Here is a 53,953-nt window from a genome sequence, read left to right as displayed (position 1 = left end):
GCAGTATCATACATTTGCATGATAAAACCGGTGACAAATACGTTTGCTAAATGTAACTCCTAGTACATTCACATTACTGTTATTTACTGGTTTTATGTATTTTCTTATGAACTCACAATCAAATAAAAGCTCTGAATTTCTCTCACTGCTGACCTGCTGTGTTTTCACAGCAAATTGCAAAGTATGGTGAATACTACATACTCGTGGAAAGGAAAATAAGTCATTTTCCTAAAATGCAGTAAGCAGTAAGAAAAGTAGAGCACCTGACAGTATGAGAGTCCTCATATTAGAATTGTTGGTCCAAAATAGGGGAAAAAACAGTGCAGAAGAGTTTCATCAGGGGCTCCCGTGCAGAAAGGACAGGAATTGGAGGGGATAGCACTGCCTCAGGAAGCTCTTCAAATGTCATTTGTGTGGATACATGAATTGCCCTTTTGTGGATATCCACACATATTGTGGTTTTACCATAATCTCTTTATTTATTTCCAAGAAAATTGACGTAGCTGCTTGTGAAAAGAAAGCTCCTCAATCATTCTTTGGAATCCTATATAAAGTTTGTAAGAAACTACTACAAATGTCACCTGATGGTGGATGCTGTAGCACAAGGAGGCACTGGGGCCCCATTCATTTTTCCTTCACCTTGCAACCACTTTCTTGCTATTCTATTTTCTATACAGAACATGCAAACCACTACTCATAGCATGACTAAGAGAAGGATTAATACTTTGAGTATTGTTTTATCACATATGTTTAGAAACATATTGCTGTTATAATTGCCATTGTCCTACTACAGCTCAACAAGGGTATAGTTAAGTATTGATTCTTCCTGGAAGCCTAACAGAAACTGCTGAACTCTTCAGCAGACAGGTGAAAGAAAATGTCTAGGATGCTTACCACAAATACCTGGACTCAGTCCTGAAGAAGTGTTGGCGTTTAACCTGGCAGGCAACCAAGTGCCACTCAGCCATTTGCTCGCTCTCCCCATGCAGTGGGATGGGGGAGAGAATAAAAAAAGTAAAAGTGTGAGAACTCATGGGTTGAGTTATGGAAAGTTTATTAAAAAAGAGGGAAAAAAGTTGAATAAACAAAATAAATAAATAATCATAACAATAAAAACAAGTGATGTACAATGCAATTGCTCACCACCAACCAACTGGTACTCAGCCAGTCCATGAGCAGCAGCAGCCCCACTCCCAGCCCAAATCCCCCACATTAATTGTTCCACATGACGCCACGTGGTGTGGGGACATCCCTTTGGCCAGTTGGGGTCAGTTGTCCTGGTTCTGTCCCCTCTCAGCTTCTTGTGCACCCCAAGCTTCCACGCTGGCAGGGCAGCACGAGAAGCTGAAAATTCCTTGGCTCAGTGTGAGCTCTGCTCAGTAAAACTATACCATGGGTGTTATCAACACTATTTTCATCCTAAATCCACAACACAGCACCATACCTGCTACTAGGAAGAAAATTAACTCTATCCCAGCTGAAACCAGGACAACAAACTAGCAGAGATACTGCAAGCAATTTAGTTGAGCCTGAATGACATTCTACCCGAGCTACCTTCTTTTTGTGCCTGAAATATCAGCAGATGAAGTAGAAATGTGCAAACCCCTGACAGAGAAGCCTAGAGAAGGATGAGTAACAGTACCTGGGTACTTTTTTCCTAAATGAAGATGAGGTGTTTGCCACAATAGCTCATGCTGGTTCTCAAGTTCCAGGAATAGCATGCCTGAATGGGGGGGACATTGAACTTCGAACCGATACCTATAACTTACAGACTATTCATTATAGGAAAAAAATTTAGGTGATTTTTGAGTCCAGCCATGCTTTCTACTCCCTGGGCTTCTATACATACCGAGTAAAAAAATGACATGCAGCCAGATTTTCAGGACTGAAAGGCACTTATATTTAAGTACCATGGTGAATGAAACAAAGGGCAGATAAACCTGCTTAACATAACAGGCTGTCTTTAAAGAAATGGAAAAAGGGCAAAATTATTACTGAAGCACAAAGTTATCCTGAAGTAGAAAGAAGAAGCCCTGACATAGCCACAGTCAGCCATACTTGTATTTGGAGGAGCCACAGAATGATCTGGTTGCTGCACAAGCACTGGAAGTTTTATGACTGGTTGTCATAAAACAGCTGGCGTGCTGCAAGTTTACATCCCGCAGTTTGTTATTCATCTACTCAAATCAAAATGCCAAGTCTTGCAATCTGTCCTTAGAATAGGGCAAGCTGAGTAATCACACAGCTGCTTTCTCAGAGCTGGATGAGCAGAACTTGGACAGAATATAGGCTTGCTTCCACAGCTGTGAAGTTCGATCATTTCTAGCAGGCTGCACATCACTTATGCTGCAGCTACCTGTATTCAGTTTGTTAGCAAGGACACTTTTTAAAAAGAAAAGTTTCTGTATTTCCTCATATGATCACAGTCTCTTTCACAGTCAAACAAAAAGCGGGAGAGGTAGGAAATAATTTCTCTTGTAATCTCTTTATATTAAATTTGGCAGATGTTGTGAAATAAGTAATTTTAGTAACTAGATATTAGTTTGCTGTACCAGTGGAATGCTTAATCATATTCATTGTATGACACACACTAAAAAAATCTCAAGCAAGCAGTCAAATTCAAAGAAATGAATAATAAATTAGCCAAAATCTGCTACTAATCAGCTTGAATTTGTGTAAAAATTGCATTTGATAAAAATGAAAACAAATAAAGACCTAGATTAAGATATAAGGCCAAAGAACTCATTCAAACTTCAATTTCCCTTGTGCTTAAATTAAATTTACCTTGTGCAAACTTAAATTTATCATTAGGAAGAGTAGATTCTGCAAAAACAATAAAGTATACAATACTTTAAATTATCATTTGAAAACTTTCTACTGGATAGAATTACTTTAGAAAGTTTAAAATCAATCTGCTTGTATGAGGTATGTACACAGTGTCTAAAATGTTATATCGCGTTTAGCATACTGGCCTTGGTTGTTCCACTGCATAAATACTTTACTATTTAAAGAGAGACATCCGTATTTGCTGATGGTTCTCATTTCAAAACACACTCTAAGCATCTTTCATAGACTTTTATATAATGTAACTTCTCTCTTACCAAATATACATACTGTTTAGAGAACACCTGTCTTCTGCTGAAGTTCATCCTATTTAAAGATCTCAGATTAAGCAGATCGCATGGAAGGATACCTGCTGTATCAGAGTGCATTGTGGAGGCCCTGTGTTGTGCACTGAACCACTCCCCTTTCCAATACAGGAGATGTGTCTTTGTAATGACATGACAGAGAGCAAAGTGCTACTTGCCTTAGAAACAGGGCCTCTGAGTCTTCTGAACTCTTTCTTACTGCAGTTGGAATGGGTAAGGTCCAAGGGCTGCAACTTGAGGAGAGGCAAGGGAACTGCTGTATCTTTGATGTCAGAAATACAATAGAATTAGGACTGCATGAGATCAAACCCCACTAAACATCCTGGATGAAACGTTACTTCCCATGAAGGCAATGCTAAGACATTCGTTGCCTTCAAAAGAGGTCAGGAATTCTTTCATCAGTTTAAGAAAAAAACAAAAAACCAAAAAAACACAAAAACACTGTAGACAAGGATCAGAGTTCATAATATGGAAACATTGATTATTTATTAATTATTATAATGCGTTATTAATTACTTGAGTAAAATGTTATCAATCTACCAATTATCTTCACATTTACAGAAAAAATAATCCAGATGAGAGGCACAAGTAGCTCTAACTAGTGTGACTGATATACGTATAAGAAGAAAAAAGTGTGATGAACAGTTCTTTCAGGATAAAAGAGAGGATAAGAGAGATTGCTGCTATTGCTGTCTTTGACTTCTTGTCTATCACATTTTGTTTACATTTAGAAACTGTACTCGGTGCATTGCTTCTAGCAAAGGAAAACAAAAATAGCAATCAAGTGCTCCTTTTTGGCTTTGACAGCAAGCAAATGATGCTTTGCATTACACAGGAGTTACCAGAGGGGTTCAAGAACTGAAAATAAAGCTATTGCTGTTTATTTCTACTATGTTTACAGAAACAGGACTTTTATACTTATTTCATAAGCAAATATATGCCATTTAAAATACTCCTGACTAGCATTATATGTTTGTTTGTTGGTTTTTTTCCTCCTATAGAAACAAAGGAAACCAAACACTGCCCCTGCAACCAAAATCTCTCTGCTTTCATCTTCTATAACCTTCAGACCTGTTGGACACACATCCTCCCAAGTCTGTATATCAAGGTGAATAACCCCCCCCTTTTCTTCGTAGTCTGTTGCTCATTAGCTGCCTTCTGCAATTCTGTCTTGAAATGCTGATTGACCCCAGGCAACGGCTGGCTGCATTTTTGAGCAGAGCCACATCTGAATCCACACATCAGTGTCCTTCATTTTCAAACCTGCACTAAGTGCAAAAGCTTCTCTTTTCCCCTTCTGTGAATTTTAATTCAATGTAGAAAAAATAGTTTTCAATTAATTGCACGTGTGAACACAGACACATATATTTCCACACTACCCAACATGATCCAAAATTCACAACTTCCAAACTAACATATTTTTCATTTCTTCAAACAGTTCATTAAAAATATTATCCCTGCTAGTAAATATTAATATATTTCCAAAAATATTCACATAGAAAAAAACTTTTTATAGAAAAAAAATATTTATTTGTGAAGCTGTCATTAAGTACCATGTGAAACAATTAGAATGATAAGAAGCAGGCAAATACTGCCCTTTATCCTCAAAGTCTCAAAGACAGCAGCATGCTTTGCTTGATACACCATTTTCCTAGTGCTATGGGTTTATGTTTCACTTATAGTGATATATGCATCTATACAGTGCTCTGTTACTTACAAAAGAAGTTTTGATTTATGAATAGCCCAACTGAATTCAGTGAGACTATTTATAAATGTACAAGCATGCTCGGAAACTCACAGTCCTAAACCCTATTGTCACATATGTAGGTTAGGTCACAGCATTTGCTACCTCTTGTTCACCCAGTATTTGAAAACTCGAGCAACTGAAAGCTATTCTGTAATGGCTCAAGAAATACTGTGAGGGAAGGGAAATATTAAAGGGTGAAGAGTGCTCAAACCCATAGGTAAGGTTTATTGAGACAGAAAAAGTGAGGCGAAACATACATGAGAGGGAATTAAGGTTTTGCACTGCACAAGGGGAGTGGGAGAGAGAACACAAATGAGTAGGGAACAATTAGTTTCGACATTCATGAAATAATTTGCAGCAATCCCATCTGGTAGGAGAAAAATACAAATAAGAGTGATTTCATAGAATCATTCACATTGGAAAAGACCTCTAAGATGATCTAGTCCAACCTTTAACCCAGTACTAACAAGTCCACCACTAGACCATGCTACGAAGTTCTACATCTGCACCTTCCTTGAAGACCTCCAGGTATGGATGGTCACCCAAAACACCAATTACATTCTTTACTAAATACTGAAAAAATCCCAATTAGTCAAATTGCAAAGGTTTTTTTTTTTTTTTTTTTTTTTTTTTTTTTTTTTGTAAACATGAAGGCAATCTGTGACAATATCCACATGATCTGTGCCATTCCAGTTTAACAGGCAGAAAATAACCGTTATTACGAATCCATTTAAGAATCAAGAATTCTTATGATCTCAGTAAGAAATTGAATAATGCCTGTACAGTGGTTTCTTATCTCATTTAATTTAAGATTAAAATCTGTTAAAATTGTCCCCTTTTTTTAAAAAAAAGTGTAATCATACGACAGAATTTGGTATAAAAACACTCAGTGGCCATTACAAGAACTATTGTGAGAAAGCTGAGGTTTTTTGCTATTATATGATAAACAGTTGCCTCACCAGAGAAGATACAACATGCAGGTAGGCTTCTAGAGCAAGCAGAGGAACTGGATGTTAGAAGCATAAGTGTAAAATATTTAGTATTTTAATAAAATAAAAAGGGCTACCAGCAATCTCAGAATTCATTGACTAAGCTTGCAAGCTAATGAAGCATCACAATACTTGTTAAACTCTGTTCTTACTTGGAAGAGAGGTTATTTTATAAACAGCATGTTCAGTTCTGGAGCTCCATTTCACAAGAGACTATGGATGCAATGAGAGACATCCGCATCCAAACCATCACCAAGTACATAATGGTACACAATTTTACACAATGGTACACAAAACACAATTTTTTTCACAATTTATTTTCACAGCTTACTTCAGTCTTTTGGTTTTATTCTATAAGTCCAAGAAAACTGATGGTTCAGTGTTTTTGGTTAACTGATTTTTTTTTATAAATAAAAATAAACACTATACATAACACGATACTTAAAAACAGATACATGTGTCTGAGAATGTAACTAGATTAAATCATGAGAATTTAGGATTTAAGAGTCCTCTTCAAAAGTCTATGCAAGAAACAAACCCCATGTTTCTATTAAACAGACAATACAGTCTAGCAGTTCAGTATTTGGATGACAGACAATCTAGATCTCTAAGATTGAAAAATTGTATTTGTAGGACATTACTTAGAAGTTCTTTGTACAAAATTAAAAAAAAAAAAAAAAAAGAGAATGTGAGAGAAACTTGAGCCTAAAAGCATATGAAATATTTATTAAGCTTTTGGCTAACCCTTTCCTTTCTTGTATGTGAGACAACCTAGTTACTGTACAGTATCAGAGTGACACTGAGGAAATTAAGAACTACAAGACTGCCCTCTCTCAACAGCTGAATAAACAAGCCCCCTAATCAGAGCCAACTGCCAGGGCACACTTCCCTATCCTTGAGCTCTCTAAGCATGAGGTATGGTATGGGACATTCCAGCAGCCTGCACACCCTGATTGCCTGTCTTTAAGGTCACATTTCATCCCATTAACCAGTTTATTCTCATCCATCTTGTCCCAAAACATCATCTGTACAAAATGTCGATTTTTACTTCTGCTCTGTAATGACAGCGATTCATTTGCCATTCTCTCAGGGAAAAATGGAGCATGCAGATTTGAAGAACTCGCTTAAAACTTCTTCACTTATTTTCTTTAGTATTATTACATAAAATGTTTGTCTTTGCAAATCATAATTCACAAAACTTATTTCCAAGCAAAGGATCTAGCTTTAAATCTTTTCAAAGAACAAAAACCAGTTATTTTATTTTCCTGTACATATCCAGCCCTGTCAGCTGCTACCTTCTTTGTAAAAAAGAAATGTAAAAAACGTGTAAAATGTAAAAAGCATGGAAAAAACCCACCTCTATAAAGTACCAATGAAATTTCAAAAGTATACTGTATTGTCTTAATTATTCTCTCACTGAATTCAAAGTCTTGCTTATTGTGGTGATGTTTCTCATTTTTTAAATTCTTACTTTTTATCTTCTGTAGTGCATGCATCAGGAAATTCCCACTTAGTAAATGAAGTTATTTCATAATCTAGATATACCTAACCAAAGGGCTGAAAACACTTGTTGTGTGTACAAAGGTAACAATTATGAGAACATGTACAGGTATTGCTTTATAACGTTCTTAATCCAGTTTTTATCATGATAAAAAGATTAATGAATTTAACAAAAATACTTAAAGATTTTTTTAATTTGAATAAATAATTAAAAAATCAACAGGCAGGGATCAATTACATTAAGCACACTGTTCAAATTAAATTATGTATGTCCTTACTGTATAATCAGTTCTTGTTCTTAAAAGGTACAGTGACAGCATTTTGAATAGTCTGGAGTGCTAAAGATGCCAACCTTGTCTGGCACAGTAATTCTTAAGGCTTTTTTGCACTGTGGCACTATCAACACCCAATTTTTTTTGTGAGGCACTCTACCTCATAATAACAAATTTAAAGTAGGAAAATACTACAAAGTTGGTGCAAATAATTAGGAGGTTAAATAAACTTTCATTTTATTAAAAATGTTCATGACTTAATATGATTAATGTTAGTTCTAGATCTAAATCCTATTCACATAGTTCTAAATCCTAAATTCACGTAGTTCTGTGGGACACCTACAGATTAGCTAACCATGGCCCATGGACTTCTTTTCCACAACCACTATTCTAGCACAGGTAAGACCTGGGTGTTAAATATCTGAGTATTACATCACTGTCACAAACAGAACTAGATTTAACAAAAAACTTGTACCAGATACCCTGATAATTTCATTGCCAGGAGCTATTTATCTCTTCAGTCTATAATTTTCCTGAAACTCAGAAACTGCTTTCAGTAGGGAAAACAGTATCAGAAAAGTATTAACATCCTTCAGTTGTCCTTCAACACAATTAAGAAGTATTAGTAAGGACGGAGAAATAACACTTTATGACCCATCAGCCATGCTGAGCATTAGCTAATAGTCCACCTGACATTCTTGGCTCTTTTACAGCATTTTTCCTTTATTCATGCTCATCTTGGATTTTATGAACTACTGAAATTCTATCTTAAATTCAGCTCCAAACAATTTAGGTAAACTTATCTGTGATACTTAAAAAAAAAACAAACAAAAAAAAACAAAACAAAAAAACATATCAGAGTATGCGGGTTACTTCACCGATGTGGGGTACTCCATCAGAATAATTAAATCATACAGATGTAAACATTCCACATATCTCTTCAACTCATCTGAATGAAATGCAGAAATTATCTCATGCTGCATCTGGTCTGTGTTAATTTATAAAAGTTCCTGTCTGAGCCTCTTGAAGTTTATTGCAGGAAATGACTGTAATATGGAAATCCTGAGTGTATCCAAATTGTGGTCAAATTTGTGATAAACATAAATAATAAAAAAAAAAAAAAAAAAAAAAAACTAAAAAGCATTGAACAATTCAGAAGATGATGAACCCTAAGCTTTATCAATGTACACTTGTACTGTGTATTCAGTTTTACAAAGTCAATCCCAAACTTGCTAATGCCAGAACGGGCAATCGCATTCCTTTATTTGTTGAACACAAACTCTTGCAACTTACTGTCAACTCTAAATGCTCACCTGAGCAGATTCAGTTTGCTGAACTATAAAAAAAGAAAAAAAGAAAAAAAAAAAAAAGTGAATGGATTCCCTCCATATTAGAAGAAAAAAACATTACCGTAACATTGCATGCACTTACTGGTTCTCTTGCTCATAGTGAAAAAAAAAACAAAATAAGTGCAACAGAGAATTTCTGCACTGTGTTATTCTAACCTTTTACTTATGCTACAACAAATGCCTATTTTTGATAAGGGGCTTTAGATACCAGTTGTTTTCGTACTTTAGTCAAGAGTTAATATTTTCTAGAACTATACTATACATAGTTTGTGAATAAAGAACATTTAGCATCTTTTACAGTATTAGAATGAAAAGTATTCATTTATTTTGCAAAGAAAAGTAGGTGGGGGAATGATAGATATATACTAACTAAACATGATGGATCTGTAACTAAAAGCTCTAAATCATGCTGTACCGATCAGTACTGATTTGCTTGATCTCCATTAAACACTTACAGGTTTTCTGGAAGTAAAGAGTTCGTAGCTTTCTTCTTTGTTTCTATACCTACCAAGAGAACATACAAGACCACACATTTCAGAACTCTCCTATGCCAAAATAAAAATAACAGTGCAACGATACTATGTGTCTGAGACCTCTTTGAAAAGTAGCATTACAAGCAAGGTTTGGGTTAGAAATTAGGAGGAATTTCTTTTCAGGAAGAGCAGTCAGGCATTAGAATGGGTTGCCCAGGAAGGTGGTGGAGTCACTGTCCCTGGGAGTGTTTAAGCAAAGGTTGGACGTGGTGCTTAGGGACACGGTTTAGTGGGTGACAGCGGTGGTAGGGGGATGGTTGGACCAGATGATCTTGGAGGTCTCTTTCAACCTTAACTATTCTATGATTACATTAACACCACGTTACTAGAACACTACCCTGACAGGCTCAAATTTATTTTGAGATTCAAGGGAATGTTTGTGTTGGCAATGGTGAGGCTTTAGTATCATTCAGCTACACTGGAAAATCATATCGTAAAAAATAAATCAAGACCACTTTGTGGGGAGTCATGACATGATGTACAGCCTCAGTTTCTTCTTTCAAAGTGACTGCACTGGAACAAAAGTTGCCTTTGTGTCAGCAGAACTGGAGAGACTTCAGCAGCTCCTTGTGCTTTTTAGTGACTTCCCACGATCCCTGTCAAGTGATTTATCATGTCTATGTTTTTTAGCACAAGCAGCCAAAACTATCAATACTATGGACTATACCAAGTGCTTAGGGGACCATTTACTCTGAGAAGTGAATATAAACAATTGCCTCGTGTATCGTTCGCAATTGCTCAACATCTTTGTACAGAACTGCTGACTGCTTTGCCATAGCACCTCTTTGCAATGACATTCAGGATTTAGATTTTTTTTTTTCATGTTCTCAGTCAACTTTATACAGTCAACTTTAAACTTAATCTTCTGTTTTATATCTCTCTAGCTTTAGAAGACATAGTTAAACTTTACTCTGATGACTTTTATAACTCTTCTAATTCTTGATTAGAGCAAGCCTGAAGGTGCAAAGAAGCAACTAAAAACCCGATTCCAACTCCCAGACTGTGACTGCTCAGTGACTCAGGTTTCTGAATAGCTCATCTTAGCAATAATTACATCATTCAGACTTCTGCCTTTTTAATAGCTTCTTTACAAAAAAAATCTTCCCCCTAGGGGTGTTGATTCTGTGAAAGAGGAAAGAATGAAACAGCCTCTGAGGCACCAGTTCCACTCCTAAACCCTCAAGTATGCATGATGAGGGCATTTCCCTGCTATGGGTTTTTTCCATTCTCGTTTTCTTCTCAGGAGGAAGCTGGGGGCCATGTTCTGGTGGCTCTGGAGAAAATGGCTTCTCACGTATAGCCCCTGGCTACTTCACCATTAAACGTGCAGAATTAAACACACACACGACGCCGTGGTATACCCAAAACATTTATTTGCGGGTCTGACATTCACGCGGGCGGGCTTTGCGGAGCAAAAGGAGCGGAGGTGCGGGGCCAGGTCTGCGCCGTGCCCGGGGGGCCATGAGGGGAACCGGCCGCCACCAGGCCCCAGCCCGAGCACGTTGCTACGAGCCGCGGCCAGGAGCCCCTCACGGCGGGGCTTCACCCTCCGGCCATGGCGGCAGCGGGGGCAGCGCCGGGCCCCTCCGCCCGCCCCACAGCCCCTAACGGCCACGGCCGTGGCCGCATGGGGCAGCCGCCACCCCCCCGCCCCGCTACAGGTGCTGCCCGCGCGGCCTACAACCCCCGGCACGCCCCGCGCGCGGCCCCGCGCGGCGCTCTGCGAGGGGCTTGCCGCGGGGCGCGCTGGGTAATGTAGTCCGCGCTGCGAGGCGCGGGAGAAGCGGCGGGCGGGCTGGGGGAACGGGGAGGGCGGCAGGGACGGACAAAAGCCGCCCGCGGCGGCGGCGGCGGCCTCGCTGTTCCCCGGGGGCGCGGGGCGGGCCGGGCCTCCTCCGGCGGGGGAGGGCGGGGAGCGGCGGGGCGGGGGCCGGCGGCGCCTGGATGCGGCAGCGGCACCGCGGCGCGGCCGGGAGGAGGCGGGGGAAGCGGGGCCGCCGCGCGCTGCCGCTGCCGCATGTGCCCGGAGCCCCGCGGCAGCCGCAGCCGGGACCGGGAGCGGAGCCGCAGCCGGAGCCGGAGCCGGAGGGGGCAGCGCGGGCCATGGCGGAGCAGGGAGCCCCGGCGGCCGCCGTGCCCAACGGGGGGAGCGCCGCCCGGCCCCTCGGCAACAAGGTGACGGTGGTGCTGGGCGCGCAGTGGGGCGACGAGGGCAAGGGCAAGGTGGTGGACCTGCTGGCGCAGGACGCCGACATCGTCTGCAGGTGCCAGGTGAGGAGGGGACCGGGGAGGGGACGGGAAGGGAGCGGGGGGGGGACGCGGCCCGGCGGTGCCCCGGGGCCCCTTTGTCTCCCCGAGGCGCCGCGGGCGGCAGGAGCAGCGTGCCCGGGGCGCTGCCGCCGCCCGCCCTTTGTCTGCCTCTATGAAGCCTTCCCGCAGCCCCCCGCCGAAGCAGCGAGTGTGGCCGGCCGCGGGGGCGGCTGTTTGCGGCCGGTCCCCCGGGCAGCAGCGGCCATGTGCCGCGTGTCCTCCTGCCGCTGGCCGCACGGCAGCCGCGCCGCCTGCGGCACGCGGGGCTCGGCCGAGCCTCGCTGTGTGAGCGCGGAGCGGGGCTCGCGGCAGCACCGCCGGGAGCGGCCCCGCTCCGCAGCCGGTGAAGCACGAACTTGGACTTGGGAGACTTTAATTTGGCAGCACAGGGACGCGCCCGCAGGCAGCCGGCTGTGCGAATGAATGGCTTTCCCCTCACGTACCTTGCTGCAGGAGAAACAAAGCGGGACGTGGTGCTGTGGCAGGGCTGCCTGGGGCGAGGGTCAGCGAGCGTGGTGGCTCGGCTTGGCCCCAGAAGATGGAGGCGCCCAGGTGAGTGCCCACACGGCGCCAGGGCGTGCGGGAGGCAGGCTGGCTGCCCTGCAGCGCCGGGGATGCAACTCGTTTCTTACTCCTTCCCGCCCAGCTCAGGCGAATCGAGGAAAGGGCAAAGCTGTGATGTTATCTCAGGCTTGAGGTTCATGGCCAGTCCTGCCATTTCTAACTGCTTGTTGCTGCTGCTGCAAGGAAAGAGAGTTTTTTTCTTTCCACCCTCCTTTCTTCCGTTTCCTGTTGGTGGGCCTCCTGTGCTCTTGGCCTCCTCCCATGTGCTCACTCTTGCACTTGACTGCTTCTACTAAGTTGGTTTAACTCACCAAAATGGCTGGGAACTATTTTTCCAGGTTGGGTTTACTTTCTACTGTTTTAGTAAACAAAACTGAGTTTACTTGGCTCAGAAGAGCCTAATGCAAAGAGGAACCCTGGACAAGGTAAGCACAAAGGACCTTATCTTAGAATGGGAGGGAAAATAAGAATATTCTCTTCCGGTGGCACTGAGCTGTTAAGTTATCTTGCTCTGTGTTGTGCAAGAATACCCCTGGTGGTTTTGTTACCACTGGTAGGCAAGAGTGTGAAAATGACTCTTGTGCTTTTCATATCAGTACAAGTCCATAAAGAAAGATTGCAACTCTGCCTGCCCCTTGGTACTTGTGGCTTTCTGCAGTCCATACTTCTGATTCTTATTTCACTGTTATACTCTGTTCATTCTAAGATGGTTCTTTCTGTTTACCGTGTCACAGGGTTGCTAGAGTACCTGTGGATGAGACCAAATACTTCCCTATGGAAAGTGTGTTAATACAACTATTTCCCTGAAGGACTTGAAAATACACTTGGAAATACATCAATACATTGGAAATACATCCAATATACTTGGAAATACAACTATTTCCCTGAAGTTGTAGCAGAGCTTAAGATGTCTTAGAAAATTGCATGATATTTGCATTGAAATTCTGGGAACTCTGGTGTGGTTTTCCAGTTGTGCCTGGTTCTGTGCAGACACAGCCCATAAAAACAGTCCTGACCAACAACTGACAATTGTTTACTGTTTACTCTTACAACACCTGTAAAGAAAGGCATTGCAAGAAGTTGTACTCTGAAATCAGTGGCTGTACCCTCTTGTCTCCTAACTCTCAGGTGTCCTAATGGCTTCTTCAGTCATTTGTTTGGCTGGCTGACTGTGGCATCTGGAAGAGGTACAAGTAGGCAAACCAGGTCATAAGCTGTATTATGGCTGTACTTCTTCCAGACAGCATCCCCAAACTTATTTTATCTTGGGTTTGGAGGTTGTTGAGAGTACCCTTGTGCTCAGAGAAAGAATATGGGATTTCCTTGTCAGGAGACAGACTTGCATTTATCAAAATTAGTATTGTGGCTTCAGCAACATCTGACCTTGCAGACCAAGCTCAATTTGTGTCCAGCGGCTGCGACGTGTCTACGCGATAGGCATAGTATGTGCTGGTTCTTCCACTGTTATGCTTGAATTGGTCTTAATTTACTTCTAAGAGGTATCTGGTAAAATGATGCTTTTGATAAAGCAAATACATCTGTGAGACTTCTGCACTTAAACTACATTTGGGCTTCAGTGGCTTGCAGAGCAAAGTCTGTTTACCTGGTATCACATAAATCACGGTCCAGACAGTAGAATAGAGCAAGAACGGTTTGAGATTCAGGAGAAGTTGCCAGAAAAACCGTGCTGCTTTTTTTTTTTTTTTATTGACATAGGTTCCTGTCAGTAAGCAGTTAGCCTTTCTGCTCTCAAACCTGGCAATTTCTAAAAGCATACGTTGTATTTTTATCAATTCCACGAGTAATGGAAAGTTAAAGGAAAACATTTCTTGTTCTGATTCCTACATTTCAAAGTGGAACCGAATAAGGGAATTTAATTACTAAAATTTCATTTGTTAATGGATATGGGAATGGCAAATTGATGCAAGCAAATGATTTTAGGTAATCACTTTATCAAAACAAAGATAGTACAAAAATATACTGTATCTCTAATATTAATACTCCTGCCCCATGTACCAGTGTGTATGATACAGCAAAAAAACCCCATGCTGTCTTCACTGCATGGTTCAGTTCTCATTCACCCCTTTCACCAGCAGACTTGTTGGTCGTTGTCTTTTCATAGTACTGGAGGTACCCGATTTATTCGGAGCACATAATTCACACAGGTAAATAGGATTTTGAAGTCTTAAATTATTATAAAGCTATGCTTGTTATGCTAAAGGATCTTATTTTTCTGCTCCTTCAGTCCTGTCATACGCCTTACTACTACTGCAGAACAGAGTTGCAGCTTCTTACCACGTCTCCTCTGCTGATCTCAGTGCTTGCTGCCTGGTAGTTCCCCATCGTTGCTCTGCGTGCTGTGGGGTCACACACTTCTTACCCCCGGACCACTAATGTGCAGTTACTGCAGTGTGTGGATTCTTAATCCTCCCTCCGAGAAGTTTGTGTGGTAATGCCCCTGCTCATCAGTTGATGCACGGCAATTACAATGCAACGGGAGAGAAGTTGTCAGCGGGCAGGTTCTTGGGTTTAAGCGGTTGCCGCTGATCAGTTGACAGCTGCTTAAGGCCTCAGACCTAATGCCTCTGCATCACTTGTCTGCATATATCCATTTCAAAAAAAAAAAAAAAGGAATCTTTGTGTTTTCCATCCACCAAACCCACCTTTTCCTAAAAACTCATCTGAAGAGGTGTTTCAGTCAGGCCGCGCGGGGCCGGGAATAGCAGGATCGATAGCTATCTATAGCAGCTGCTGCTTTTTCAGCTGGTCAGGCGTTCGATACGTGGCGTCCAGCTGAAGCTCTGGGTGTGCCTGTGGACCTTGCAGCGGCCGGCAGCGTGCCAGTGGTGCGTGCTGGTGAGGAGAGAGGTCAGCGGGATGAGCCTGCCGCATGAGTGAGTCACACGCTGCACCGACCCGCTTGGAGCATCCCTGGCAGGTGACCCCTGGTTGTGGCAAGCGCTGAAACCCTGTCAGTTTCACACAGGAGGGCAGCTGAAACCCCATTTCCCCATTCATAAAGCTTGTGCCATTAGCAGGAGATCTTAACAGTACAAGGGAACAAATAGCACCTGGAGCTGCTGGTTGCTTACTGCTCTGTCCCTCTTGCTGTTGTTACATCTCGCTGTTTTCATTTGGTCGGTTCAGATGCGGTGCTCTGTAGCAGCTTAGTGAAATTTCAAATACATGTATTCCCAAAGTCGCTTTTTGTTTCTTGTATCCCTTTTTAACTCTGTTGCTGTGAGATGTAGCAAACTGTTTTTTTTTTTTTTTTTGTGCACTGAAGCAGCATAGCACTGGACTGTGCTTTCAGCATTTTTCTTGTTCCGTATCAGCCTGCCTCACTAGGTCTCTTTTATCTCTTAGGGATAGATTGGCCTTTATTCTGGACTTGAATGAAGATTAGCGTAATAAAATCTGTTCCCTACTTAGCACATGTAAGGCATTGCAACAATATAGGGTTTGGCAAATCAGGTGAAACCAAACTGAAGCTAGTTCTGAAGAACCTTTCCAAAGACCATGCTCCTGTAGCAGTTCCTCAGAGCTGGCTCTGTCAACACAGAGAAACATACAGAGTTTTCTGAGGTGAGTGAAAGAAACCTGGGCTGGACTTCAGTAAAATTAATGTTTTCTTTCAAACAGTTGCCTGTTTTCTTCTAACAAATAAGGCTGTGTGTAGGCTGTCATATTTGCCTCAAACCACACTCTTGATCTTGTTCTGATGCACTAGTTCTTGTACTACACATTCAAAGATTTCTGAAGTCTGGCCAAACTTTCAGGAAGTTGAAAAGTTAAGCATGTAACGTGATGGCTCCTTGAACTAGGTTCAGCTCTTACAAACATGAGTTGATTGGCATAAATACCAACAAAGATAATTGCCAGATGCTGAATGTTGTTTATATTGAAATCCAGGAGTAGGTTATGTACTACAGTTTGATAACCACGCATTCATTTTTTTGGGGAGGGGGTAAAGAGGCAAGAAATTAATCACAAACATCAGAGATGTGAGGCAGTGAATTTGTTATCTGCGCCTTGGTGGAGGTGTGGTTGGCAACCTGAAGCTGAAGCTAGTTTTTTGGCAATATGGTTTGAAATGAGAAGCAAACAGCTTAGTGATTGCCAGTTATGTTATGTGAGGGTATGTAGTGGAGGTTAAGGATGAGACAGCCTCTGATCAGCTTTCTAGAGGTGTTCTCAAGATTCCAAGAAGCTGATTGTGGCAGGAAAAAAAAAAAAAGTATATTGTTAGTAGTGGTAGTATCCTTTCTTTGAATCTATGTTTGGCTTTCCATCTAAGAGTTAAATGAAAGTGTTTACAACCATATGATGCCAAAACAACATTGACTTGCTTCTTGCCCGACTTGGCAGTCACTTGCATTACTAGCTCAAAAACAACAGCGGTTGCCCCAAGGTGAAAATTACTGCTGGAATGTGGTGGTGATAAAAGTCAACTGTTAAAAAAATAAAAAAATAAAAAAATAAGCTTGTGTGTGTACACACCCCTCCAACAGGGAGAGCTCGAGGGGGCGTATGACTTCTTTCTTAATGGAGGCATAAGATAACATCGCTTTAAAGTAGACAACTAATTTATGTTCTAGAGGAGATAACTTGAAAGACTTCTTTGCTCTACCTGGGGGCATCCTATTTTTGGCATTACCATGTCATAAGAAAAGCCACTGATTGTCATCATAGGCTTTTGGGGTCTCTGTAGTGCGTATCGTGGTATTTTAGGGCTGCTTTAAATAATTCTGAGTTTAATGTCGGTACAGAGAGCTATTCACAGTATGATTTTAATAGTAATTTCAGTCTGCTTTTTTAATAAATCTTTTTTCTCTACGTACTTCAGCTGTTAGGTGAAGTTGCAGTAACGTGGGCCAGGCAGTTCTGAGGGTGCTGGTGTTGGTGAGGCATCGAGAACTGCTCTCCTGTCCTCATCTGCTCGTAGCAGGCTGAAGTGCTCTGGTTACTGTACCAATGTCTGGGCTGCTTTGACTTATGAAGATATGTGCTGGAAATTAAATGCGTATTTTGAATTTATATAGATCTAACGTGGGGAAGGACATGCCATTGTTCCTCCATCTCAGTTTTAAAAATGTTATATTTTTTTCTGTATTCCTGCAGCGCGTATTCTCCTTGTGTATACTGAACATGCCGTACACGTAAGCTTAGACTTCCTTGGCTAGTGCACATAGCATAAATTTCCTTTTATCCTTGGTGCTCAACACCAAGGCTTTAAAAATCTTTTTTTTTTTTTTTTTTTTTCTAAGAGAAATCATATTTTGCTTTCAGTTTGTGAACAAGCAACACCGCTTTCCTTTTTGGTTTTGCTGGTTATCTGGGTTGGTACATTAATGTTTCCTGTTAGGCTGCACTTAAAAGAAAAAAGGAAAAAAGTATGTAAAGCTAGAATGAGCCTCTTAATCCTCGGAGTGAGGGTCTTCAGTGAGTGACAGAGTACGTGTGTACATTTTTCCTAGAAGAATCCATGTACTAGGAAAATGGAGTTGCTTTTCATAAGCTGGAAGGACAAGCAGTGAAGTCCTGTGGATGGTTTTCGGGTAAATCAGCGAGATTGGCTGTAAAGCCAGGTGCAAGGGACTTCCCTGAGCAAGCTCATCAGAGGAAAGTTCTACGTCAGGATTTTCCTGTAAGCCTTCAAATATGGCTTTATATCATTTTCAGAGTCGTCTCAGAAAATGTGATTCTGTGCTTCCTCAGTGGCTGGCTTCACCTGGCTTCAGAGGAGCTCTTAAGTTAGCAGACAGAATCATCTAGGTTGGAAGAGACCTCCAAGATCACAGAGTCAACTTCTGACCTAACACTAACCAGTCCTCCACTAACCCATATCCCTAAGCTCTACATCTAAACGTCTTTTAAAGGCCTCCAGGGATGGTGATTCAACCACCTCCCTGGGCAGCCCATTCCAATGCCTCACAACCCTTTTGGTAAAGAAATTCTGCCTAATATCCAACCTAAAAGATGCTCACTGATGGCTGCAGTTGACACCAAATACGTTATATTATTGTTTCCGTTTAATTTTGTTATGTCCTTGGTGAATATTACTATTATTGTTGAAATATATTTATGGAAAGCTAAATAATGACTTCTTAGGAAACACTGTGTTTGTACCTGCATATTTAGCAAACAAGCAACCAAAAGCCAGAAATGAACACCCCAACAAACTGACATTTATTTCAAATTCAGTATTTCTTTAGCTGAGTTTTGGTAGTGGTTGATAAAGCACAGTAAACCTGGAGTCTTAGCTAATGAACTTTCTTGCATTATCTTAATTTAACAAGAAAATAATTGCTGTGTCTAAGAGGAAATCTCTTCAATCCCGACACTAAAGGTCACGATGCAGAGACTGGTGAAGCAGTTGTCAATTAGACTTTCTGAAGGCAGATATAAGTCATTGCTGTTTTGTTAAATTAACTTTGTTAGATTATCTTCTAATAACTCTCTCCCAAATAATCGGTCCTTCTTTGTCGAGTGAATCAGCTCAACATACAAGGAATATCAGTTTAATTCCTTGGGATCTGCTGGCCAGTACAGCAATGCAATTCCAGGGGAAAAAAATGTTGGATATTATTATGAGAGCTCCTTCTCCGTGCTTTGTACGTCTGGAAGCTGTTGTGTGTGGATGGAACATGAGGAGCTGAGGAGCTCTTGCCCTAGAGGAAGGCTCACAGTGAGCAGGCTGTTTTGCTTAGAGATTGTTCGTATGTTCATTTAAGTCTACTGGTTTGGTTCTAGAACATGCCTTTTGAGGTGTCCTGAAAGTTGGTTTTAGCCTTCAGAGTAAGGAAAAATCATGAAGCTGTAGTCAGGTACTTATACAATATTATTCCAAACTCTGTCTAGTTCTTTACCCCAAATATTTTAACTACTAGTTAAGGCATTTAAAAACTGTAGCTAGAATGTATGAGAAAACAAGCCATTTTGCGTAGGCAGGGGGAATGCTGAAATAATTTACCTTAAAATTGCCATAGGTGTCCTAATAGAAATACAGTTCAGTCAGTGTGTTTGAAATGTAGTCCTCTCTGATACTGTTGATTTATCCTCAGTGTATTTTGTAGTGTTGCTATCTTGATCGTGATGCTGCACTGGTACTGCTGTGTGTGTGCTGCTTGTAGCAAGTACTGCCTTCCAGTCCCTAAAAAGTGGTTTTTGGCTGGCGGCAGTCACTTGTTTGATTTACTGAAAACTCAGGTTTGTTTCCAGTAGAATGTCAGCTAGCAGATAACGACCTTTCCCTGCAAAATTAGTATCTCCAGGCATATAACACGAGTGCAAACAGGGTGTTACCTAAGCATGTTTATCAAATGGCTCCCAGATGTACAATGCATGTAGCTGCCTTTGCTATCGTATGCCCCCTCTGTGCACGTGTGACCGATCCTGTTTGGGTTGGCCAGGAGAGAGGTACATTCATAGCAGCGTCTGGCTTGGTGCATAGCACCGACCAGCTTATCGATGTGGAATACCTGGATGCAGATTCGTGGGTGTGGTGCTTACACTGAGAAGGATTTTTAGGCTACTTAATCTTCTTCAGCAGGTTGGAGGCACTCCCTTCTTCCCCCCGCCCCCCCTTTTTTTTTGTTTTGTTTTTGAATCTCTCTGGGCAGTGTACTGCTCTGAAAGTAATACTTCAGAAGAATTGTTTTTTTGTTTTTTGGAGCGAGGTTTCTGGAAGGGAGGTAAATAAGGGGTTTTGGGATCGTGACTGCTGTCATTCCAACTGTACTGGTGTGATAATTTGTCTATTAGTGTGCACCTTTCCATCAGATTCCTGTATACTTAGCTGTTCTCCATGCTGAATAGCTTGGATATTTCAGGATTACCAGCTGGTGGCCAGGGATCAGAAGCTTTTTCAAGCAGGTGATTTAAGCATACTGCGCTAGTGACATTGGAATAATGCCTTTTTAAAAAGCTTACGCAATTAGTTATCTTACAACAACAGGTTTTGCTTAAATATTATAGATTGGATAGTGATCTTAAGCCTAATCTGATGTTCACTATTCCATTTCTACTTAATGACATAAAATACTCTAAAATAATAGCATAATTTAATAGTCATATTATCACAAAAGGGAAAAAAAAAGGCTGCTGGTTCTCAGTAGGATTTTAAGTCGTTCATCCAACGGCATCAAACTAAAAAGACCTCAGACTAAATCCATACACTGAAATGAGTAGGTTGATGCTTGTTCATGACTTTTGCTCTGCATCTCCAAATAAATAGAAACTTCTCTTTTCTGATCCAATTGGCACCCTTTTGAGCTGGATGTACACAGAAGTTTAAAAACCATACTCTTTAAGGAATACTAATAAGGAGCTTTCATAGCTGAGGATGCTTTTGTTTGTTTTGCTTTTGGTTTTTACATTAAAGCTATGATTAAAGAGCTGTTTCTCTGATCCTTATCTTCACGGCTGTGTGAGCTGGTCAAACATGTTGTTGGGGAAAAAAGAGGTGTTCAGTTCACGTTTCTTTCTGAGCAAGCTCGTGTTTCCCCCCCATTCTCAGCACAAAAGATCGGTGTCACCTGGTGGCAGTTCCTGCTGGAACTGCTCACAGAAGTGCTGGCAGCAACTGGAAAACTGCAAACCAGTCCTGAAGCCAGCCTTGGGGAGCAGCGGTGCTACCAGGTATGGACTACAAGGAAAAGTCAAAGATTAAGAAAGGGCAAAACTGTAATGCAAAGTCCGTGCTCATAGCGGTTGAAAAGTTGAGGAAATCCTATTTGAGATGCAATTTAACATTGTAATTTGGTAAAGCTTTGGGCTGCTTGCTGAAAGGGCTGATCCTTTCAGCACCGATGAATCTGTAATAAGAGAAGAGAAGAGCCGTTCCAAACAGTGTGAGTTAAAAGATGTGAGGGGGAAAAATAGGGTAAGGAAAGGAGTAGGGGGAAAAGTAATGTGAGGACAAATGAACTGAATGCTTTTATCTTTTCATTAGCCTTCCTCAAAATACAGTGCTAAGAAGACTGCTGACTTCTGAAAATCAAATTTTGGAAACTTCAGAGTATGCCAAAAATTCGCAGTGCTGTGCATTGATGGAGATAAATAAATAAAGATCTCAGCTTTATTAGGATGTCAGGGAGAAGATCGCTTATATTCTTACCTGAGTAGCCTAGTAGTAACCTAGACAGATATTTCAGTCTCTGTTAGATGTTCCCTCAGTATGTCACACTATTTCTTCTTGATTCTCTATTCTCTGTCATTTTTTTTTTTTTTTTATATATATCCACATCATATTCTTTCTTTACTCTGGCAAAGCCAACCGTGCCTTGGCTGCCTGACCTTCTCCACAGCCTGTGTCCCAGCTTCCAGAGGGGCTCCCAGTGCCACCCTTCTGCAGAATGGGAGGGAAGCATCCCCGTTAAGTTCGATGCTCAGAGTGCTGCTGGTGCCTTACTGTGCCTCCCATGTATAAGAAGTCATTTTTTCCTCTCCTCAGCCCTTTCCTATCGGTAGCTAAAGCCAGGGTTGCCGTGCCCCAGTGGGTGAGTACGCTGGCTGTGGTGCTTCTGCCTGGCTCAGCTGAAGGAACCATGCTGTTGTGCAAGGAGGAAGGGTAAAGGAGCTGCTGCCATGTGCACGTGGTGTGGTCCACACAGAGCAGGAACACCTTCTGGTCTTTCTCTGTCTGTGTCGGCCCAAGGTAGGTGTTCCAGATTTCACGTGACTGGGAGAAAATTCTCCCAGTTTGGGAACTCAGGTTACCGAGTTATGGTAGACAGACACTGTACGCAGTTAATCAGAAAGTATTGCCAACCTCAAGAAGTAACTTCTGTGTCTTTATTTCCCTCTGGCAAGAGCCTTATACAATGTACTGAAATTTATTTGGGCATAAACCGTATAATTTATTTTCACTATTAGTTAAACCCAGTTAGGAGTACTTCATTAATGTTTAAATACTTTAATCAGAGGAGTGTTAGCTTGAATGATCTAACGGATCCCTTTTGGATTAGCATGGTGAGGGAGGAGGAGAGAAATAGGGATGGAAAGGACTGATGCCAGAAGTGACTTCATCAGTTTCTACCTTGAATTAATCCCAGAGGCAATAGTTGTGAAGATGTTGGTGTTACCAGCAGTTTCTGGGTTGGGAGTCAGGGGTAGGGGAACTTCCGCCAAGGAAAATCCTGAACACACCAAACCCAAAACTCAGCAACCCCCCTGCCACTCAAACTCTGAGTTCAAGTGTTTGTAATTAGAAGTGTTTATCACGGCTGTGTGCAATGTGAGCACGGGTGTACTTTACTAGTACTTCACATGGAGTGTAGTGTGAATTATTCTCTTAATATACAATTCCTAACTGTGTAACTGTACACTTGCTCTTCTGTGTTAGGTTAGGGCTTACCTGTAAATCAATGTTTTGAAGACTCAATTAATTGAATGCTGCTTTTGTAGTGTTCTCCTAATACACAGTTTGAAATGAAAAAAAATTTGAAAGAAGTGAAACAGTTTTATGGAATGATGCCCAAAGCAGGGTGTGGACTGACCAGACAGTCCTACCTAGCAATTGTTCTACCAGGCAGCTGATAACAACAGCACTTCTGGGATCAAATCTTTTCATGCTGCGGGCATTATCATAATACAACTGCATTTTGGGACTGAAATTTGAGTATAAGCTGAAAACAAGCATTAGGAAACCTTGAGCATGGCCTAAGAGTGTAGTCAAGTGGTGATTCACCACAGTGCTGAGGTTTTTTGCTTTAGTTTCTACCAAAATCCCTTAAAGCACAGCTGCTAATAACAAAGATGGTAAAGTTTATATAACGTGGGTAACCAGCTTGCTTCTTGATGAAGTATGAGCTGTGCTGTACACGTAGTTCAGGGTTTAAAGGGTAAAATACCATTTTAATTCTGTCAGCCACTATGTCAGGGTATTTTTAAACAAGCACAGAAACAACACACCTCTGTGTATCTTGACGTCATTCGGCAGTGCAAGGGAAAAGTCTGGACACCACCAAAACCCAGCAGCTATGTTCTGATGATTTACAAGCTCTGTGTCTCCCTCCTGAACACCCTACTCGAGCAGGCTGGCCAATGTTTCATTATTTTCTTAAAAGAATAACCTTGGATGACTTGCTTTGTTTATACAACTAATATGTTTCATATGTCGTGAATGCAAAATTTGGCTTTCTGTGGTTAAGTCAGATCACTTTCAGGGAAAGCCATCCGTGTCCAGAAATCTTCACCACTTCAAGGTACTGCTTACCAAATGGGAAAACTCTGTAACATGTTACAAATTCATCTCAACTTTGTGTGAGTTTGTAAGGCATCCTTCTGTTCCCAAAGGAGATGGGACTGGTGTAAGTCCTCAAATAATGCTGAAATAGTAAGAAGTTTCATTGCTGACCTCACTGAGATAACATTTACTCACAGCATGTGTTTATATACTTGCAGAGAGGTTTGAGGGTTAAGAATATTTGTTTTTTGTAGCGTCGGATGAATGGCTTTTTGTATTATTTTCATGCTTTTTGAATGTTGCAGAAGTAGTGAATAGCTTTTGAGTCCGTTGTTTAGAAAAGATCTTCTGTGATAAACTACTGTGAAATATTTCAGGCTTATAATTCCATGGCTTAATATTTCATATTTCTTTCTTCTTTTCATATAACGCCTTTCTTCAGTTTGTCTTGTACTGAAAAAAGGCTTGGAATATTACGTCTTTCCATTGTCTTTTCTTGAACAAAGCATTTTATGTGTAAAATGCCTGTAAATATTCCTGTGGTTACGGCAAACAGGACTGTTTTGTGTGTAACCTTGTCTTGCACAAATGATTTGGTCACAAGAGAGTGTAAGCTTATTTTCAAAAGCACAGCAAATGGGAACAGGGGATATTCGGTAACTATTTTGTAATCTTTGTTAGTTTCATAAGCCTATCCTGACCCTCTTTGAGACTTGGACACAGGCTCCTTTTGTGTTTTGGATGTTATTTCGCAGTTTAATAAATCTCTTAATACTCTCATGCTTCATGGTAATGAAAAAAGGTAGGAACGCTGAGTGCTAGTTGGTACAAGTGGTCTCCTGTAACTTGGAAAAACCACAGTTATCTTAGGTACCTTTAGACTCACTGCTTAACAGCAGACTTCAGATACAAATACCGTGTACCAGCTGAGGAGGTATAGAGTGAACTAGTCAGCTTGGAATGTTTTTCTGTGAAAAACAATCAGCAAAAGACAGAACCATGAATTCAGAACAAGAAGCATGCACGTTGTCAACCCGCAGCATGCATCCTCCCTAATGGCTTCTCATACCCAGTTTAACTGGTTTTAGGTATTGTTTTTCTTTGCTAGGGTTGCAGTTTGACTTTTAATACTTACTTTTTCCTAAATGTAATAGGAAGCAAAAAAAACAGTTGAATGCTTTTAGGAACGTTTGCACATTCTAGAATGTTTATGGGTCTGTCCGATAACTTCTAGAAACATCGTACTCCAAAGCACCTTTATGAACCACGATACCATCCAAAAATCTCTGTGACAATATTCATGTGAAAATTGTCAAGTTTGACAAACCAAGTTGAGCAGATTGCCTGGGTGAGGAAGATTTCATGTAGATCTTTTATCAGCAGCATAATGAAAGCTGTGGAGTTGGAGGTGGAACGAGTTTATTCCCTGTCTGTACTGTGTCTTCATTTGTCTTCCGTATCAAGAACTATTAATACTTTTTTTTTTTCCCTCAGGGAGGCAATAATGCAGGGCATACAGTTGTTGTGGATTCTGTGGAGTATGACTTCCATCTTCTGCCAAGTGGGATCATCAATCCAAAAGTCACGGCATTCATTGGTAAGTGGTCCATCTCTGAAACAAAAATGGACAATAATGTAGTGACAAACTTTGGACATACTAAAATAACAAAGTATGCCTGAGGGCATACAGGATTAAGACACTTTTTCCTCATTCCCAGGGGCTTGAGCTTTGCTTGTAATTCTACTACCTTGTTAATGTTGATTTAACTCAATCATGCATTTTAGATTATGGGTGTTTTATTGTCTTAGGTCGTTTTTGTTCTTATCTGCCGTATCAATGCAAATGGCTATCTACCCAGTGTATCTTCATTGTCCCTTCCCCTTCCATCTCATTTTTTTCTAAGTATTTCTTTTATTCTCACAGTTCCTCCTCTGTTTCAGTCTTCAGCCCTCCTAAATGACTACCAGTGCTTACAGCAACATAAATCTTTCCTTCCTTTTCCACTGGAATGTAAAAGGAATGCTGAATCCAAGAAGATTTATACACTATATAGATCTTGTCAAAAGGTCTTTTCAAGAGACTGCATTAGGTTTGGGGTTGTGGCAGTACTAAGTGATGTCAGGATCTATGATCTATTTGCCTTCTGAAAGGAGGTTTAGATTGTACTATCTGTTGCTCCATACCAACATACTTACCCTCCTTTTGCTCTTGGAATCTAGTCCTACTTTTCCTCAAATTACTTGTATAACCAAACTTCTTAATAATGTTGTATAGCCCTTAAAGTTTCCTTCTAAAGATGCAGGTGAATATAGAAAGTCCTACACAGCATTATAACTGTGTATGTTTGTGTGCTCTTTCACAAATCCGGTTAGTTTCTAGGTTACTTAAAGGCTATGTGACCTATCCATTTCCAGCATGTTTTTGTGATAATTTTTGAGTAAGTGCTCATTGACATTTTGCTAAAGAGCACAGCAACTAAAGTGCATCTGTCAGTAAGTAGTTTGATTCATAAACGATACCCGCTGAATTATTAGGACCAGTTCGTAGTGACTGTGTGCTTTCAGTTAGCATTAACACCATTCCTGATGGGAATTTGTCATTGATTGTGCCTCCTTTCAGCTGCTACGGTGTGACTTGGCAGTGGGGTAGTTTTGGATTAACTGGCCCTGTCTAGTACTTTCTATGGAAACTGGGCCAACAGGCATGGAAATAGATTCCAGCTGACAGAGGGGAGGTTGGGTTGTTAACTACTCCTGGTTTGGGAGGCTGTGGCAGATGATACTACTATTACTCTGTTTTGGTGTCTTACTGTATTACATTTCTTTTAAAAGTTATTGCTGAAAAGCAGTGGAAAAAGAAATGTCCATTTGCCATGTTCTGTGTGCTCGACTCAGGGTCAGGTAGAAAACACTAGATCCTGTAGAAGTACAGCGGGCAGGCGAGAGCTTTTTACAAATCTGTGTCTGTCTCCCATCTATCTCTTGGCCTGTCTATTCTGAAGTTTGCTGTTCTAGCTGCTTTGAAGTCTGACTTGAATTTAAAAACTCTCTTGGTGGTTCAGTTTTATTTAGTAGAAGAAAAAAATCTGTCAGGTTTAGGATTCCACTGAAAAGGTTTATAATTAAAAGAAAAAGGGGGAAAAGTGTTGAGGGGAAGGACAGAAAGGTTAGCGTATTATAATAGATTATTACAATTGATTAGGATTATATGCTGAAAAGTATAACAAATAAGTCTTAAATAGTTTGTATTTTGGTGTTTAGAATGCTTTTATCTGTGAAATTAGGTGATTTGCATATAATTTCAAGTGGCAAGTCCATTCTTGACAATAGTAGGTATTTTGTTATACTGGCTGCTTCAAATCTACTGCGTTTGGCACGACCTTAAGATGGTTCAATACTGTATGTAGAAGTGCTTCTTAAAGCACTCGCTGATACTGGTTAATTGTATGAGCTAACAGTCTTTCTGAGCAATGTGATGGTGTGGTAAATCTCTGCTTCCTGTAGGACAGTGTGCTTGCTTTTGATGGAGCCTTTTCCATATTAATTCTGCTAGTCTGTTAACAACCTGAACTCTGCACATGGAATACACTGTCTATTTACAGATGGAAAGTGCCTGAGGGAGTGCTAACATTTATAACGATGCTAGAAATGTGCTAAGCTTTTAAAAACAATTGGGTGATTAACGTGAAGTGCAAAGAGGGAAGTTAATTTTAGAAATGAGGAAGAGGAAGTTGCATTCTGAACTGTCCCACAATGCTGTAACTGTTTGTCATGATCTAAACTGAAAGTTTATTAAGCTTCTTAAAAAGATTCAATGCAGGTAGTTGAAGATGCATACTTTGAGTGTAAGTCAGTCTTTTAAAGATACGTTACAACTTTCATTCTTAGCAATTTACTGAAAGATTAAAAACTTAAATACATTGCGTACAGAACATGAAGTGTCTTTGAATTTGTTGAAATACTATTTTTCCACGTTCGATGTAATTCATTAAATTTTGTCTGATGATTTTCTTCAGGAAATGGTGTTGTAATTCATTTGCCAGGGCTCTTTGAAGAAGCTGAAAAAAATTTAAAGAAAGGAAAAGGTGAGAAAACTAAGTTTTACTACTCTTAAAGTAGTTTGTGGACACTTCATCAAAAGATTTAGATAGAGAATGTCTCTGCAGAGGTTACATACGATAACTTTTTCCAGAACTGCATTTACCTGCTAGTTCCTGACAGGAGTCTTATCAAAAAAAACTAGGGTCCTGATGGGAAGTATAGATGGGCAAAAAGAATCTCTGTACCGTTTAAGAACAGAACATGTTCTAAATATGAATTATCTGCAGACATACTTTGTTGCTTAAAGCAGTGAGCTTAATAAGTAAAACAACTTTTTAAAGTGTGTTACCAGTTTGTAGACATGCTACCTCTTGCAATCTTGTTTTGACAGCACATGGTAATGCAAACAAGTGCAATAGAAATCCTTTCATTGGTTTCTTGTTGTCATGACAGTGGCTATGCTTGATAGCAGTCCACTGGAAGTGAGGTAAATCAACTAAATTATTCATAAGTAAAAAGCTACTAATTGGCTGCTGAAATTGAAGAACTAGTAGAATCATCAGGAGTTCTTTATCACAATAAGCCTGACTTTCTCAGCTTTAGAGGCTGATGTTAAGTTTTAATAATTCCAATCTACTTTTTTTCTCCAGAATGTGGTTGCTCATCCTTTAAATAGATTGACTGAAGACTAAACATGAAAAGTGTTTTTCCTTTACATATCAAAAGAAAAAAAAATACTATATAAAACATAATTTGAATTATTTTACTTTGTCTTTTAAGGGCTAGAAGGCTGGGAAAAAAGGCTAATAATTTCTGACAGGGCTCATATCGGTAAGTTCCCAGATCTTTATTATTATTTTTTTTTTAACTTTGTGTTCTCTGAACTTTCTGTGGCAGTAAGAGAGTGACTGTTTTAGCCTTTCTGGCCATTTGTTGGTATGTAAATTTCATTGGGCTAAGCCTCTGTATGCTAGGCATTGTATCTGCTTTGGTTTATTAAAAATTCTAGAAAAACTTGTCCATCACTCAGGACCCTCCTAGGTTTGTTTTCCAGTGAGTCCTTAATCCCCCTCTGTAAGTGTACCTTACTCAGGAAAGCAGGCTCAATTTCCAAGCTGAAGGTAAGATGTGAGAAGCAGTCAAAAAGCAGTTCAGAAGTTCACTGAAGGATTCATTTCCCTTTTCGGTGTAAAAGCAGTTTTGCTTTTCTTTCCTGAAATAGAGCAACTTTTCTGGTGTGAAACCATGTGAGTGGGTGTGACTTTCAAATTAATGAGCTCCCTAACAACTAAAATGCCAAGTACTTCAGAAAAGAGACTGTATGGGAAGGGCTCTGTAGGAATTAAGAGAATGGTTTTCCTTCTCTCAGAGGGAGTTCATCAATCAAGGTTTGGTTCCGACTTATGTTCCAGAAAATGCTTCAGTTCAGAGCATGGAGTAGAATGTTGAGAGTCCAAACCACGAAAACAGAACTTCAGTGCTAAAGGCTATATCTCTCCTAGGCCATCTTTATTACTTAATTTCCTCCTTTAAATTAGATATGTGGCATAATGGTTACGTAACTGGATGTATTAGGAAATAGAATTATTGCTGCTGTGGTAGTCATCTCAAGATGCAAACTTTTCAGGTCTTTATCAGATAAAAGCTTATGACATGGGGGAAAAATGCATTTTCTTCTTGTTGTTGTTTGTGTGTTACCACATCTGGAAATCAGGAGTAGCTTAGTCAGTGAACATGTTATTTCAGAATAAATATGCTTTTACTTTGATGTAATTACTCTGCATTTGAAACAGTTGAGTAACTGTTCCTAAGTTACTAAAATCCTTTTGAGAGTAGAATCACTGTAGGTGATTCCAATTATTTGGAAGTTGCTTAGAGAAGCTGTTCTGTAATTATTGCAATGGCAATACTGTGAAATTTTCATGGATAAACAGGTCCTGAGTAAAAAAAAAAAAAAAAAAAAAAAAAAAGGACCAGTTATCGACTGCCACCCATAATTGTTCAACCTGTCAACATAAATGGACTTCCAAAATGCTTCTGTTTAGAAAGTTTTGAGGGCGGTCTGGAGGTCTGTTGCCATTACAAATGCCTTCGCTAAAATGGGTGTTCAGTCTGTGAACTATTAGTCTGTAACAAATGATCAACTAACAATAGGTTCAAGCTGCTGGGGATGATCTAGTCCTTGAATTATGGGAATGTGTGGAAGTAAATACAAAAGTAACTTGGTAAGGAGGATGAGGAAAATTGCTCATACTAGTGAAACATGAACACTTTTAAATCAGTAGGTTTCTTACAAGTTTTCAATCTTATCCTTGTAAAGAGTAGCTTAATTACTTCACTTTGAGGACATAGTGCTGAAGAAAAATAAGTCAGTATCTGTTGAATTGCAAAGTGTTGCCAATGTTCATATTTGCCATGAATCTGTCACGTTTATTTTTTTGCCTTTATGGTGGACAAAGAATCAATGGAAGGAGTATTTTGCATAATCTCTGTTGTTAATAATATGTAATACTTAAAATAAATCAGGGCTTGTGAAAATGACTTCTGTTTTCTTCAGGTAACAATTGCATCCTTTCCATGGGTAACGTTTATGGGAGTTTCTTTTATTTCCAAATGCATTTCCATTGATGCTGTCTTGCTAAAATTAAAATGGTCTAAGAAATCTTCAGAATGAATGAGAATGTTTACTTGAAGTCTCCACCTTAAATTTCAACATTATGACTTCTTACTGTAACCTGTTTTCCAGGATTTCTTTCAACTACATGTTTTCTTTGCTTCTTGTCCATACATTCTTTTGGGACACTAGAAGACTGTAATGTCTTAGTTTTTCTATGGAAGGTGTGTGTACAACTGCTGAACTTGGAAGGGATGGGGGGGCTATCTTGTAAAAGAAGAGAAAAAGCTCTTGTCATTTTATTTCCCTCTCCTGTATGTGCATGTTTTTTCCCAGGTTGATAAACTGGACTAAAATTGATTTGAAAAAATAATTACTGATATGGCCATTTGTTTCATGCGAAATGTCAGTTTATGCAATTTTTTTTTTTTTAGTATTTGATTTCCACCAAGCTGCTGATGGCATCCAAGAACAACAAAGGCAAGAACAAGCAGGAAAGAAGTACGTAGTTTTAATGGATGGCTTAGTACAAGCATGAGTTGCTGTGTTGGATTTCCATTATTGATTGTCATTGAACTTAAAAATGTATTGATTATCCCTGTAAGTCTGTAATGTGGAGTGTTCAGGATCACTTCCAATTTCGTACTCCAGTGGCTAGCAAAATGTTGTATAATGAAAGGGTTTTAGCTTGATAGCTTGCCTTAAGGAAAAGTTCCTGGTTCTTAATTTGCCTTACAAAAAGGGTTCCTGCTTCTTCATGTTTTAATTGTTTACTGAAAGTATCTTTGTATCATGGATGAAAAGTAATTCAGTCTTCCTTACTGAGAAGTCTAAAATGTCTTCATCCATGACAGTAGCCTTTAAGAGTGTCTTTTCTGGGCATATCTTCATCCAGGTTGCTATTGTATGTTAACTTGTCAATTGTTTTTGCATTCAGTCATTTTCACACTTGACTGTGCTGTACCAGCTGTCTTGGTACCTGTTCTCTTAGGAATTAAAAAGAAAACAGGTAGAATGTGTGTACATTTCTAATGAGCCAGTACTGTTTTATCAGCATTATTTTGAGGAATGCTTGGGGAGTGTGAGCTAAAATAGCTCTGTGGCAATAGTTGTGATTGAAAAATGCTATCTGAGCTTCTTGTAGGATGGAACTACTATTTCATTAGTTAACGCTCAAAATTGTAAGGGAAAGCCCAATTAAAAAATTCCTGCTTTCATCTGATCTAAAGAACCCTGCTACACCAGAAAGTTACATTCAAAGCTAAGAAATTTAAGACCCTCTTAAAAGTGCTGTAATTATTCTTTCTGTAGGGATTATTATGATCCTGATGTTCTGCGACGATCATACAGTTCTCAAGCTTGTTAAAACTGCCAGTGGATTAAAAGCATTAATCTATTTACTTCCCCCACTACAGTGACTTAGATAGCCTTAGTATTTAGGAGGAAGTACTACTGAGGATTGGCGAAGCATGAGATGTCAGAAACTGATTATCGAAACCCTCCTGGTAGTGTGAGGGGGGGCGGGGGGAAACGCTTGAAATAGCTTGCTAGTATGTCTAACTGTAGATTTGACTCTGTATTGCATTTTATATTAAACTTGTTCTGTATGTTTAGTATCAAACACTTCAAAGCTGATCGTTACAAATAGTAAGTTAATTTTTAACTGAGTACTTTCACCTGTTCAAATGTAGCTCAAAGCCAATCACAAGTGAGGGTTCTATAGCTTCCCTTGCAGAAAGGTTATAGAAAAAGGTAATCTAATACAGAAGTATATTATGCTTATACAATTGTTCTAACAACCAGAAATACAACCTTTTGACAACTTAATTCTTTTATGAATTGGCATGTCCTAATAAATGGAAGCTAAAGCCTCTTAAAAAAATTATCTGGGAAGAGTATGAATAGGGATGGAGGCTAGAGTCAATTATTTAAGCCACAACCTCCTGGTTTGGTTACATGATACTGTATTACAGGAGGTTGGTTACCATGCTTTCGTTTCAGACTGAGACAAACATACCACACCCTGCCATCAGTCTAACTGGAACATTTGTTTTACCTTTTCCAAGATTATTGTTTTGAATCTACTCCAAACTTGTTATGGTCTGGTTAAAATGACTTAAGTACTGATCATGAACTGTATTTCAGTTCCCTTGCATATCAACTGATGCATTCTAATATGAAGTTTAGATATGACCTTGGGATTAGCCTGTATCTTCTATTTGAAATAGAATCCCTCTTGAATTGAGTTATGGTATGATACTTCCAAGACAATTTAAAGAAATCAAATTTAAGTTTGATATTCTTGCTCTACCAGTATCAGCTGAAAAGACCCATTTAATATTCAACAGTAAGAACTAAAATATATTAAAAAGTACTAGCTCTAGTCCTTGTAATGGTACATGGCAAAGGAGTTACTTTGCAGTCTTTCAGATTATCATTTGATTGATATGAAACTGTTGCTCACATTAAGCTAACCAGCTTTGTTAAATATGGTGTCATGCTTCTGAGCAAGTTCAGGTCTACCTGTACTTGACTGGCTTAAAGTCAGTGCAGGCAAACTGTGTCTTACGATGTCGCTAACTTAAGCTAGAAAGGATTGCTTTAGGTTTTAAGCTATAGGTTCTTCAGGAAGTATTGTTAGGTAAGAGTGAGAACAATAATCTCGGTTTTCAGAATCAGCTACAGGGAAAATCTATTCAACCGTTTTGTATGTACAGTGTTTTGGGCATCAGTGTTACTTAGATACTTGGCAGTATTTGGTTTTCTGGCTCCATTGGAAGCTTTTACTATTAAATGAAATATTTCTCACAAATCTGAAATCCATGCTGGTTGTATTTTTTTCAGCTCTTCATGAAATGTGTTTTTAGGAAGGTGTATGGTTAGTTTCAGTTCATAGTATTGAAGGGTATTGTTTTAGCATTCAGTTTCTTAGGTAGAAAAGTTGGGATTTGTGTTCAAATAAGCAAATAAGATTCATTGAAGTATAAAAAGTTACTGGTCTAAAAACAGACATAAATATATTCATCTTCTACATACTTCTATAAACAGTGATGTTCTGAAACTAAGTTATGTACCAAAAGAAACATGTATTTGAATGTTTAAAGTGAGGTTTGCAATAACGGCATTTCACTTTATGGTAAGAATGTATTAGCTTTAAAGAAAAAAACACCTTAGTTGTATATCAATAGTAACTCCTGTTATTATCTTTTTAAAGTTTGGGAACTACCAAAAAAGGAATTGGTCCAGTATATTCTTCAAAAGCAGCACGAAGCGGCCTCAGGATGTGTGATCTTGTCTCTGATTTTGATGAGTTTTCTGAAAGGTAATTTTTGTCCTTTAATGCAAGTTTTGAGCATAGTTTTCAATATCTGGGTGTGTCCCCATGGAAACAGTTAAAGCTGGTTGCTGTTAATTTTTTTGATTTCTTGGTCTGCTTAAAAATATTTAATTGTAAAGTAATTATAAATACATTATCAGTAGATTGCAAGGTTGGTGGAGGTGAGAGAAAGGAAACAAATAAAACAAACTTTAATGAATTTTTGTCTTCCAGGTTCAAAGTGTTAGCCAATCAGTACAAAGCGATATATCCTACCTTAGAGATAGATATTGAAGGGGAATTGAAAAAGCTCAAGGTAAGCCTGCTTCTGTCTTTTAAATGATGTAATCACTGTTCAGAGCTACTGAAATGTAAATCTCAAGGTGATTGACTGTCATACTTCTGTGAAGAGTGGGAACTTAATAATGGGAAATTGATATGTATCAAGTCTGCTAGCATCCTTAAAAACACCTTTTCCTCTTTATGCAGCATTTAAAAACTTGGTTACAAGAAAACTACTGTAGACTTTAAGAAAAGATCTTACATACAGAGAATTATTTCTGACTTACTGGCTAGAAAAAATAAACAACAAAAGCATCAAGACTATAGTTGGGGAAGGCATATCTTCATTGTAATGTGGAATATGATTTCCTTGTGTTAGAACCTTAAGCACTGAAGTAAATTACTATTCTGTGCGATAAAGCCTTAAGGAAAAAACATTTTTTTGCATGTTGTTGGACTGTAAGTTGATAACAGCAGAAGTAATGAAGCCTGATTGCCAGCAAACTATTCTTGTGGTTAAATACAAAATTTAATTCGATCCCTCAGCCCCCAGCAACTGGGTTACACTTATGAGGGTTCTCCCTAGTGTTGATTCCTTTATGCCTAGCAGTACAATTTCACAGTACAGCTGCATTCTTATTTATCTTACCCTTATTCAGCCTTTATTTTTTTTTTTTTTTTGTTTTATAGAAGTCTAGTTGTCTGAGACTTCTTTTTTACCCCTTAGAAAACCTCAACCAAATTTGACAAATGGGTTAAAAAAAAAAAAGTCGAGTATGTGTGGCACAGAGGAGGGCATGCACGGTTATACATTTCTAATTCTTTTAGAAAATCAGTCCAAAAAAAATCATACTTCTCATATCTTTAGTTGCTGCTTTACTTAGTTTGCCAATTCTAGGATGGAGTAGTGGGAGTTCATCGAACTTCTGCTTGGTTCACCTTAAATGGTATCCATTACACATGCTGAACTGAAGTATTTCTATCAATACATAGACCTAATTCAGTTTCTGTTACATACGTACTATGTAAATCTGCGTATGATGTTCTTCCTTCCCTTGATCATGTATTATGGCATTTCTTTACGTTTGCTTTTACTTTTGAAAAGGATTAATAGCGTAAATATGAGCACTTGCACTCTGAGCTAGCATTACTATAATGAAATTGTACTGTAAGCTAAGCTACTCTTTTGTTATTTAGGCCTACATGGAAAAAATAAAACCAATGGTAAGAGATGGTGTCTATTTCATGTATGAAGCTTTACATGGACCACCAAAGAAGATCTTAGTAGAAGGTGCAAATGCAGCACTGTTGGACATAGATTTTGGTAGGTATAGCCTTAATGAGAAACAGGTTGCTATATATTTATTTTGTGAAAGAATTCAATATAAGCTCTTCTGTGCATAGCTGTTCTAATGGAATAATTGTTTTCTATTCTGGAAGAACAGTTCCATCTATTGTTAGCAAATTATTTACAGGAGAAAGCAATGTTTTTAACTACATACTTTGAAAAAGCTTAAGATTCTCCCAACATCAATCTTTTCAATGACAGGAAGGATTAGGTGATTAAACTTCTCTTCTTAAATAGAGTGTAACTATTACTTCAGCATATATGTTTCACATGGAGTAGTTTGCAGCTGTATAGATCTTGGGAAAACATTTAAGGAAGGTGGAAAGCTTTTTAATACTCCATAGCAGAGAGGCAAAGTATATGGACAAAATACTGACTTTTGAAGAGTCATACTGCATTTTTCAACTCTCTGTTTAACAATGTTTCACTGATTTACAACACAAAGAATGAACCAGGAATCTGGATTGTTACTGAGGTAAGAATGAAAAGGTTATCCCAAACAATTTGAAACTATAAGTGGTAACTAACACTAATTTTGCTAATAAAGTGAGAAGCTTCTTGATAGAAACACCTTTTGTATTGTGAGATTACTGTATTCCTTACCATATTGTAAGGACAGACATTATTCTACCTTTATGTAGGCATAAGCAAACTGTATGACAGACATTATTCTACCTTTATGTAGGCATAAGCAAACTATATGATAGGCAGCTGCATTTTGTGACATTTTTCTTCAGACTCACTAGCATGCAACTGCATCATTTTTCTTTTTACAAAGATGCTTATGCCTGAGATAAAAGCCTGTAAGTAATACTGTCAAATGAATATGAAATTGGCATGGGCTCTGTGTTCAGCTGATTGGAGTTCTGATACTGGGCACTTTCAAACAAAACAAGCGTGAAAATCTTTTTTACTTTAAGAGGAAGATTTATCTAAGAATATCCCTTGTAAATGTAAGCACAGTTTTCCCATGATAATCTGAATGCTGGAAGAAAGTTTTAGCAAGTCAGAAGAAAGAAGTCTTTGAATAGGCTTTTACAGGGAAGTGTTTGATACAAAACTGGTATTTGCAATAAACTCTAGGGTTTGGATGTTGTTTTTTTCAGTATTAAGAATTTTGGTTTTCATATAAGCACAGGAAATGCAGATTGTGTCTGAAAATCATCAGGTATGTCTGTAATATTGACAGATCTCTGTGTCACTTAGATTTTTTTTTTTTTCCTGCCCGTGCTGTGAGAAACAGATTGATAGGAGAATCTCTGTTCTCCTTTAGGTAGATACTGTCAGCTGGTTGGACACTTAGGTGACAACGGCAAGTCCTGCTCAAAAGATTTGACGATACCAAATTTGATTCAGTGTTCTGAAAGAGGCTATTTTCTGTGCCTTGTTGCACAGATACATATAGCTTCTGGTCTGATACAGAAGTAAATTTTATTAGTGTGTGTGTGTCTGTGGGCACTGAAGTTGGTTAAGTCTTGCATTCCGTGTTGCTTCTCTGGAGCGTGTAGTGAGGCTTCCACACATCTCCCTGACTGTGCATCTAGTTTTCTGTCTTTTTAAATAGTGAATGAGGGTAAACCACTGTCAGTTCACCTTGCGGGGAGCTGAGAATAAGAAAGAGCTATCTCATTGACTGCATTTGTGACATCCCTTAGCTATACTACCTGCTACTAAAGAGAACCTCAGCTGTGCTGTGTCAAAAAAAGTTGAAGACTTAATTAGTGCTTGCAAATAGCACTTACATATGTAACATGTTACACAGGTAAACCTGTGTCTTTCTCTAGAGATTTGAGTTAAGCAAAAAAGCCACAGATAACTTCGCCAAGTCTGCAAAGCCTCACTTAATGGTCTTTAACTGCTTCCATTTTCTGTACTGCTGTATTTTTGCCTTGGCTGTAGCTTTTTTACCGTTCTCTTGACTCTTAGACCAAAAAATAAAAATATGAAGCACAAGGTAGAAAACTTTCACTTGTAGTTACTGTGTGGCTGAAACATTTGTTCATGATTCAAATCAACTAAAGATTAGCATACTGTTTCATCTTCCAACGTTTAACAAAAAAAAAAAAGTGGTGCAAAACTGAAGATTTTACAGGAAGTTTAGCTATCTTTGATGTCCAGGCTGCTCTTTAAGTGACAGCTGAGTATTTAACCAGAGGCAAACTCTCATCATTAGTGAACTGGGTTATATTGTAGGAGTTGTGCCATGCTTTTTTTGTTTGGTTTGTATTTTTTTTCACGTGTCTTTTGTTAATTTTTTTGAATGTTAGTTGTGGCAATCAATTTTTTCAAGTAATTTGGTAAGCAAAATTCTACATTTTCCAAACTTCTACACTTACATTTCTTTGTGATTTCTTACTGTTATATCATATTGACCAGTTTGTACAACTCATTACTTTTCCTTCGAAAATAGAAAATGGTAAATCCATATTTTCTAATTTCCTAATATAATTTCCTTAAGGGTGTCCTTCCAAATTCTTATATTGTTCTGTCAGTGAATGTATTTTGTATAATATGAGGTATGGTTTCCTGGTGTCTCATTCCAATTCTTGACTGGTATGGTCATTTGGAATTGTTAGGTCATCAAATTTTGCAGGTGAAGTGGTAAGATTTCTATTGTTTTAGTAAAGAAGGGGATCAGACATTGTATGTAAGATCTAGGAGCTTATTAAATCTGTGACCTCAAAATACAATTATTGTGTAGTTGGTTTTGGTTTTTAGTGTTATAAAATCTAGGTAAGTGCAATTTAGTAGTGATCCTTACCAGGTTAGATTTTTTTTAGTAGTTTTAAAAACTGTTTTTAAAAAGTGATTTTAACGCATCCCCTCCCCCCATTTTATTTCTAAATAGGCACATATCCTTTCGTGACTTCATCGAACTGCACAGTTGGTGGTGTTTGCACGGGTCTGGGCATGCCACCACAGAACGTCGGGGAAGTGTATGGAGTTGTGAAAGCATACACAACTAGAGTTGGAATCGGTGCCTTTCCTACAGAACAAAATAATGTGAGCACTAACTGCCCTAGACGTGATCTGTAACTGGGTGAAATAACTCAGTGTGTGTCTTACGTTAAATCAGTATTGCTGGTTAAGTGTGAATAGAAGACAATGTGTTAGGATATTTCATCCCTCCAGTTCTATTATTTGTTTATTCCTGCTGATTGTTATTGTGGCTAGGATTCCTGCATGTGTCTTCACCAGCAAGTAAAGTGATTTCCATGTTGTTTGTGGTAGAATATTAAGAATAGTCTGAATTGCAAAGAACTCTAACATATCTTTGTTCAGTTTCTGGACATGGCAGAAAGTGTTCAGAGCTGTTTTTTGAGAACATTAATGAAGGAGTCCAAAGTCTGTAAAGTTTTTTCACTTGGAGGGTGGTGAGTCACAGGAACATGTTGCCCAGAGAAGCTGTGGATGCCCCATCCCTGGAGGTGTTCAAGGCCAGGCTGGATGGGGCTTTGGGCAGCCTGGTCTGGTGGGAGGTGTCCGTGCCCATGGCAGGGGTTGGAATTGGGTGATCCGTAAGGTCCCTTCCAACCAAAACTATACAATGATTCTGTCATTCTAAACTGAGTTTACAGGACTGCCAAATCTGATCGTCAGCTTCTCAGCTATTCTTGTGGAATAGAAGGCTAAAGCAGGAACAAATTTTCAGAGACTTGCTCAGATAGCATTCTCTTGAACTAGAAATAGAACTTTTTCTGTTTTCATCTCTATATACAATGTTGTAAAAAAAAAAAAAAAAAAAATAGGGGGAAGAAGTTTTAAGGTACTTCACAGTATTGTAAAATGGTGTTAAAATACATGATGTATACTTACTGCAAATGGAAAAAGGCTCACGTAATAGTACTACTCTTTGCTAGGAAACTGGAGAATTGCTGCAAATACGAGGTAAAGAGTATGGTGTTACCACTGGTAGAAAGAGAAGATGTGGCTGGCTGGACCTTGTGCTGCTCCGATATGCCTATATGATTAATGGATTTACTGCGTAAGTTTTCTCAGCTTTGTTGGCAACTTGACATAAAATCATGATACGCTACAGATTAAATTGTACATGTGGTAGTAAGCAACAGACTGTTAGTACTGATTTATTGTTTTGATATTTTCATAAATTAATTATCCCTTTTCTTGGAAGTTAGTTTTTATATATGTCTTCATATCCTTTTTTTTCCTATTATATTGTAGAAATGCTTACATCTCATAGTATTTGATGCTTCAAGCTGTGTTATTCTCTTTGCCATCCCACCAAACCAAATCAAATGCATCACAAGGGCCTTAAAACATATTATAGTTTGTGGGGTTCGTGGTTTATTTTCAAAGAAAGAGAAATGGAACCTATTGGTATCTTTAGCAGTATGTGTAAGTGTAGAAAACATGTATACAACTTGGGATTTTCATTAAAATGAAAAATGGGGATGTGAAACAAAATTGGTATGAAATTCTAGTAGATCAACTTGTTTAAACACGTCCTTTACTTAAATTGTCTTGCTTTTTTTGTCCCTTGTGCTTTGTATTTAAAATAATACGCTTTGGTTATGAAACTGGATATTTACAGAGCCAGTACTTCCTTATTTTGTTGTCTTCACTATAAGGACAGAAACATTTGGCAAAGGACAAGAACAGACAGCAACAGGCATTGTGCTGTGTAACCATGTCAAATGAATGGGCATAAAGTATCTTGGCAGCACTCTGTCCAGTTAGAATTCTACCACTTAAAACTGTAGACCAATTATTTTAATTGAAGAATACTTGTTATTTGAATTTTGCCCTTTTCTAGTATTAGATCTAAGCACGCAACAAAAAAGCTGTTTTTTTTTTAAAGTCACAAAATAAATGGAATAGTGTCAGAGGCCATTTTGCTAAGGAAAGATGATTAATTGTAGTGTATGCAAAGTGCAGAATCCATTTTTTCCTGTATCTTTAAAATATGATCAAAGTTGAGAGTTGTTAAAAACATGTTTAAACGGAGTAATGTTTCTTTATAGATTGGCTCTTACCAAATTGGATATCTTGGATATATTTTCAGAAATCAAAGTTGGTGTTGCATACAAACTAGATGGTGAAATCATACCTCATTTTCCTGGTAAGACTACTTATTTTACACTTCACCAAAATTTAAAATTGTTATCTGATATGAGAATAAGTCAAATGCATTTAAGTAAAATGTATGACAGTAATTTGTCACTTCACCACCAAGCCATTAATGTCTTCTGAGATGCACTCTGTGCCACACCTGTACCGGTGTCATTTGTTTACTAGAAAGCTGCAAAATGCTATCTAAAGCTTGACTCCTTAAATGTAAATGTTATCTGCTTTATCCCATTATTTTAATACAGCCTGCATTACCTTCAAGCTAAATCCAAAGCTCTCGTTTTGTACTGTAGATCCAGTGTCTGATTCTCAGTACTCTGTTCATCTCATTTTCTAGCAGGACAAGTCTTCATTTAGGTGTGCAGTAAACCAGATGAGGAAACTGTGTTTGAAAAGCCAGACTTCTCTGTGTGTGTTATTTTTCTAACAATTCAGTTCCCTTTAATGGATCACAGAGCAGCCAAAACCTAGGCACACCTGCACCATGGAAAAGAGAGGGGAGAAGGTGCAAGGAGGAAATGAGCAGTTGTCATAGGAGAAAACAAGACTACCTTCTAATGCAGGACCAACATACACCAGCTTAGCATGATGGAAACTATAGCTCCTCTCTAAGCAGGACAGTGCTCAAAATGTATCTGGCAGTTGAAGTATTCAAAGTACCATTTTCATTGGTAACACATCTTTTTCAGTTTGTTGTAGAGATACTCCAAGAAAAAGAACATCAATGAGTACTAAGGATTGGTTTTTCTGATGTGCGCGTAGACGTGTTTTCATTACTACATCAGGGTTTGAGGCTGGTCACAGGTTATAATGTTTTATATGATAGCATCAGCAGAGAATTTTTTTGCAGGTGATACCAAATGTAGTAATCAAATGCAACTCACATCAGGGTTTATGGAAGATTCAGATGTGCCTCACAAAGGTATAAGTGTGATCTGTCAGTAGTCCTTGAAATTAACATGTCTACTGGGGAAAATTTGCAACTCTTTTTCCATGTGCTCAGAAATTCTCTAATTGGTTAGCCCTCCAGTATCTTTGAGCTAACGTGTCAGCTACAGTGTGAATGCATATTGAGCATTGTGGCATGAACTGTTATTCAGGAAGTTTACTGCACATCTTACACTAAACCAGGGAATGCTTTTCTATTTGTAAAACTCAAGTATTGCTTGATTGATATCCTTTTCAGAATAGTAAGGACATCTGTACACTTTAAATACCCTTTGAATGTAATGGACAATGCATGTTTGAACTGAGGACTACTCCGCAAGTACTTCGGTGGTAGCACTGTCATCTAACCTGAGGGTTACTTGTTATTCCTGCCCCGTCATTTAAAAAAAAAAAAAAAAAAAAGCAAAATGAAACTTTCTTTACCTTTTGTTCTGCAGGTTCTCAGAGAGGGGTTTATTTCTTACCTTGCCACTTTAACTATTTGAATTTAATTTAGAAGAATTCTAGACTGGGAACCTTTTCACTGGCAGGCTATTTATCTCTCTGTTCATCCCTACCTCCCACTTTCTTGGAGATGTTATTGACTTACCCTTCTTGTGAAATAACTGTCTCTAAATTAGAAGCACACAGAGTACCCAGCATCTCAGGAAAATCATGCTATATTTCATATATTGTTCCTTTTTCCTGCTGCATCTGAGAATCATAGGAATCTTGCTCAGTTCTTCAGCTTAGTTTTCTGTGGACACGTCCTAATCTGGTAAGAAAGAACTAAACATGCTTTGTAAATTTACGGCTCACCTCAGGTGGTAACACTGAGGCTCTAGTCTTTTGCTTTGGAGCTGGCCACTTCATTCCCATGAGCTTATGGAAGAAAGATGGAAGTTCCTACCATCTCAAAGATCATCCAGATTAAGAGCAATGTGAAAGCCATAGTCTAGTCCTGCTCGTGTACAAGGCATTGGTTGATCTCGGCACAGATACAACCTCTTGTTCTGGTTGCAAGAGTGTTTCTCAGAAACTTTACTTCATGTCTGCTTCTTTTCTTTTCCTTGTGCTCTTTTCCTGGGCATTTACTGTTGATTACAGAGCCAGGACACTGAAGTAGATGGATCTTTGGTTTGACCTATGTAACTGTTTGGTTTCTGGAAGTCTTGTAAGCTGAGATCCCAAATTCCAGCTATTCTTTTTGTGTTGGGAGTAATATCACACCACTCTTTCTCTAAATTCTAGTACCAGACTACCAGATGTCATTATATCTGTGCTCTCCATTATCCAATTCAGCTGTTAATAAGCAATGTTTCAGAGAGCCTGAAAGATAAATCCCCTCAGGGAAGAGATCAGAGAAATCTAGATGGTTACTGTATCTGTTCCTGCACTGAGCTCACTTCATGTCTTATCTTTACCACACATCTTCTGTTAACACACCTGCTGGAGCAAGATGAGAGAATCACGTGAAACATCAAATTTATCACGTCTTTTTCTTCATGTCTTTTGGGGAAGTAAGGAATTGAACAAAGAGTAATGGAAGTCTGTAGGCAAGGTTAGACTACTCAGTTCTAAGTGCTTTCAGCTTTCTCCCAGTTATCATCATCAGAGGGCAAACTGTCTGTAGACTTTCAAGGTTAGGTGTTTGGTCACTCTTTGTTCCTTAGAGGAAGACTGACATCTTATTCTGGATCATCTGCAATGCCTGGAAGTTAGTTTGTGGTTTTGCACTCTGAATATAGCTATCTTACAATTTACCTGGTCAGCAGACAGCAGCTCAATTGTTACTACTCGTGACATAAAAGAAAGTGCTTGTTCTTGGCTTCTGCAACCCAACATCCTTAGTATTCCTGCCTGCTTGTCAGGGCTGACCATATTGCAGCAAGTATTGATTCAGAATCATTTGCCTTAACCTTTAAACACCTTGGTCCAAAAATTGTGCACTTCTTCACTATTGGCTCCAAAGTCAGTAGAATATAGCCCTCTTCCACCCGTACTCAAAATGCCTAGCTCATAAATGCTGTGTTTACAACATCCCTACTGTTGAGCTCTTACCTGCACCAGGACAAATAGTTTGATGTGCTGAGCCTGAGCTTGTTGGCTAAGCACACGCTCGGGAGGATTAGCTATGATTCTCTATGTGCACCTTCATTGTGCCTTTTGTACCTCAAACACCCTCCCAGGTGGACTGGATGTCTTCTGTCTTTGCAGTAGTGACTTGATCAGGTATCTGAGACATGGAGCCTACGTAACAGTAATTACAGTGCTGTTGGTAAAACACTGTTGTCTTCAGGAAGGCGAGAATGCCCAGTAGCCTCCATTTCTTGTTGATACATTTTTCCTGTCTGTGGGTTTAAGGCTTTTGTTTTGCTGCCCAATGTCATTCCAAGATTAATGTTCAGAAAATTAATGGAATGATTCGATTCCAGAACAATGTATTTTTCCAGTGCTTGAGATCATCACAGGATTCAGAATTGATGGACATCATTATAGCAGGTTATTAAATAAAGGGCAAAATGGAAACGAGTCATTGCTTCTATTCTGAGAAGTAACTGGAACAGCTACTGTTCGTACATCACGTGTCACTCCACCTTCAGGTCACAGAGCTGACCTGGTAGACAAAATCTGACACTGTTGACTGTCATGGTAGACACAAAAAAGCTGTCTTTAATACAGGATGATACTCATTCTATGTCTGATCAAGGTAAATGCTTCAGGCTCTGCTGTAGGAAGAAGGTTGGTAATATATACCTTGTTGGCAAACTGCCTTCCTTGCAGTATTCTGTAGTTGAGGCCCTTAAGAGCTTAGCTGGCTGCAGACAGACAGAAGCCTGATGTAGAGTTTTGGGGCAAAGGCTCTGTGGGCATGACAGTTTTATGTATAAACAGTACATGCTATGTGCTCTTGACATGCTATGACTCTGTTTAATAAAAAGAACACTCCTATGCAATGGTAAAATGTATTTTAACTGTCTAGTACTTACCAGCGTTACATAATTTTGTTTTCACATCATCCAAATTCCTTCACAAAGGGGGGGTTGGATCTTTGTATTTGTACAGCAAGAAGAATCAACGTTGTAAAGAATTAAACTTTCTGAAGAGTACTCACAGTCACACAGATATGTTTTGCTTAAACCACAAACTGTACAAGAATTCCTAAAGTCTAAGTCCTGATAGTTGCTTGGGCTTATTTTCTCCACTTATATTAAGAAAAAGGTACAAGTTAGCACCTCTGGTGCTGGTATTGTCTTCTGAGAAGGTCTCTTCGTATAAGAAAAAAAAACAAAAAGCTTATAGCTGTGTTTAGTGGTAGAAAATACATAAACTTTGTGGATATATCGTGTTTCTGTTTGATTTTCAGCCAACCAGGAAGTCTTAAATAAAGTAGAGGTTCGGTATGAGACACTCCCAGGATGGGGTACAGACATATCAAATGCAAGGACATTCGATGAGCTGCCTGTAAATGCACAAAACTATGTTCGCTTTATAGAAAGGGAGTTGGGTGTTCCTGGTAAGTAAAGCAGATTTATTTTTTTTTTCAGCTACATAAAACTTCTCTCTCATGCACTCTGCCTTGAACATGCAAAATATCAAAAATTGGTTTGTATCTACAGTTAGTCTGATGTACCTGATGATACTTATAATTACCATTTTACTTCTTATTTATCGATTTGGCTGTTGAATTATTTTAATATGCATCCTTTCCTTGGCTTACACTGTAGCTCTTTTTCAACTGAGACTTTTAGAGATTGCTTAAGAAGCTGTTTTTTAGGTTGGGTGTAGTAGGGGTTTAGTTCTGCTGCCATTAAAAAAGTCAGTGAGACCACTGGTATGCTTATGTGATGTTAAATATAAAAAAAAAAAAGGGTCCTAAGCTAACAATTGCTCATTGTTCTTAAGTTTCCTAATTAAGTTTCCTAATAAACCTGGTCTTGTGATCCATCCAAAGCTGGGAGAATGAGATGAGGCAGACCTTTACTTCTTTGTCAGTTTCTGTGTCTTTTTTTTCCTATGATGTCAATGTTGTTGTGTTTTTGTTTTTTTTAATAATGTGAGCCTGAAGACTGACTGTTTTAAGTTACCTGTGAATTCTTTCTTTAAGAAGAGTAGACAAAATTATCGTTTCTTAACCTACTAATAGTATAATATTTTTCTTCATAGACTATAGTGTTTATTTTCTTAAGTATTTAAGATCCTGAGTTTGTATCTTACCTTAAGATAAAGTCTGATCTTGCTTTGTATTACGTATAATACGAGTTTGCTTTTCTCTCCTGCAGTTAAATGGATTGGAGTAGGGAAATCCAGGGAATCAATGATCCAGCTGTTTTAAAGATTTCAGATGCATGGAAGAAAGCACACTCCTCAAAAGACTGCTCATTCTTAAATGCATTGGTAGCCCGCAAAGCAAAGATGTTGGAAAGATAGATTTTTTTTTTTTTTTTTTTTGCATGGAAAGAAATGCTAGAGTTGATGCCCCTAAATCAATTGCTATTCCTGAAAGAGACTTTAACATGAAACCGTGTCTGTTCTTACTCAGCTACAAATTCAAGGACATTTGTTGTCATTTGTTGTTCAAGGTGCCATCAGATTTTTTTTTCTATACCTAATATTTACTTCGTAATGTAATTCCTGTTTGAAAATCTAAGGTGTCATTACTTTCATGACTGTTTGTCTTTTGTTATCCTCTCTCTGCTTTTGGCGGTGTTACTTCCCTGAAATTTTAGACAGTAAAATAATGCAGTTTTGCACAGATAGTTTTACATCCTCATTATTTGTATTCCTAAAGCTGTTGTATTCCTTATGGCTGCTCTTGTGAGTGATTAAAGAGAGGGATTCTGATTTTGTAATGCTATAAATGCTGTCTAAATTATTGTGTGATCTGTTTTTTTTAAAAAAAAAAAAAAAAAAGTGTGATGCCAAGCTGTTAAGAATGTCCAGCTTTTTTTTTTAGCTGTATAGCACAGGAAACTTACTCTTTGTAACTCACAGAGGACACTCAAATGTTTACTGCAAAGTGTGCCCAGAAAGTTAGAAAATTGATATTGTAAAAAGTTCATTTGCGATTATTAAAGAACAGTTTTGATATTGAGTTAAATGTTTTATAACGTTACTTCTTTTTTTAATTATTTTTTAATTTTAAAATCCCTGTACTTCTCTACTTCCAAAGTGCATGGTTCAGGAAACTGTTACATACTTATAGTTAGGCTGTTGTAGTTTCAGCAAACTAAGCTTTTATTTGTGAGAAGTCTAACGTGTTGATGCCCTTTTAAATTCCTTTTTACAAAACCTATAGAAGATCTTTCTCTGGAGAGCTAACAAAGCACAAACAATTTTGTCATTATAAATTGAAGATGCTTTAGAAATAACAAAGAATATTCCATGTATTTGCCTTAGATGTAGGGAAAACAAATATTTGCCTTATGACATTGACATATTTTGGTTTATTAGTGTTGTAAAACAATCTAGAATGATTTTCATTTATAACCGCTATGATTTAATACAAAAAAAAATCTGATTTTTTGGCAATAACCCATGATTACATATTCCTATTCCAGATTTTTTGACAATGACTTTGTTTCTATACATTATATTGTGGTACTCATGTGCTTCTTTTTCACTCCAAATAAAATTTACTTTTCCTAAAACCAAGTTTGTGTCAGGGTGAGGCAGGGCAGTTCAGTAGATTTCAGCTGTGCAGGTGAATGTAAGAAACTTTTAATGTAAAATAAAAGCTATCGGGCCTTCCATGTTATGTCTTAGATAACCACACATTGTCTGAAGTTGGGTAGATTTATTGGATTATTTCTGCTTCTGTGGTGGTCAGCACAATGCTTATATTTTCAGGTGGCATCAAATAGGATTCTTTATCACAAGGGGAGGAACAGGAGCATTGGGCAAAATTACTGACATGTAGGGAGTGTTTTACTGTTAAATTGTTTGCATGTGACAGAGCAGTTAGCAGGGTGGGTACTTTACTGGCCTGATGTGGAAAGAGGAGGATAACAAACTCTGGAAAATTAACAGGTATGTTGAGAGACCCTTGAATTAGCACTGCATGCAAGCATCGTTCTCAGTAGTTTAAAACAAAAACACAACAAACCACCACCAACAAAAGACCAACTTCATACTTTTTTTTTTCTGGAAGGGGAGAGGATAGGGACCTAGGGACCTAGTTTTGCTCTCAGCCTCATTGTTTAGGAGAAAACCATCACATTTGTCCCTAGCTAAAGCGAATCATAAATTTGAAATATGTGATGAGAAAGAAGGGTGGTGAGAGAAGAACTGTTACGTATAACTTACAAAGTTCATTTAGAATGTATTAAAAAAAAAAAACAAACAACAACAACAACAAAAAAAAACACAGTATTTTCTAGGAGATGGAATAAATCATGAAGTGTGAACCATAGGTAATAATTACAAAGTGTTCTTGTCTTCTATGTAGCTGTAGGAGGAGCTGTCAGTGAAACTACCAGCCCAAGGAATGGGGGCATCATTGGCTCAAGGAGCAGGTAAAATGAGGGAATGCTTTGCTTCTGCAGCAAGTAAATAAAAGAGGGCTTACTTGTTAACTGTCTCACTTCTGGTAAGCAGAAACTTTAAAGTTAAGGCCTGTTTCAATTTTCATACCTTTGTAACTCCATTGTATGAACTACCCTTGTTTTGAGGAATTCATATTCCCAGGTGCGAGAGGGTTTCTAAGCAATATAGCTATGTCCTAAAATTATATGAAGTATTTCTGGAGTTAAAGAAACAAAACAATTGTCTTGGATGCGAGAGTGATTTATGCTCCCCTTCTAAGTTCAGCTGAGATTTCTCTTTCATTCACATGCAGGCCTGGAAGGTTGAAAGCATGCTATGACCAGTACTTGTCCAGACAGTATGTGGTCCAGGATCTGTTGTTGGTGTGCATTTATTCTCATGACCTGAAACACAGAATTTTTCTCTTTAAGTTTTGGATGGAACTTGGTATCTGTAAAGCTTATTAGGTTGTCTCTGAATGCCTGTTTTGTGTAAGTTTGCTTATGAGTTAACTCTTGGATTGTTGCACAGCTGCTCTCCTAATGTCAAAAAAAAAAAAAAATAAGGTTATAGAATGGCTAAACCTGGCCTATTTTTTGCCTTTTTTTCTTCCAAATGCTATTTTTCTACCCCTTCTTTCATTTGTACATGTGGGAAAAGAAGTCTTTTGGTCAAGCTGAGATAAATGTCTGGTCACAGCCTGAATGCTGTGGAAACAAGAGCTAAAAGGTAGGAATATTTTCAAGCACTGTATGGTTTGCTCTTGAAGCCATGTTTTGTTCAACAACAGAAGCAAGGGGAGAGCCATTTCATGAAAGAAAAAGAAGAGCAGCCCAGTGCTGTACCAACAGCAGGGTGTTTACTGGTGGCAATGTTTAAGTGGCTCTGAAGGTTTTTATAGTTTCTTTTCAAGCCAAAATACACTGCTTTGCTTCCCCCCAGCACTTCCTGTTTGTGAAGTCAAGAGCCCTTTGGCCTCAAAGGAATTGCCCCAGTCCCCAGCAATAGGCTTTCAATTGTCTATCACAGGCTATATGAGTGAACTGTAATAAAAGACAACCTCTGTCCTTAAGCTTGCCATTGAAAAAAAGTAAGTCTGTATTTTTCAGGCCGTTCCTGTATACTCCTTTCCTCTATGAAGTCTCTTCTGTTGTTAGTGTGTAAGGGGATAGGACAGTAGTGTAGGATAGTAACTGATTCTCAACCAAACGCCCCTCCTGCTAAGGGGATGCTTTCAGGAGAGGCAGACTTAGTAGACTTGACAAGGTGTCTGACAGAAAAAGTATTCTGATCTCATGCTGTCCTTGCTTCCACTTAATATTTACGTGGTGATACTCCCAGGCTAGTGCTGTACTGCAGCATTTAGTAACCCTTCTGTCCCTATGGTTTAGCGAGTCTGCTTTGTTAACCTAATGGGAGAGGAAGTGGGGGATGCTTCTGCTTAGCCTTTCCATTTGTATTCCATGTGTAATTGGGTTTTGGTGTGCAGCTAATGGACAAACCCTTCAGATAAAGTGGCAGACAGACATGGTGATGTAATGCATGACAGCTGCTTTTGTCCGTCATTGTCCTGGAAATCTACTTTCTATTAGAAAGATCATAGTTTCCTGTTGCTGTCACAACCAGCTTCCCTAATGAAATGTAATCAAAGGCTTAGCTGGTTTAGAAAAAGTGAAAGGCAAAATGGTTGGGATCGAAGGTGAGGGATAACTCAATCCGCTGAGTTTTCTCCCACCCATACTGCTCCTAGTCTCTGAAAGAGTGAATCTTAATATACCCAGAAGTATAATAATCAAGCTTATCTCTTCTGGTGTATAACAATTTTATGTAATCAAGGTACTCTGCTGCACATAGATACGTACAGACAAGGATGACACATTATTTTCAGGTACTTAGAATTTTATACCATTCTTTGTTGGTCAGTGTTGCAACTGTGATTGTACACAATGAGCTTACTTTTGATATCACCTGTGAATATCTTTCACATTCAAAGATGTTCAGTACAGCTTTAATCTGATAATTTTCAGTTAAATCCTAATGCTCTTCACTGCCGCTTTAGAACTGTTATATCAAATGTATTAAATCAATGTGTTTTCTTACACTACTCCTTATTTTTTCAGTGATGAATCAATTTGTTCATACATCCAGGTACTGATATACATAGAGTTAAAATATTACTGGCATGTACAGCACGTTTAACTAATAATTTTTAAATAGCAAAATGCACAAGTATCAGTAGCTTGCTTGTTCTCATCCTTTGATTGCCTTCTGTATATTAGAGAGGGAACCAGGATACTTAAGTGTTGGTAGTGAAGAGTGTATGGCTTTGGGGGATAGGTGGCTGCTCTCTTTTGGGGGGGAAAAAAAGTGAGAGAACACTATTCACTTTTTTTCTCAATGCAATTTAAGTTGGTTAACATTTACAGCAGAGCGAACCTCCCTTGTTTGTCTTATGCCCCTCTTGCCAAGAAAAAAGTAATGTGTACAGCACAGTATGGACGACTTACCTGCACTGAAATAGGGCAAGTCAAATGCTGCCTTGTATGAAGTTTGATTGTACCAGTCACTGGCAGGTTTTCTCACTATTTTTTGACAATGAACGTACTTCCTGAGAGCTGCGTTGTCAAAGTCAGGTTGAAATGGAGTTTCAGCTGTGTAGTTTACTGGAGCTGGCTGCAGTTTACTGAAAGGTCTAGGCAAAAAGTATAAATAATTCTGTAATACCATGCTGACATATGGTATGTAAATACCATGATCCACCCAAAGGGTAGCCAGCATTATAAATGTACTTTCTAATCTCCTGCTGAAATGAGCACTCAGTATAATGCAGCTGTAATCTAATAGATATTAACAGCCTGAGAATGTACAGTAAGACCTTAATAATTCAGTATTGTTCTATTATCTCCATCTGACTTGTAATTAGTATGATAAGGGTTGTGCATCTTGCAGGCAAGCAACTAACTGGATTAGTTTAATATTACTAAATTTTTTTTTAAGCCTTGACTCCTGAATTGAAATAGCCTACAACACTTAAAAAAAATAAAATAAAATGTGTATACGTGTTTTGAAGTTGGTGTGTAAAACAAATTTTTATGGGGGAAAAGTACCCAACAATTTCTATCGTGGATTCTCAGATACATAATAAATTCAGGACATGCAGCACTTCTCGTATGGCCAAAACCCCTTTGGATGTAATTTTGGTTTACTCTGCCTGGATTCTCTTGTTCCTCTTTTAGGCCAAAGTCATAAAAAATCATTAGAGTTGTTGTGATGTTGCCCACAGTAGGCGTAAACAGGAAAGGCTTATTCCAAAATACCTATGGCTTTACTCTGACACGCCAGCTTACCCTGGAGCTCCTCTGGACGTGTGTGCCTGGTGGACCCGTCCTACTTGCCCAGGGTAGAATCCATAGGCATCCTTCCCAGGGCGAACCACTAAGCTGATAAAGCAAGCAAACAGAAGATAGTGGTGGTATGAGCAGGATCCCGCCCATTCTGTGGAAAAGCAGATTGTCTATGTGGCAGTTATGAATAAGCAAAGAAATATTTTTATGCTAGTGTTGCACTTACTAGGAAATAAGGGAATTACTTTGATAACAAGGTACAATCTTGCATCTTTTGGAAAAAACAAACAAACAAACAACTGAGCTTGCACATTCATCTGCATGCCTTTACAAAAAGTACCCTTCTGAGGAGGCAGAGTCTCGAGCAGTTTTCTTGTACAACTAACTGAGAGCCTGTGCATGTGCTGTGTGGTTCAGGAGCCTTACCCTGGTGGAAAGATCGGTGCAGGATCCCTTAGCTTGTTTGCAGAGTACAACATGACAAATTCCTACAAACAATGATGTAAAATGTTAATTTTGTTTTTTAAGGAGCTACTGATAGACCTAAAATGACTTGTTAACATGGCTGAATGTACTCATCTCTTATTTTTGGTAGCCAAGGACTACAGAATAGCATACCTATTGGGAATCCCCCATGAAATGAAGAAAAGAACCAATGTACGTGTGTAAAAGTAAAGTTCTGCAAAATGCTGCATTTCTGTAGAGATTCTGAGGCTCGTAGACTGAGTTGCACAATATCAGTAGCAGGTCTTAAAATAGAAATAAATGCAGGAACTAGTTAACTTATTTAAATGGTGCTTTATAATTCAGGACAACAGTGCTGCTCTGTGACTCAAAGCAGAATTTCTTTGCAGACTGATTCATTAGATCAGTGGGTCTGATGGTCTGCTCATTTGTCACAATTAAGCAGTAATTTGCTCTGCCTCCTGAGGAATGAAATTTGGCTGATACGTATAAAACAGTGACTCACCAGTATTTGGAAAACAAAGTAGATGTTTTCTGTATTTTGTTGCCCATCAGAGTCAGTGAATTATGGTTTGGCCACTCCATGGCAACTACTTCACTGCAGTGTGAATTAATATTGTAGCTTGAGGAGTTTTAAGTTAAAAGCTGTTCTCAGCAGAGATGAGAGTCACAGACTATTGTTTTGAATAGTATTATGGCACTGCTGTCTTAGAAACTCCTTGAATGTGTCCATAGTTTGATTTTTTTTCCTAAAACTAAGAGTAGTGCGTCTTCCACTTAGTTGTGGAGCACTGTGTAAAAACCCCTTATCCAAATCAGTCTACAAAAGAATGTATTTTCATGCTTTAGATAATTTCAGTCAATCTTGGAAAATGTAGCTATACAACATACAAAAGTGACAACTCCAACACTCACACACAATATGAGCTGTTGAGAATCACTGTTATATTTACCAACATTTCCATATCCCTGTCAGCCAGTTCTGCACAACTGTTGTCCTCATCATAGTCAGCAGCACCAACAGAGATTCTTCTCCTTTCCCCGGCTCCTCCCCGTGGGTGATTATTCTTCTCTGGCTTTACCCTTATAGTGACTTTAGTAGGAAGCATTGCTCATATGCTCCTCTTTGAGAAATGAGGGGAGTTGCACACTGCTTCCTTCAACAGGAATTATTTACTCAGGTTGCCAACCCTGTTACCTTGCCAGTGGCAGTGACTGTGTCCCACAGAACTGACAATCTTCCTTCCAGACCTTGGGTTCACTGTCTCTTGGTGTATGCTTTAAAGGCTCTCATCTCAAAAGTTGTCCTCCATCCTGGACACAGCCAGGACCATTTTCAGTATTTGCCAAGTGAGTGCCTAGGTTACAGCTTTCTTTTCTAACTTTTCGTGCATAGCTTCTCTTACAGGTCTTGGAAGCTTTTTAGACATGATGCATTAAACTCAATATACTGTGAGCAACGTGGCTTTGGTCTGAGCAGACCAGGCACGTAAAGCACAACAGGAACAAGAGAACCAGGTAGGTTAAGTGATTCATGCAGAGGCCTGCAGGAAGCCTGTGCCAGGCAGGGAAAAGCAATATATCCAAGTGCCAAAGCCGTACAATTAAAATTGTAGGCCCACCTGTAACCTACCTGCCCGTGTTAAATAACGAGCAGCTATTTAAAAATGCCCTCATCCTGTTCTTGAAACTTATCTAACATGGCACACTGACGGATGTGATCCCCTTTTTCAGGATGAAATCCATTCCACTTTCCAGAACTGAGAAAGTCCATCCCAGTAAAGTTTATTTTCCCAAGTGGTATTTCAGTTTACACATTGGGTGAAGATTGAGGCTATCATGTGAGCTTTCCTTCCCAAGTTCACACACCGTGGGTTTATGGATGAGACGAATCGCAGAGGGGTGATCAGGCACTGCACAGCCTGTAGGCACAGCAGCGGGGCTGCCTGCCCGGGTTCCATTCCCCTTGTGAAGCTGATGCAACAAAGCCCTTTCCCTCACTGTGCCTGGCTTTGTGATGCTTCTTTTCTTTCAGGTGCTGAAAGGGGAATCCTGTCCTGCTGTGGGTGAAGAGATTAGGCCTGGCACTGTCAGCTTTGCAGATTTGTCTTTGAATGCTGCTGGAGCCAGTTTGCTAGCAGTGTTGTTGTTGACTATGTGCACAATAAAATGAAGGACTGCTGTCATACTGAAGATCATAGAATCACAGACTCAGAGTCACTCAGGTTGGAAGAGACCTCTGAGGTTATGAAGTCCAACCGTTAACTTGGCTTAACTTGGCACTGCCAAGGCTACCACTAAACCCTGTGCACTGCATCTACGCATCTTTTGAATACCTCCAGATGAGGGTCTAAGGACCCTGGGAGCTGGACAGGGGAGGGGGAAGTCTAGTCTACCCGCAA

General features: G+C 39.1%; 1 protein-coding gene across 2 annotated transcripts; it reads left to right on the top strand.

Annotated features, from left to right (window-relative positions):
• The first annotated feature begins 11,476 nt into the window (after positions 1-11,476).
• ADSS2 (adenylosuccinate synthase 2) lies at positions 11,477-48,646 on the top strand. Of its 2 annotated transcripts, XM_082756413.1 has the most exons (13): positions 11,479-11,810; positions 25,096-25,198; positions 27,618-27,686; positions 28,423-28,473; positions 30,691-30,757; positions 33,471-33,578; positions 33,807-33,888; positions 35,052-35,178; positions 38,051-38,205; positions 39,063-39,187; positions 40,185-40,282; positions 44,585-44,734; positions 45,501-48,646. In XM_082756413.1, exons 1-13 carry the CDS (start codon positions 11,484-11,486, stop codon positions 45,551-45,553), a joined length of 1,515 nt encoding a protein of 504 aa, XP_082612539.1. In that variant the 5' UTR covers positions 11,479-11,483; the 3' UTR covers positions 45,554-48,646. The 2 variants fall into 2 exon arrangements, with proteins under 2 accessions (XP_082612540.1, XP_082612539.1); XM_082756414.1 differs by lacking the exon at positions 45,501-48,646 and having other exon boundaries at positions 11,477-11,810; positions 40,226-40,282; positions 44,585-44,722.
• The last annotated feature ends 5,307 nt before the right edge of the window (positions 48,647-53,953 follow it).

The sequence above is a fragment of the Aythya marila genome (genome assembly GCF_965140915.1).
Source record: "Aythya marila genome assembly, chromosome: 3".
NCBI lineage: Eukaryota > Metazoa > Chordata > Aves > Anseriformes > Anatidae > Aythya > Aythya marila.
Note: the sequence above shows the minus strand (reverse complement) of the source record. Positions and strands in the feature narration are given on the sequence as shown.

What these genes read in the sequence shown, in the direction of transcription:
- ADSS2 (XM_082756413.1), top strand. Translation starts at nt 11,484, where the DNA reads ATGCGGCAGCGGCACCGCGGCGCGGCCGGGAGGAGGCGGGGGAAGCGG. An exon ending in AAATTTAAAGAAAGGAAAAG is followed by an intron (nt 27,687 to 28,422) that starts GTGAGAAAACTA and finishes TTGTCTTTTAAG; the next exon opens with GGCTAGAAGGCTGGGAAAAA. An exon ending in AATCATACCTCATTTTCCTG is followed by an intron (nt 40,283 to 44,584) that starts GTAAGACTACTT and finishes TTTGATTTTCAG; the next exon opens with CCAACCAGGAAGTCTTAAAT.